Source organism: Prionailurus viverrinus, chromosome A1, assembly GCF_022837055.1.
Source record: "Prionailurus viverrinus isolate Anna chromosome A1, UM_Priviv_1.0, whole genome shotgun sequence".
NCBI classification, from domain to species: Eukaryota; Metazoa; Chordata; class Mammalia; order Carnivora; family Felidae; genus Prionailurus; species Prionailurus viverrinus.
Window position 1 is genome coordinate 218,353,654 of NC_062561.1, and position 72,089 is coordinate 218,425,742.

A 72,089-nucleotide genomic window follows, 5' to 3' on the forward strand; every position below is an offset into this window, starting at 1 on the left:
AAGAAATCCAGCATCCCTGGTATGCAGCATTGTTATTTTTATTGCCAGGTTATTCTCTAATGCAAAAATCACAGATGTTGACCAAAATTAAAGTAATAGTTCACTCTCGTGAAACTAGTGCTTTACAGATTGCTTAGATAATGTGATAACCATGAACATAGCCATATGCTTTATGTCCAGCCATTAGAAATGTTACTACATTTATTTGATTTAAAACTTTACATTGCATAATCAAGCGTTCAAAACGTTTATATGAAAATATTTTTACATTAGATAAGATGGTACCTTATGTTTTCGACTTTGGGTATCATCCTACACAGTTTCAGTTTATCTTCAGGACACTTGAAATTACTGGAAGTTTCTTTGTACACATCCATTCCTACTAGCTATGAGATGAAAAGTAATGAATTGTCTCAGCTTTTAATTTTTGTAATTAATGAAAATAAAAATAAAGCAATACCATCATTTAGCCCCTCCCTGTTGTTATCTAATTCTAGACAGATACTTGCTTCAGCCAGTTCAAATACAAATTCTACAATTTTGTATTGAGTTTCACTCTATCTTAGTGAGCCTCTGAGTATTGGAAAAGGAGATATAAAAATGACACGGAAACATCTTTTCTGAAGGAGATTCATAGAAATAGACAATTACACATATCGCCAAACAGAATAATACCATCTAGTTATGAATCCTGCATAGATAGTGAAAGAGTGATGATAGAAAATTCTACCTGGGATTATTTTGGAAGGGTAAATGTGTTGCACTTACGTTTGTGTGTGTGTATGAATGGTGTCCTGAGAAGGTAACATGTGAACTGATATGCTTCCTGTCTGAAAAATCTAAAATACACTTATATACTGTCATTTCTTCAATTAGAATACATTCTAAATTTGTACCATGACAAATGAAAACCAACAAGGCCAGACCAAGTAATTTTCTGTGAACTCTTATAATACCATTCTGTTCTGAGTATGCTCAGCCATATTGATCTCTTTTTTGAAATTTTAGAGGAAGAACCATTATATATGAATTAAATATAGAAGTAGAGCAATTGCATATGATTACAAGTGAAAGAAAAAGAAAAGAGAAGTGTTGACCTCCTAGGGTTTGGACCCCAGTAACTGGGAGGATTTTGGAGCCATTATGGAGGAACTATGTTTCTCTCCTTCCTCTTCTCTTCTTCTCTCCTTCCCTTTCTTTCTTTTTTTTCCCCTCCCTCTTTCTCCCTTCCCCCACATCACTTCTCTCTCTCCTTTCCTTCCCTCTTTCCTTCCTTCCTTCCTTTTCTTTGTTTTCTTTCCAGAAGTAAAGATTTCAATATATTAATCTTTTTTTTTTTAATTTTTTTTCAACGTTTATTTATTTTTGGGACAGAGAGAGACAGAGCATGAACGGGGGAGGGGCAGAGAGAGAGGGAGACACAGAATCGGAAACAGGCTCCAGGCTCTGAGCCATCAGCCCAGAGCCCGACGCGGGGCTCAAACTCGCGGACCGCAAGATCGTGACCTGGCTGAAGTCGGACGCTTAACCGACTGCACCACCCAGGCGCCCCATCAATATATTAATCTTAAAATAATTTTAAATATTCTAGTGGTTCTTAATCCCGCTCACCCATTCATCCCCACGTCTGTATGCTTCAATTCGGTAATATTTACTTTATTTTTTTATTAAAAAGTTTTCTTTTAAGTTTATTTATTTGTTTTTAGAGAGAGAAAGAGAAAGAGAGGGACGGAGAGAAAGAGATCATGTGCCAGTGGGGGAGGGGCAGGAAGAAAGAGAGAGAGAGAGAGAGAGAGAGAGAGAGAGAGAGAATCCCAAGCAGGCTCTGCACTGTCAGCCAAGATCAAGAGTTGGACACTTAACCAACTGAGCCACCCAGGTCCCCCAGTTATATTCACTTCAAACTAACTTGTCTTTTCTGTTATTTACTTATCTAAGTCTCATAATATACTTGTGCTCTTACTAATAAATGTAGAAATGCTAAAATTAAGAGACTAAATACAGACATTGCAGGGTAAAAGAAGATATTTGTGACTTTCATACCTTGTAATTATGAAAAAATTAAATTTCAATTTAATTCCACCTAAGATTGGCCAGAAAAATAAAAAAGCATTTCACAAAAGAAGGTATCCATGTGGCCAAATAATCATATAAAAAGATGTTCAAATTCATGAATAATTAGAGAAATCCCAATTAAAACCACTAGAAGAAACTAATATAAACTCACAGAATGCCTGAAGTTAGAAGATTGAGTTACAAGTATTGAAGGGGAGGTAAAGTAATGGAAACCTTCAAAACAATCTCAATATACTGGTAGAAGTCTTACATTTGATGTCTTTACCTTGGAAAAACTGTTTAGCTTATCTATTCAAGTTGAAAATCATTACATCCTGTGGCTCAACAATTCCATCTCTAGGCAAGTACCCAACTCGACTGCATGCACAAGTGAATCAGAAGACATTTCCAAGAACGTTTGTAATAACATTTTTCATAATAACCTAAAACTGAAAAATACCTATGCTTGTCTACTGTTTAATAAATTATTGTTTATTAATATAGTGAAGTATCACACACATGGTAACATGAACAAGCTACAGGTGTACACATCAACATGGATGCAACAAACACGGTCTTAAAAAATAATTCAATCACCAAAAAAAAAATGCATGGTAAAATATAGGGGCCTGATACTTTATTCTGTTTGAAAACGAGTTTGGCTTGATTCTGCATTTTAATTGAGGTTGATCACCTAACCATAACTATAGTTACACCAAATTAATATTTGATCTGAACAACCTATTTTGAACTGAGGGTTAATTGTTTCATTGACCCATTAAATAGAATGTGCACCTCAAAAATTCAATTCCACAAGGGAAGTATTAAATAGAGTGACCAGTATGAAAGGTTCAAATGGTATGAACAGGTTCAGATTTCTGTTATACCTGTCCATACTTATATTGGTTTGCTAGGACTACCATAACAACATATCATAGATTGGTTGGCTTCAATAACAGATATGTGTTTTTTCACAGTTTTGGAAGCTAGAAGCCCAAGAGCAATGTATCAGCAGATTTGTTTTCTTCTGGGACCTCTTTCTTTGGCTTTAAAGAATCTTTTCAGGAGTCGGCGGCAAGATGGCGGCTTAGGAGGACGCTGGGCTCACCGCACGTCCTGCTGATCACTTAGATTCCATCTACATCTGCCTAAATAACCCAGAAAACCGCCAGAGGATTAGCAGAACGGAGTCGCTGGAGCCAAACGCAGACGAGAGGCCCACGGAAGAGGGTAGGAAGGGCGGCGAGGCGGTGCGCGCTCCACGGACTGGCGGGAGAGAGCCGGGGCGGAGGGGCGGCTCGCCAGCCAAGCACAGCCACCGAGTCTGGCTTGCAAAAGCGGAGGGGCCTGACGGACTGTGTTCCCACAACAAGCGCGACTTAGCGTCTGGGAGGTCATAAGTTAACAGCTCTGCTCGGAAAGCGGGAAGGCTGGAGGACAAAGGGAGGGAGAGCTGCTGAGCCCCCTGACAACAGAGCTCAGTTTGGTGGGGAACAAAGGCGCTCGCCAGCGCCATCTCCCCCGCCCATCCCCCAGCCGAAATCCCAAAGAGAACCTGTTCCTGCCGGGGAACTTGCTCGCTCCGCGCAAACACCCAACTCTGCGCTTCGGCGGAGCCAAACCTCCGGCAGCGGATCTGACTCCCTCCCGCTGCCACAGGGCCCCTCCTGAAGTGGATCACCTAAGGAGAAGCGATCTAAGCCTGCCCCTCCTGCCCCCGAGCACCTTGCCTACCCACCCCAGCTAATACGCCAGATCCCCAGCATCACAAGCCTGGCACGGTGCAAGTAGCCCAGACGAGCCACACCACCCCACAGTGAATCCCGCCCCTAGGAGAGGGGAAGAGAAGGCACACACCAGTCTGACCGTGGCCCCAGCGGTGGGCTGGGGACAGACATTAGGTCTGACTGCGGCCCCGCCCACCAACTCCAGTTATACACTACAGCGCAGGGGAAGTGCCCTGCAGGTCCTCACCACTCCAGGGACTATCCAAAATGACCAAGCGGAAGAACTCCCCTCAGAAGAATCTCCAGGAAATAACAACAGCTAATGAGCTGATCAAAAAGGATTTAAATAATATAACAGAAAGTGAATTTAGAATAATAGTCATAAAATTAATCGCTGGGCTTGAAAACAGTATACAGGACAGCAGAGAATCTCTTGCTACAGAGATCAAGGGACTAAGGAACAGTCACGAGGAGCTGAAAAACGCTTTAAACGAAATGCATAACAAAATGGAAACCACCACAGCTCGGCTTGAAGAGGCAGAGGAGAGAATAGGTGAACTAGAAGATAAAGTTATGGAAAAAGAGGAAGCTGAGAAAAAGAGAGATAAAAAAATCCAGGAGTATGAGGGGAAAATTAGAGAATTAAGTGATACACTAAAAAGAAATAATATACGCATAATTGGTATCCCAGAGGAGGAAGAGAGAGGGAAAGGTGCTGAAGGGGTACTTGAAGAAATAATAGCTGAGAACTTCCCTGAACTGGGGAAGGAAAAAGGCATTGAAATCCAAGAGGCACAGAGAACTCCCTTCAGACGTAACTTGAATCGATCTTCTGCACGACATATCATAGTGAAACTGGCAAAATACAAGGATAAAGAGAAAATTCTGAAAGCAGCAAGGGGTAAACGTGCCCTCACATATAAAGGGAGACCTATAAGACTCGTGACTGATCTCTCTTTTGAAACTTGGCAGGCCAGAAAGAATTGGCACGAGATTTTCAGGGTGCTAGACAGAAAAAATATGCAGCCGAGAATCCTTTATCCAGCAAGTCTGTCATTTAGAATAGAAGGAGAGATAAAGGTCTTCCCAAACAAACAAAAACTGAAGGAATTTGTCACCACTAAACCAGCCCTACAAGAGATCCTAAGGGGGACCCTGTGAGACAAAGTCCCAGAGACATCACTACAAGCATAAAACATACAGACATCACAATGACTCTAAACCCATATCTTTCTATAATAACACTGAATGTAAATGGATTAAATGCGCCAACCAAAAGACATAGGGTATCAGAATGGATAAAAAAACAAGACCCATCTATTTGCTGTCTACAAGAGACTCATTTTAGACCTGAGGACACCTTTAGATTGAGAGTGAGGGGATGGAGAACTATTTATCATGCGACTGGAAGCCAAAAGAAAGCTGGAGTAGCCATACTTATATCAGACAAACTAGACTTTAAATTAAAGGCTGTAACAAGAGATGAAGAAGGACATTATATAATAGTTACAGGGTCTATCCATCAGGAAGAGCTAACAATTATAAATGTCTATGCGCCGAATACCGGAGCCCCCAAATATATAAAACAATTACTCATAAACATAAGCAACCTTATTGATAAGAATGTGGTAATTGCAGGGGACTTTAATACACCACTTACAGAAATGGATAGATCATCTAGACACACGGTCAATAAAGAAACAAGGGCCCTGAATGACACATTGGATCAGATGGACTTGACAGATATATTTAGAACTCTGCATCCCAAAGCAACAGAATATACTTTCTTCTCGAGTGCACATGGAACATTCTCCAAGATAGATCATATACTGGGTCACAAAACAGCCCTTCATAAGTTTACAAGAATTGAAATTATACCATGCTTACTTTCAGACCACAATGCTATGAAGCTTGAAATCAACCACAGAAAAAAGTCTGGAAAACCTCCAAAAGCATGGAGGTTAAAGAACACCCTACTAACGAATGAGTGGGTCAACCAGGCAATTAGAGAAGAAATTAAAAAATATATGGAAACAAATGAAAATGAAAATACAACAATCCAAACGCTTTGGGACGCAGCAAAGGCAGTCCTGAGAGGAAAATACATTGCAATCCAGGCCTATCTCAAGAAACAAGAAAAATCCCAAATACAAAATCTAACAGCACACCTAAAGGAACTAGAAGCAGAACAGCAAAGGCAGCCTAAGCCCAGCAGAAGAAGAGAAATAATAAAGATCAGGGCAGAAATAAACAATATAGAAACTAAAAAAACTGTAGAGCAGATCAACGAAACCAAGAGTTGGTTTTTTGAAAAAATAAACAAAATTGACAAACCTCTAGCCAGGCTTCTCAAAAAGAAAAGGGAGATGACCCAAATAGATAAAATCATGAATGAAAATGGAATTATTACAACCAATCCCTCAGAGATACAAACAATTATCAGGGAATACTATGAAAACTTATATGCCAACAAACTGGACAACCTGGAAGAAATGGACAAATTCCTGAACAACCACACTCTTCCAAAACTCAATCAGGAGGAAATAGAAAGCTTGAACAGACCCATAACCAGCGAAGAAATTGAATCGGTTATCAAAAATCTCCCAACAAATAAGAGTCCAGGACCAGATGGCTTCCCAGGGGAGTTCTACCAGACGTTTCAAGCAGAGATAATACCTATCCTTCTCAAGCTATTCCAAGAAATAGAAAGGGAAGGAAAACTTCCAGACTCATTCTATGAAGCCAGTATTACTTTGATTCCTAAACCAGACAGAGACCCAGTAAAAAAAGAGAACTACAGGCCAATATCCCTGATGAATATGGATGCAAAAATTCTCAATAAGGTACTAGCAAATCGAATTCAACGGCATATAAAAAGAATTATTCACCATGATCAAGTGGGATTCATTCCTGGGATGCAGGGCTGGTTCAACATTCGCAAATCAATCAACGTGATACATCACATTAACAAAAAAAAAGAGAAGAACCATATGATCCTGTCAATCGATGCAGAAAAGGCCTTTGACAAAATCCAGCACCCTTTCTTAATAAAAACCCTTAAGAAAGTCGGGATAGAAGGAACATACTTAAAGATCATAAAAGCCATTTATGAAAAGCCCACAGCTAACATCATCCTCAACGGGGAAAAACTGAGAGCTTTTTCCCTGAGATCAGGAACAGGACAGGGATGCCCACTCTCACCGCTGCTGTTTAACATAGTGCTGGAAGTTCTAGCATCAGCAATCAGACAACAAAAGGAAATCAAAGGCATCAAAATTGGCAAAGATGAAGTCAAGCTTTCGCTTTTTGCAGATGACATGATATTATACATGGAAAATCCAATAGACTCCACCAAAAGTCTGCTAGAACTGATACAGGAATTCAGCAAAGTTGCAGGATACAAAATCAATGTACAGAAATCAGTTGCATTCTTATACACTAACAATGAAGCAACAGAAAGACAAATAAAGAAACTGATCCCATTCACAATTGCACCAAGAAGCATAAAATACCTAGGAATAAATCTAACCAAAGATGTAAAGGATCTGTATGCTGAAAATTATAGAAAGCTTATGAAGGAAATTGAAGAAGATTTAAAGAAATGGAAAGACATTCCCTGCTCATGGATTGGGAAAATAAATATTGTCAAAATGTCAATACTACCCAAAGCTATCTACACATTCAATGCAATCCCAATCAAAATTGCACCAGCATTCTTCTCGAAACTAGAACAAGCAATCCTAAAATTCATATGGAACCACAAAAGGCCCCGAATAGCCAAAGGAATTTTGAAGAAGAAGACCAAAGCAGGAGGCATCACAATCCCAGACTTTAGCCTCTACTACAAAGCTGTCATCATCAAGACAGCATGGTATTGGCACCAAAACAGACACATAGACCAATGGAATAGAATAGAAACCCCAGAACTAGACCCACAAACGTATGGCCAACTCATCTTTGACAAAGCAGGAAAGAACATCCAATGGAAAAAAGACAGCCTCTTTAACAAATGGTGCTGGGAGAACTGGACAGCAACATGCAGAAGGTTGAAACTAGACCACTTTCTCACACCATTCACAAAAATAAACTCAAAATGGATAAAGGACCTAAATGTGAGACAGGAACCCATCAAAACCTTAGAGGAGAAAGCAGGAAAAGACCTCTCTGACCTCAGCCGTAGCAATCTCTTACTGGACACATCCCCAAAGGCAAGGGAATTAAAAGCAAAAGTGAATTACTGGGACCTTATGAAGATAAAAAGCTTCTGCACAGCCAAGGAAACAACCAACAAAACTAAAAGGCAACCAACGGAATGGGAAAAGATATTCGCAAATGACATATCGGACAAAGGGCTAGTATCCAAAATCTATAAAGAGCTCACCAAACTCCACACCCGAAAAACAAATAACCCAGTGAAGAAATGGGCAGAAAACATGAATAGACACTTCTCTAAAGAAGACATCTGGATGGCCAACAGGCACATGAAAAGATGTTCAGCGTCGCTCCTTATCAGGGAAATACAAATCAAAACCACACTCAGGTATCACCTCACGCCAGTCAGAGTGGCCAAAATGAACAAATCCGGAGACTATAGATGCTGGAGAGGATGTGGAGAAACGGGAACCCTCTTGCACTGTTGGTGGGAATGCAAATTGGTGCAGCCACTCTGGAAAGCAGTGTGGAGGTTCCTCAGAAAATTAAAAATAGACCTACCCTATGACCCAGCAATAGCACTGCTAGGAATTTATCCAAGGGATACAGGAGTACTGATGCATAGGGCCACTTGTACCCCAATGTTCATAGCAGCACTCTCAACAATAGCCAAATTATGGAAAGAGCCTAAATGTCCATCAACTGATGAATGGATAAAGAAATTGTGGTTTATATACACAATGGAATATTACGTGGCAATGAGAAAAAATGAAATATGGCCTTTCGTAGCAACGTGGATGGAACTGGAGAGTGTGATGCTAAGTGAAATAAGCCATACAGAGAAAGACAGATACCATATGGTTTCACTCTTATGTGGATCCTGAGAAACTTCACAGGAACCCATGGGGGAGGGGAAGGAAAAAAAAAAAAAAGAGGTTAGAATGGGAGAGAGCCAAAGCATAAGAGACTTAAAAACTGAACAAACTGAGGGTTGATGGGGGGTGGGAGGGAGGAGAGGGTGGGTGATGGGTATTGAGGAGGGCACCTTTTGGGATGAGCACTGGGTGTTGTATGGAAACCAAGTTGTCAATAAATTTCATAAAAAAATAAAAAAAAAAAAAAAAAAAAAAAAAAAAGAATCTTTTCACTGTGAATTCAAATGGTCTTTTCTGTATGTGTGCATCCCTGGTATTTTTTTGTTTCCAAATTTTTTGTTTTTATAAGGACACCAGTCAGGTTGGATTAAGGTCCACCCTAATGGACTCATTTGAACTTAATCACTTATTTAAAAGTCTTATTTCAAAATAAAATCACATTCTGAGGAACTACAGGTTGGGGTTTCAACACGTGAATTTTACAGGGACACGATTCAGCCTACGACACTACTGTTTTGTCATCGCACCCTAGAATCATTCTGTGGCTTCATGGAATGGTACCTATATCTATTGATTGAAATGAGAAATAAACATAGTCTAGTCTTCTGCTTAATCATCACAGAATGTTGCTTATATGTAGTATTCTATATGTAGTAGTTCATAGACAGAGGCTAATACCTTGTCTTGCTGTTTAAAGACCTGGAAAAAATTCAAATTTAGCAATATAATATGAAGATGTTGTTTCTTTCTTTAATGCCACGAAAATATTTATCCCAGTGGAAGAGGATCTAAATCAAAATGCAAATGTTAAGACCCATCTTTGTCAATGACATTCAGCCCCTTCCTCTGTTTAGTGAACCTGTGCACCTAGCAGTTACGATGGCAAAGACCAAGGCCAATGCTGGGTTCAGCAGTATGAACTTCTACCCACCAACTCCAATTCGATTATCTCCACTGATCAGTGCCCACCGTTGCAGAGGCTAACACATAACTCCAGAAGTGGTGCCATTTCATGGACATTGTTCAGTGGAGAGCAATCAGATAGTTCTCTGGGAGCGGAAGAATAACACTAAACACTGTTTGTCATGGAAGGCTGGTGCTTTCTCATCATGTGAACAGAGACACATGTCAGGGAATAGACTTGCACTCTTTGGGTGCAACACTTCTGCTGGCACTAACATTCATGGACGTACAGAATATCTTATCTATCCCGCATGGATAGATGTGGGATAGATCTCATACAAGATCTTTTCTATGTAGAGAATCCATTTTGTGATTATGGATTCCTGTCTAAAGAAATAATTTATCCTGTGGTACCTGGCTGCTTCAATCATGTAAGCATCCAACTCTTGGTTTCAGTGCAGGTCGTGATTCTCAATGTTTGTGAGATCAACCCCTGAAAGTGCGGAGCCTGCTTGGGATTCTCTCTTCCCCTCTCTCTCTACCCCTCCTCTCTTCTCTCTCTTTCAAAATAAATAAACTTAAAAAAAAAGACAATAAATAATTTATCCTGGAATCAGTTTATTTGATAGGATAGTGAAATAACTTGCTGAAAAGTCAGGTACCACACCAACTGGGAAATAGAGCCCTAAAAACGTGAACAGTTATCTCGGAAGATAGTTTTAGACATGACTTAAACCAGAATCCAGTATTTGGTGACATTTTTGTCATAGCAAGGAAACAAAAGATAAAACTAGCAGTTGTTTTGGTTTTTTTAAGTCATAATTATCATAACCCTTCAGAGATTTTGTTTTCTTCCTGCACCATGATTTTGAACTCAGTTGATTTGAAAGCATCAGCGACCTAAAAGAAGGCTTTTAATAAGGAACCTCTTCATTCTTTCACTGAATCTGACATCAAGACTGTCCTAGGGCTATTGATTTACTACTGAATAAGCAGATATGGCGACATCGACTAGGGAATCCTAACTGCCATAGGTAAAGTGGATTGCTGCTAGACATTGCAGGAATGGAAGATCATATCTGAACTCTAAAGGAGTCACTAAAATTACTTCTGGTACCTTCATGTCCAATCATCCTAGTCAATAGATAATTAGACAATAAAGATCAGATCAGCAGAGCCTCAACTCCTATAAGACTAAAGTTTTGAATCATTCCACCAGATAGAGGCCCTGTTAGGTGATGTGCTGGGAGAAGAGAAATGGAATATAGAAAGCCTGGTAGAAGGAGACAGCAACGATTATCAACTTAGACTCAGGAACAGTTGTGGAAGTGAGACAGTAGAAGCTATCCGTAATGTTAATCTCTTTGCTGTTTTACATGAAAAGCCCGGTGGTACCTAATATTTTAAGTTGCAGGTGGACATGTGACTTAATTGTCACATCTGAGAGCTGATAGGCTTTTTTGTGTTCTCTGATACACAGTTTTTCAACTGAGAGATGACAATAGTGGATGTAGTGAAGCAGAAGGGATGCAATGTACAGGATGTTTTCCATTCATTCAACTCCACTTTTGTGGTGAAGACGGACAGACCTTGATTAAGTCAAAAGCCTTTCTTGCTCTCTGTGTTCTGGTGACCAACGACCAAAGATGGGTGCCAGCAGGGACGAAGGTGAGTGAGGTTGGGATATTTATTGTCTCAGCTCCATCTATGAGGGTTTATTTCATTATGATGCTATCCTCTTATCAAAAGTCAGTGCTTATATAAGGTAGCTCTCTTTAAATAGTCCTTTCTCTGTGTTCTGATAACACCTCTTCCCCTCCTTTTTCCTGCTGCTTCAAATCCCTGGTGGTTCAAGTTCCCCACTGTTAGTAGTTGTAGGAAACTACCCTGTTCACACAGTCATCATTAGGCCATATTTTCAACTCTTTTAAAGTTAGCATAGTTTATTGGTTCATGTGACTGATTCAGATATTAGGAATAAAATAGGATATTAATAGAGATTTTATAAATATAATTAGTTTCGTATGGGTATGCCCACATAAAGTCAACTAACATCTCAAACAACCTTGAAAAAACAGTTGGGATTTTCTTTACATTGTCATAAATTAATTTCACTTGACACCTAAAACTATTAGTATATATTGATAGGCAGAATTGTCTACCAAAAGACTATTAATGTACAAGAGAATCAGGCAAAGAAAAAAGTGTCATTTTAGGAGAAATTTAGTAACTAATGGCACTTTGCCAAGCAAGAAGCAGATGTTTAACTATAACTGTCAACAAAACATGAATAGAAAAAGAAACAGCATCATATTATGGAAGTTTTAGTTTAGAAAGTACAAAATCTGAACCCTAAATAAACACCAAGATGGAAACACAAAGGTGTAGTGAAATCAGTCACTATTTCTGGAATGTTTCTAAAGGAAAGATGGTTCCTTTTTTAATTCAAACACTATTATCATAAGAGTAATTTCAAAATCAATAAATGTGATGGTTCACAAGATTTTTTGGAAAGTTTAGAATAAAACTTCTGGCAAGTAGTGAGAGCAAAGTTCAGTGATGTGGCTAGACTCTATTAACGTTTGGAACAGATAGGGATACGGAATCCAAGAAGCAGTGTACCCGTTTGTAGAGCTCAACAAAAACCACTGATCTAGAAAGACTTGTTTTATGAAAACAGTCTTTCACCAGAGAATTAGTATCTTTCACCAGTGAGTTTATTCAATAAAATGGAGAAAAAAAATACATTCCCTTATATGAAAAGTGTCAGTTCGGAGATCCTTCTACGCTCAATTTACAGATCATTTCATGGGCAAATGTATAAATCTCTTTTCCCCTTGGCCATATAGCATGCTTTCATTATGCTTTCATGGATATTGAATAGTGACTACAAAATGGTTATCCCTTAAAAGGCTAAATTTTATATTTGGTAACATAACCTTCCCAAATGTGCAACAGCAATCTTAAAAGCATAGCCTAAGTTATTTATTATATTGATATGTAATGACCCTTGGTTTGTTGGAACATTATCTTCATTTTTTGAGCATTCCCCCTCCCGCCAAAAATAATATTGCAGCGAATGTAAGTGTGGGAATTTGTATCCAAAGGCAAAACCAGCATTTTATGTGATAAGTTTTGAGAATAAAAGTCAAAGATTCAGTATACTTTAATGGTTATTACACCTTACAAACTCACAGGTATGATTGCATGCTGTTGTTTCCACTAATAGCCAGTGTTATACCTACAGTCCACTCCCTGGCAGATGGTGGAACAGATAATGCTATCCTCCCACTGCTACACATCTGAGTCTGTAAAGAACAATAGTGCATTGTTAAAAGAAATACAAACTGGCAAGCTTCTTTTCACGCATAAACATTTATTTGAGTTTAAATTATCCACTTAAAATGGTAAGTACAATTTCTTTTTTTTCTTTTGTAAAACACTGTTAGCAGTCTTAATGTTTATGTAGGTGTGTGCTTGAAGCCTAAGGGGGACTTTTTTCCATTCTTTTAAAATGTAGTTAAGAGTCAGAAGTGAAAAATACCTGATATTATTTCAATCAACACGTCCAATTTTATATCTAGACTGTTCACATAGGCATAGGGTATTTGTAAAAGACAATAGAGACAACCCAGGCTGTTACGTTTATTCTCTAAATGTGAAAACTGACAGTCAGATAGCTTAAGTGACATGTGAAAGGGCACAAGGCTAACTAATGACAGAACATCACTAGAGTTCAACATCCTGTTTCCAAAATGCCTCCACCAATTCTACATTCCCACCAGAAATGTGTAAGTGTTCCCTTTTCTCCATACCCTCATTAACAATGATTTTTTGTCTTTTCGATGATAGCCGTTACAACAGAGGTGAGGTTACATTTCATGGTGGTTGTGATTTGCGTTCCCTTGACGATTAGTGAAAAGAATTCCAAACAAAACTACCAAATGATCCAGCAATCCCTCTTCTGGATATATATTCAAAAACATGGCATCGGGATCTTGAAGAATTATCTTCATCCCAGTGCTTATTGCAGGGTTATTCGCAACAGCCATATGTAAAAATAACTTAAACGTCTGTCAACAGATGAATGGGTAAAGAAAATGTGGTGAATATGTACAGTGAGTATTCAGCCTTATAAAAAAAAGGAAATTCTGACATTTACAACAACATTCGTGATGAACCCGAAGGACATTATATTAAATGAAATAAGCCAGATGCATGAAGGCAAATATTCCATGATCCCCCATACATGTGGAATCTAAAATAGCCAAACTCATGAAGCAGAAAGTGGAAGGGTGGTTTTTGGAGGATGGGGGGAAAAAGTGATGTTGGTCAAAAGATATGGTGATATGAATTAACAATATTGTATCGTATACTTGAAATGTTCTAAGAAGGTAGATCTTAGGTGTTTCTGACCACATAAAAAAAGAAAATGATAACTATTTGGGATGATTGGATATATTAATTAGCTTGATTGAGCTGATCATTTCAAAATGTATCCATATACTAGGGTGGCTTGGTGGCTTCATTGGTTAAGTGTCCAACTCTTGACTTTGGCTCAGGTCATGATCTCCCAGTTTGTGAGTTAGAAACCCTCATCGAGGGGCGCCTGGGTGGCTCAGTCGGTTAAGCGTCCGACTTCAGCCCAGGTCATGATCTCACGGTCCGTGAGTTCGAGCCCCGCGTCGGGCTCTGGGCTGATGGCCCAGAGCCTGGAGCCTGGTTCCGATTCTGTGTCTCCCTCTCTCTCTGCTCCTCCCCCGTTCATGCTCTGTCTCTCTGTCTCAAAAATAAAATAAACGTTAAAAAAAATTAAAAAAAAAAAGAAACCCTCATCGAGCTCTGCTATTCTCTCTCTCTCCCCCGTCTCTGCCACTCTCCACTCATGCTCTCTCTCTCTCTCTCAAAATAAATAAACTTAAAAAAATTTTAATCTATATATCAAAATATCAGGTTGTATACCTTAAATAGAGACAGTTTTTATTTGACAATTATACTCCCAATAAAACTAAAAAAAAAAAAGTACAATGTCTTGAATCACAGTTAAGGATTTTTTTCTTTCCACTGCTAATAATTTATGTGACATTTTCCAAAATTTATATGTCTTTAGAATGCACTTATTTTCCATAGTTTATATTCCACTTTAGGAACTAAAGACCTAAAATATTTTTAAATCACATAAGCATAAGAGATTATTTCCAAAAATGTGAGTTAGAAGAAAGATTTCACCAATTACACTGTTATTCTGAGAAACATGTTAACAAACACAGAATATCAATAGGGGGCACATTACTAAATACATGATAAATGGCAAAATATGTGTTACCTGTTATAAACAAAACTGAGACCTGATTATTGAAAATTAATACAATATTGAAAAAAGTGATCATCTTTGGCTGAGTTAGTTGACATTATGCAGTTCAATAAACTGAACAAAATCTATAAGCCTAAGAAAGAGTGTGAAGAAAATCACTCATCAAGTGTGAAGAATTTGTGTGGTGCAGGCAGCTGAGACCTCTACTCATCAGAAAATACCTACTCTCCTGATTTCCTTCCCACATATACTACCGCAGGTTATATTTCACTGCAATTGGGTGAAGTCATAAAAAGCATGCCTGTCCTGCTACTCAACACGTATCAGTTTGTGTTCGTCATAAGACACTGAGACTATGTTGGTCAGTTGCCCAGTCTGGACAACAGCCTTTTGTAAGTGTGACAAAAGACTCCATTTGGATTCTGTTTCTTTACTGGTCACTTGATATGAGTGTAACTTGTTCACACCAAATGAAAAGGGTGGACCCATCAAGATGCAAATAAATCCACTGAATGTTATGCTTCCTTCTTATTTGTGGGATCATCCTTCAAACACAGTGTTTTGTCTTCCAATGCTTGGGGAAATCATACAGCAATTTCCTAAAATTTCATACTGATGACTGGCCTTTGAATTTAGCTGGCTGCAGAATGTGTCAACCGACTTCTATATGTTGTGACAACAATTATTCTTGGTAAGCCACCTATTTAAGGCTAGCTACATAACTCGTGAAGACCAGCACAAAATAAAAATTCAGGTCCTCGGGGGCACCTGGATGGCCAGTCAGGTAAGTGTCCAACTCTTGATCTCAGCTCAGATCATGATCTCATGGTTTGTGAGATCGAGCTGCTCATCAAGTGGCTGACAGTGTGGAGCCTGCCTGGGCTTCTCTCTCTTCCTCTCTTTCTGCCCCTCCTTTGCATGCTTGCACTCAGGTGTATTCTCTCTACCAAATAATAAATAAAAAACTTAAAACTTCAGGTTCTCAGCAAAGAACCCAGGAATTCTGTTCCACAGTTGTTACTGACTGAATTTTGCCTACAGCCTCAAAAGCTTAGAAGCAAATCCTTCCCTAGGTGAGCATTCAAATAAGTCTCTATCCATAGCTAATATCTGGATTAGAGCTTGTGAGAAACGCGAAGGTAGAGAACCTCGTTAAGACATTTTTCCAAATTCCTGACTTACAGACAGTATGACTTAACAAACACACTGTGTTTCAAACACTAAGTCTGTGGCAATTTGTTAGGTAAGAATATATAACTCACTTTTAATAAACGTTGACTATCACATCTGATTACTGATCAGTTAGTACTTATCAAGTAAACCCTTGATAATGGTATATCTCTTATGAAGTTATTAGACTCCTACTCATTTATCCTGAGAATTCAAAATAGTAAAGACTCTTTAGGCATCCTTTATTTTGAGGTATATATGCTAATTATTTTACACTGTAGTTTCAGTAGATAATTCTTAATTCTTACACTGTCTCTGGACAGCTGTAAATTTTGTTATTAAATGTCTCATGGATAGCACTATAATTATGATATTTTTAAGTCTCATAGAAGCTTTGGATGGCAATATGAGCCGGCTCTTATTTCCAATACTAATCTTAAAGTAATGTGATTAGGGTCTCCCTCTTCCCTGGTTATTGGATTCACTTTTGCCAATGCTTTCTGTAGCTGCCAGGATTAAGAGCATTTATAACTTTCCTGTCACTTTGGCTTTCTTTTTCTACTAATTTTGCCATTTACAAAAGGATTATATGAATAATCTAAATTCCATTGATATTGCCTGTCACATGCCACTGAATTTTCATTAGCTCAAACTTGGATCAGTTGGCAACCATTCAAACACAAAAATATTGAAAGTACTTCTCTCCTTATCATATTTTAAATCCAATAAACCTTTTATCCCTGTATTTATGGGGAGGGGGACGTCTTTGCATGAATCTCACTATTGTTATTAATCTGCATGCTACATAGTCAGGAACTCAGTATTAGTTGGTTTTATGTTCAGAATTCACAAAAGTATCCAAGAGAACACTTAACTAAAATGCTTACACAGCAAGTAACAAGGATTTTCACAGTATTCCGAGTGCAACTTCCAGGCTTCTCGACGACATGGTGGACATTTGATTCTCAGGATGAGCTGAAGAAGATAGGAACAGTTTCAGATTATACAAGCTATATCTTCAATTCTCTATCTTTTTTTTTAAAATTAAAGTTTATTTATTTATTTTGAGAGAGAAAGAGAGAGAGAGAGAGAGAGAGAGAGAGAGAGAGAGAGAGAGGAGTAGAGAGAAAAGGAGAGAGAGAGAATCCCTATCAGGCTCTGCACTGCATTCACTTTGGCCAACATGCTTGAACTCACAAACTGCAAGATCATGACTTGAGCTGAAATCAGGAGTTGGAATGTCAACCAACTGAGCCATCTGAGCGCCCCTCTACCCCTCTTTTTTGTCATGCTTATTCTGTAGCTCCTCTGAGAGCACTTATTAAGGTTCACTCTTCTTGAACAACTTTGTATTATCAAAGTATTCAGAATAATAAATCCCAAACACCAAGTACAGTCCGAATGCTCCATCTTTGTGTTAACTTATTTATTTTGCCAAGCAATATCGCAAGATAGATCAATGTCATAATATCAAGTCTCCCTGGTATTCTTCTAAAAATGGAAAAGGGAACAAGAACAAAGAAACAAAATTGAATGGAACCATTACTGTGAAATATAAAAATAAATAAATAAATAAATAAATAAAGCCCATTATCTACAGATGTTTTCAAATGGAAACATCTCTAGCAGGTAGGACTAGGAACTAATAGAAATAACAAGTTATGTCAAAAGAACAATGTATATTTGTTGTCTATTGTTAGCCCATTATTTTTATAAATTAGGTGGAAAATGTGAAAATTTTAACTTTGAAAGATACTCTCTCAATACTAAGATTATAAAGTTTATATTTATGCTTATTCATGATTATAGAAGTTAGACTCTTTTTGTCAAAGCACTTGATAAGAAGAAATAGAGTCATACCATAAAAGCATTGGCATAATTGAAATCCTTCAAAAGTAAGCACATAAAACATAGCAACAGAACAAACAATAAAATGATAGTCATATATTTCAAGTTAATGGCTTTTCCAGGTAATACTTCATCTTTAGAAGGGGAAGCCGTATATGTCTAAAATACCAATGGCATTATCTATAGATTCAGCCTATTTTTCGCCATCCTAAAGGTAGAGCTTTGGGTAAGGAGAACACATGATTATTTTCCCATAACAAGCTTTGCTAGCTCTCTGTTTTAGCCCTGGGCTGATGTTGTTGCTAGCTACCAACATCATTGAACAGGAGGAACTTCTGTCTGTCTGTTTGCTTGTTTTGCTTTAAACAACCAACAGCTTTCTTGCAGTTCTGGAGGCTGGAGTCCAATATCAAGGTGCTAAGTGAGTTCTTGGTGAGATTTTCTTTTCTGTCCTGCAGAAGTTCATCTTCTGGCTCCCGTGGTTGAGAGAGATCTTTGCAGCAAGCTCTCTGTTGTCTCTTCTTATACGGACACTTATAAGATCTCATTATGAGGGCCCCATCCTCATGATCTCATACAAACCTGTCTCTCAAAGACTTCTTTCCCAACTACCATAATATTAGGGATTAGGGCTTCAACATAGAAATTTGGAGGAGGCACATTCAGTCTACAGCAGTATTTTTTAAATTGCAAGATGACTGAAATTACCGAGCTGCAAGGAAGTCTAGAAAATATAGTGCCCTTTCTTTGGATTCTTCATCTTCTGGAATAAGGAAGGTACTTTAAAAGGGGATAAGGGGAGTTTGGTACCATCTGATGGGCATGACCTGAAGGCGTCATCAGAGACCGCATAGAAGCTGATTCACTACCCACAGACACCTCTCCATCTATCACCCAGAGGAACTCCTATTGGTACTGTTTCGTAGTTCTTGTCGACTTTTAATCAACATCTATTAACAACTAGGTAAATAAATGAGATTATATGCAACATATAGCTCTATGGCTATTTATCCACCTGATACATTATTGAATTTTTTTCTCACATCATAAACATTCACTCATTAATTTTAAGAGCTTCCAGACATTTCAGTAGGGATAAACCAGACTGTATTTAACAAAGGCCTACTGTCAGAATTTTTAGCAATATACGTAGATTGTTTCCAAATTTCCCCTATTAAAAACAAAATTATGAAGCAAATTTCAGAAGTGAAATCTAATGATAAAGGTCTGAAAGCAAGATTGCTCAAAAAGTACATAGTTTAGACTTGTATATGCAATACTAAATAGTCCTCCAGAAAAATTATATCAAATTATACCTAGGGGCACCTCAGTGACTCAGTTGGTTAAGCAACTGACTTGATTTCAGCTCAGATCGTGATCTCCCTGTCCGTGGGATTGAGCCCCATGTTGGGCTCTGGACTAGCAGGACAGAGACTGCTTGGGGTTCTCTCCCTCCCCCCCTGCCCCTCATCTGCTCATGTTCTCTCTCTTTCTCTCTCTCAAAATAAATAGATAAACATTTAAAACATATATATACCTATGAGTTGCATTAGAAACTGCTTGTTTGCCCATATCTTCAACAACACCATGTATTATCATTTGTATTTTTTTCTATTTGACAGGGGAAAATCTCCTCACCCTGGTTACACTTCTTTTTCTAATTAAAATATAATTTACATATAACATTGTTTAAGGGTACAACCTGCTGATTTGATACATTTATGTATATTGCAATATGATCACCACTATTGTGTTAACTAACACTTCTATTAGTGGCATAATTATAATTTATGTTTTGTAGTGAAAATATTTAAGATCTAGTCTTATAGCAACTTTGACTATAACCACAATGTTATGCATTAGATATCCAGAACCTGTGTTTTAACTTCAAGTTTGTAATCGCTGGCCAACATCCATTTCTGGAGCCCCTGTGTTTGAAAAGTGAGAGCTTTTCAGAGCTGGGAATGATACTAGCAGCAAGGTGATATGAAGTTGATAACAGCCCATCCTAAGATCCAGGCCTCTCATGAAAGCAATAAATAATTCTAAAACCCCAGATAGGGATTCCCTACACTTGAAAGGAAACTAGAGAGAATATTTACATATCATGCATGAGTTTGCATAATTTACATAATATTCTTATTAAAACATCATGAGATAACTTGTACTACGCACTTAATATGTTATAGGTAATTTACATGTATTAAATTAATCACCACAACAACTTCTGAGGCAGGTAGATCAGTATCCCCGTTTCCTTGATTAGAGGAATAAAGCACAGGGAGGATAAATAACATAAACAATGTCACTCACCAAAGATTTGAACAATTTAATTCTTGAGTTCATACCTTCAACCATGGAATTATTATGTTGCCTTTTCCAAACACTTAGTGGGTAGAACAGTGTTCACTGATTGAGAATTAGATATTGGAGGCATGGCAGTATTTCTACACCAAGGGAAGTATTGATAAAATACTGATATTTTATTATTTGTTTCACACTATATTAAGTGTACACACTTCTAACATACACACACACACACACACACACACACACAGAAAGTAATTTTATGAAAAATTGGCAGGAACATTGTTTTAATTAAGAAACATACTTTTTTAAGTTTATTAATTGATTATGAGACAGAAAGAAAGCATGAATGGGGAAAAGGCAGAGAGAGAGAGAGAGAGAGAGAGAGAGAGAGAGAATCCCAAACAAGCTCTGAACTGTCAGTGCACAGCCTGTCACAGAGCTTGAACTCATGAGCTGAGCCAAGGTCAATATTCAGATGTTTAACTTACTGAGCCACTCAGGCGCCCCAAGAAACATTATTTTTAAAAGAGTGCTGGGATAACAATTACAAGTTACTTGACAAAATGGAGAAATAAGAGTGAAATAAGGCTGATGAACACAGAGATCAGTTCACTGGACATTAACAAGTTTTTTATCTGTGTGGTTCCAAAAAATCTATTTCTACATTGGTGTGATATCATTATAGGAATACTTTGTATGTGGTTTATGTTAATATTTTATGGTTTTTCCTCTTTTTACATTCTATTTTTAAGCAAAGTGTGTTTTAGATTTTTTAAATCTGAGCGTTTGTGAAACAAAGATACTGCAAAATTAAGCCTAATTTTTTCTATAATCTTACAAAAATATTTTCATAGTTACATACATTTATTACAAATACCACAAGAGACCAATTAATACCAAAGCTGTTGAAATGTAAATTGGTTGTATTTTTAATAATGAAATAATAGTGAAACAAATGTTTTGTATACTCTTTTCCTCATAGGTTACCATTTTAACCGTGACTCTTATCAGAGTTTGATTTATCTCTTTATCCATTCTTGTAGCTAATGGGGAACAAATTACTTATTACTCATGAAAGACACTAACTACCTAGTGTTGCAGAAAAAGAGAATATTACAATTTACATTTAAATGAGATTTGAAATGTTAATGAACAGATCCAGTATTCTAATTATCTCTACAAATACTTTAAATTAAGGTGAACTTTTGTAGATGGATCATTCCTTGAATCTTAGTCTAGAGTGCCCTACAGGGTTGCATATAAAGTATAGAGCATATATATTAGATACTTGCATTATTATAATGTAAATTATATAGTCAAATAACTACAATTATTATTAATAAATATACTATTTTATTTTAATGAAGGATCATAACCAAATAAAATATTTTTAAATTAAAATATTATGACAGTATTGATTTGAGGGTTTTATTCATTTCTTTTTCTCTTGTTAAAACAAATAGAGACATGGACCGCCTGCGTGGCTCAGTGGTTAAGCGTCTGACTTTGGCTCAGGTCACGATCTCACAGTTAATGGGTTCAAGCCCCACATCAGGCTCTGTGCTGACAGCTCGGAGTCTGAAGCCTGCTTCAGGTTCTGTATCTCCCTCTCTTTCCGCCCCTCCCCTACTCACTTTCTCTCTCTCTCAAAAATAAATAAACATTAGAAAATATTTTAAAAAGTAGAGACATGATTGATTAGAAAGATAGTTTTGATAAAAATTGCCCATACAATGTAGATATTTCCTTCTTATCTTAACATAATACTTTTTACAATGCATCAGTGCATCAGTAAGCAGTGTATAAGAACAAAATATACACTGTAAGCAGTGTATAGAACAAAATTTACACTATAAGTGGTGTATAAGAACAAAAATGTAATTTTTCAGGAGTTCACTATGCTTCGAGCTACCAATGAATGTGAATTCAATATAAAAACCTTCCATCTGACTAAACATAGTGATTCACAGAGAAAAACATAAAATAGAAACATTGCATCTTTTTTTTTTCATATCCTGTTTAAATATTTGCACTCTCCTAGAAGAGGGCATGGTGCTTTCCCCCCAAATTTATGCAATTTTCTTGACGAATGTATTTGGTGAAGTGTCCCAAATATGACAACGCCTCCGGGATACAAGAACTAAGTAGTGACTAAATAAGAGGGGCCATAAATACTATACAGAAGTTAATAAAACATTTGGAAAAAAAAAAGAACAATAGGCATAAAGGAGTTTACATTGCTCATAGACATTGAGGGTAAGAGTGGCAGGAACAAAAGCTTAATATATCAATATATCAAGTTAGCATAGTTATGATCTGCTTTAAATAGGATTGAAAAAAAAATGCAGTGAATTGAAAGTAATGGCTATAACACCAGCACTGCAAAATGACACGTCATGGTATTTGGTCTTATTTGGGCATAAGAGTAACTTCTTCCTCCATGGTGGAAGCAAGCACATCAAACATTAGATTGATGTTTTAAATCGGGGCAAAGAAGAAATAGGAAAGTGAACCACAGTCATCGATCCTCCCTGATGTCACAAAATTTCATGCGGATCATGATGATGTCTTGTATTAGTTTGCTCAGGCTGCTAAAACAAAATCCCATAGAATGGTAGCTTAACAGAATAAACTTCTCAGTTTTAGAGACTCAGGATGCCAGCATGGTTGGGTTCTGGTGAGAACCTTCTTCCTGGCTTACAGAAGACTCCCTTCTTGCTGTATCCTTATGTGGCAGAGAGAGAGGGAGAGGAAGTTATGTGGTCTCTTCCTATAAGGACACTAATCTCATCATTAAGACCCCCTTTATGACATCATATAACCTTAATTAACTTTCTTTTTAAATTTTTTTTAACGTTTATTTATTTTTGAGACACAGAGAGACAGTGCATGAAAGGGGAGGGTTAGAGAGAGAGGGAGACACGGAATCCGAAGCAGGCTCCAGGCTCTGAGCTGTCAGCACAGAGCCCGACGCGGGGCTCGAACTCACAGACCGCGAGATCATGACCTGAGCCGAAGTCGGACACTTAACCGATTTAGCTACCCAGACGCCCCAAACCTTAATTAACTTTCAAAGGCCCCACCTCCAAATACTACTATGGTGGGGGGTTAGCGCGTTAACCCACGAATTTTGGAGGAACACAATTCAGTCCATAGGATTTCACCATTTTTGTGCTCTCAAAATACGACAGTGAGACAGTCAGAGGACAGACATTCCAGTCTAAAAGGGAGAAATAGGAAAGAAAGAAGGGGTGACGGGTCTTAAGCAAGTTCAAAACCTAGCAAAGAAAATTCTATTAGATCTCAACACACGAGAATAATACTTCTTGGTTTATTATTCTGCCCTGCAAGCCCACCAGGGTGGCGACTGGAGTCAGAGAGTCAGCCCTATTCTTTGAAATGAAAACTGAAGAGGAGCTAGTCTTGCCCCCCAGCCTGTGATGGGAGTAGCAGCCCTGATGATCTTCGCATTGCCTTTGTCCTCATTCCTTCATTTTCTTGGGGAATAATGCCTATTCACAGCAGAATAGCTCTTTGTGCTTTCTTTTAGAGTCCAAGAAGTCCAATGGCATTCCTTCATCCCTTTCCTGTTTGATCTGCCCCTTTTAGATCAAACTGGCAGTGTCTCTGCTGGTATAATCCTGTCTCTATTCCTAGCATAGCCGCTTAGGTTTACAAATCACAGCCATAATCTCTATCAAATGATTGCTGAGGCATCCCTTTAGCATTTCTTCCAATTAAGCCTTCTCCCTTTTTGCAGTATAAATAGGCTCTTCCTTTTGGCTTAACAAACCCATCTTCAATTTTCTCTCTCTCCTGTCACGTTTTACTGTAAGCACTCAGGACAAACCAAGGTTCTCTGTCATCGTTTTGCTTAGAGATGTCCTCAAATTATCCAGTTTCATTTCGTCCAAGTTGTACCTTACACAAAAACTAGGACACAGTTCAGCCAGGTTCTTTGTAACAAGAAAATCCCTTTCCTCCTGTTTCCAATAGCACCCCCCACATTTCTGTGTGAATGGCCTTTACTGCCCCTATTTCTACCAACATTCTGTTCATGATTATTTATGTATCTCTCAGAAGGTGGTAGATTTCTGTGCGGCTCTCCTCTTTTTTTTTTTTTTTTTTCTGAGATGTCATCAAAATCACCTTTAAATAAGTCCCTTCATGTCAATCTCAGCTTTTCTGACATGCACCTCAGAACAGTTCCAGCCTGTACCCATTCCGCAGTTCCAAAGACACTTCCACATTTTTAGGTAATTGTCACAGCAGCACTCCTCCTGTGGTGCCATTTCTTGTCGTAGCTCAGGTTGCCATAACAAAATGCCACATACTAGGTAGCTTAAACCACAGATAGCGATTGCTCACAATTATGAAGGCTGCAAGTGTTAGTGTAGGCAGTTAGTTAATGCTAAAAGGATGCCTGTAGGCTAGCAAAGATGAACTCATGGCCGGCTCTGAGGGAATCAGACGCCTGTCAGGCAGCTCTCCAAAACAAAACCACCGGAAGCAGGATTAAACCAGACAGGCCCAAGGTGGATGACAAAATAGGCCAAAATTCACATTATTCTTTCATTATACTTTATTACCATACGAAAACCTCCTCCCTAACGGTGCCAAGACAGGAAACCCATGACCAAACAAGAAAGAAAAAACATGTAACCTTGTTTCCAAAAAATCCCTGCCTCGAGTAATGAATATTCCGCCCCCTTGTTAACAACTGTCAATAAAAGAGAGAAACCCAGACTCCAGGGGCACAGCTCTCCCTTGGGCTCACCTGTTCTCAGACCTTGAGATCTGCGCTCCACTTTAAGAAACTTTCCTATTTGAGGGCACTTGGGTGGCTCAGTTGGTTAAGCGTCCAACTCTTGACTCCGGCTTGGTCATGATCTCACTTCACCGTCTGTGAGTTTGAGTCTGCATGGGACAGTGCGAAGCCTGTTTGGATTCTCTCCCTCCCTCTTTCTGTGCCCCTCCTCCACTTGCTCTCTCTTTCTCTCTCAAAAATAATAAAAATAAGCTTTAAAAATTATAAATAAATAAACTTTCCTGTTTGTACTCCCCATCCACTGTGTTATGTCTGCCCTTGACTTCTTTCTCATGGGGAGACCAAGAGCTTCCAGTGACATCTTTTGGATGGGCTGGGTCAAGGCTTCAGGGCTCAGTGTTACCAGTCCACTCAGCAACAGAAGTCTGAGATTAGGATGTCAACCTATGGACCCTCTTCCTGGTTTGTAGTTGGCCTTTGTTTTGTTTTTTTCTTTCTTTCTTTCTTTCTTTCTTTCTTTCTTTCTTTCTTTCTTTTCTGTGTCTTTACATGACAAACAAACAGAGCAATCTCTCTGGTCTCTACTTACATGGGTGCAAGTCCCAACACGAGGACCTAACCTCATGACCTCACCTAAATCTAATTATGTCCCGAAGACACCATCCCCAAACAGCATCACCATGTTAAATCCATGACACTTTCTTTCTATCTTCTCTCCATAATTCAAAACCATACATCTCAACCACATCCACCTCAAGCAATGGAACTTCAAGTCTTTTGTCTAGCTTTGGTGCTAGTGCTCACTGTTAAAAAACAGTAAGATAAATTAGATGCATAGCTGAGAAGAGAAGAGAGGTAAAAAGTCATTGTGGTTATCACTCTCTCAGTTCCATTTTCTCCTGGGTCCCAGTTGTATTATCATGTCTGAATTCTGTAGGAGTCTGGAGTTATTATAAGTCCCTCTTCAGATAGCCCAGTAAGTCTTTGTCACAGGGTCATGATTGCACATCAAGACTCTACAAAGCATAGCCTATATAAGGTTTTTCTAAAAGCAAAGGATACAGGACAGCAGGAGAGAAAAATCGCCAAGCAACAGCTTAACAGCTAAGCAATGAGGACTAAGAATTCCAGGCACAGCTCCTCAGCATGCACTTATCCAGATTATAGCCATCAAGATATGCACACAAAAAAGTCTTAGTTTCAGAGGAACTTTTGCAAAAGTTCCAGCAGTGTCTTTTTTCCCCCCTTCCAATTTTTAGTTAAATTCTAGTTATTTAGCATACAGTGCAAGATTGTTTTCAGGAGTAGAATCTAGTGATTTATCACTTACATATAACACCCAGTGCTCAACATAATAAGTACCTTCCTTAATACATCACCCATCTAGCCCATCCCCCCACCCATCTTCCTCCATCAACCTTCAGCCTGTTCCCTATGATAAAGAGTCTCTTATGGTTTGGTTCCCTCTTTCTTTTTTTTTTCCTCCTTCCCATGTCTTCATCTCTCTTGTTTCTTAACATATATAAACAGTAAAACCTTGGTTTGCAAGCATAATTTGGTCCGGAAACATGCTTGCAATCCAAAGCACTGGTATATCAAAGTGAATTTCCCCATAAGAAATAATGGAAATTCAGATGATTCATTCCACAACCCCAAATATTCATATAAAAATGATTACAATACTGTATATAGTATAAAATGATAAAGGAAATACAAAATATAAAGAAAAATAAATAAATTAACCTGCACTTACCTTTGAAAACCTTCATGGCTGGAGTGAGGGAGACAAGAGAGGAGGGTTATTATGTAGGAAGATGTTCACTATCACTAATGGATGTTGACTACAGTACATTATTAAAGCACTCTCATCATATACTGTATTTAATGTAACTGGCAATAAGGCAGCAGAGGAAAGGGTCTATATCTGAAGGCAGCAGACCTAGAATGAAGCAAAACATTTCTAAGCTCACTTTTGTATGGAAAAGCAAAGGACTGTCCGTAGGTGGTTTGATATGACAAAAATACACTAGTGCTGTTTGTGGGCACCTTCCAACGTTCTGAAAAATCACTGATTTCTGCCAAATAAGGTTGCCTGAGACTGAGCATCCAAGCATAGGAGATGGTCACCCAATCCCACAGCGAAGGAGAGACAGAGAGACAGAGAGTAGAACAATTGGCTCAGTTGTGATCATGTGACATTTGGAGTCGCATACAACTCATATGGTAAGCTGTCACTAATTTAGCAAGTTAAAATTTATTAGAAATGTTTGCTCATCTTGTGGAACACTCACAGAAAAAGTTAATTGCAATCCAAGGTTTTACTGTAAATGTATACACACACACACACACACACACATAATGGAATATCACATGGCCATCAAAAGGAATAAAATCTTGCCATTTGCTATGATGTGGATGGAACTAGAGTGTAGTATGTTAAGAGAAATCAATGAGAGAAAGACAAATACCATGATTTCACTCATATGTGTAATTTAAGAAACAAAACAGATGAACTTAGTAGGGTGGAAAAGAGAGTGAGGCAAACCATAAAATAGATACTTAATTATAGAGAGCAAACTGAGGGTTGTTGGAAGGGAGGTGGGCAGGGATGGGTTAAAAGGGTAATGGCCAATAAGGACGGCACTTGTGATGAACACTAGGTGTTGTATATAAGTGATGAATCACTAAATTCTACTCTTGAAACTAATAATACACTATATGTTAACTAAACTAACTGGAATTTAAATAAAAACTTGAAACTATAAATAAATGAATGAATGAATAAATAACTTTTGTAAGCGTCCCCATCCAAACAAACAAACAAACAAACAAAACAAAGCATGTTTTAAAAATACTTTGATCTTGGGGCGCCTAGGTGGCTCAGTCGGTTAAGCCATGGACTTCGGCTCAGGTCATGATTTCGCAGTCCGTGAGTTCGAGCCCTGCATCAGGCTCTGTGCTGACAGCTCAGAGCCTGGAGCCTGTTTCAGATTCTGTGTCTCCCTCTCTCTGACCCTCCCCCGTTCATGCTCTGTCTCTCTCTCTGTCTCAAAAATAAATAAACGTTAACTAACTAAATAAATAAATAATATACTTTGATCTGGTAATTTTTTAGAAATACACATAATCAGGGAAATGGGTTAAAATTTCCTCTACGATTGTGCATGTATACTAGAATTGAACAATTAAGTACATAGATGAGAAGTGGTGGGAGCCAAGTTTCTTATTATTGGAGAGAAAGGTTACAGATAAGCAAGAGGAGAAACCTGGAGTGATACATTTGGTAATAGAGTAGAGCTAGAGACATCAGTGTGAACGTTTAATTTAATATAGATACAGATAGTTACATCTAGAAATTCTTATATGTGCATAAATATGAGGCTCTACAAGGGTTATTATAGGCACCTTTATTCCCTTGTCTGTCAGCTCTGTGGTCTAGAGGCAGGGACATCGAGGTAGCAGTAAGGACACCCAGAACTAATACTTTCTAGTATTAGAGGGAACTAACTCTCCTTGGAGAAACGGGGATTCTAGAGTTGGGACAAAGTGTATGTAACATAAGCCTAGAGCATCTTACAAGGCTAGAAAGTAAGGAACTGCTCAAAAAATACACACACAACAATGAATTATATCAAAGAGACAAAGGAACCAACTGAATAAGCTTCCAAAGGACAAATTGGAACAATATGAGCAGCAAAATGAAGTGTTCGATTATAAGCCAAAGAACGAAATGCTCATATGTCCATACCGAACACGTATATACATATCTACATACATACATACACAAATGGGAAAAATTTGGCAATCTTCCATGCAGAATTCCAGATAATTTATATAAAAACTCTGTTCTCACAGAGGTGGAGAATAAGCATGTGTTGCACATAGTGATTTTCTAAAAGGTACATTATGGAAAACGGAATGGGGAGAGCACTTGGTAATAGAGAAGTCTGACAAATATTATCTTAGTCAGGTGATCAAATTTAACAATATTGTTGAGTCATATTGATGGCATATGCCCTTGATATGAAGTTATAAGGATGACACTTTATTTCTGAGAGGATTTGCCTCTCAAGAGCACATAGACCATATCTAATAATGAGAAAAAAACCTCAGCACATATACCCAATTGAAGAGCATTCTACAAAATACCTGACCAGTATTCCTTGAATCTATCAAGGTCATGAAAATGAAGAAAAGCTGAGAAACTGTCACAGTCAAGAGAAGGCTAAGGAGACATGATGGCTAAATGTCTGAGCCATTCTCATGACTGAGAAACTGTCACAGTCAAGAGAAGGCTAAGGAGACATGATGGCTAAATGTAATACAGTATCTTAGATGAGATCATGGAACTAAAAAAACAAAAGCAAAAACAAACAAACAAACAAATACATTAGGTAAAAACTAAGGAAATATAAAGTAAGAATGAGGTTTAGTTAATAATAATGTATCAATAGTTTTTCATTAGTTGTGACAAATGTATCATACTAATGGAAGTTATAGACAATGGAAGCAACTGGGTGTGGGTTTGATGGAGTCTGTATTGCTTTTGAAACTCTTCTATAAATTTAAAACAATTATAAAATTAAAAGTTTACTTTGAAACACATATAAAAACTCAAGGAGACGTTTTTTAGTTTGTTTATTTATTATTATTTTTTAAATGTGTATTATTTTTGAAAGAAAGAGACAGAGTGTGAATGGGGCAGGGCCAGAGAGAGAGGGAGACACAGAATTCGAAGCAGGCTCCAGGCTCTGAGCTGTCAGCACAGAGCCCAATGTGGGGCTCAAACTCGTGAACTGTGAGATCACAACCTGAGCTAAGTAACTGAGCCACCTAGGGACCCCAGTTTATTTATTTATTTTGAGAAAGAGACAGAGAATGTGAGCAGGGGAGGGGCAGAGAGAGAGGGAGAGAGAGAATCCCAAGCAGGCTCTGCACTGTCAGCGTGGAGCCTGACGTGGGGCTCAATCTCACAACCTTGAGACCATGACTTGAGCGAAATCAAGAGTTGGACACTTAACCAACTGAGGGCCACCCAGTTGCCCCACTTGGAGACATAGTAAATGGAGAGATTTAATAATTCAATCAGCATCCAATTGATGGAATATTATGCAGTCATTTAGCATTTTCATATTTGAAACTTTATTGCAATAATCACCATATTTGTATAAGTATATAACACTATAAAACACTATAACACTATATGTAAGGCTGCATGTAACCCTGTATAAAATATATAAAATAACTTACTATAACCAGTATGCTTCATGTGTGTATCCATGCCTGTGCATACAACACCATAGCTTCATATCCATCACAATTGCCAAATGTATTTGGGAAATTAGTTTTATTAGTAGTAGAGTGTAAAGTTTTACAACTTTGACCATTCCCTTTTTAACACAACAATATTATTTTTACGAGAAATAAACAAGTAAATGCAAATTTTCATGCTAGTAAATTCAGTATCACTACACTTTTGGAAGTAACCTATTTTTTACAGGTAATGAGGAATTGGTTTATTTTAAATTCTCTTTTGCAGAGATATTCAGCACACATGGCCGTCCTTAGGCCATCTAGCAATTAGAATTTGGGAAGCAACTCTTCTGGGTGACTGCAGTTATTTTCTTCATCCCGAGAGCTTATCATTAATTATGTCTTTTAGCAGAGTGCAGAGCTCAATAATAAGGTTCTGTGATTTTTAGCCATATGAGGACTGCTTTGCTCTTCCTGATTACCAGAATCTTCTCCCACAGCTCGTTTGCGGAGCCTTCACTGAATAGATACCACCTTGCCCCCCTTCTCTATGCTTCTTCCTCCACCTTGCAATCTAATCTGTCTTTGCACAGTTGCTGTTCGCCAGAGGCAGTTCCAAAACATCATCCAAGCCCTGTGTTTTCCAAATAACTAGAAGAGTATGATCAGAGTCCAGAGGTTGGCAAGATAACATTACTTTCCTCCTTCTGCAGTCCCATTAGGTTCCACTCCCTGGTGAATAACACTCTCTTTTTTACATCTACATTCGGAACGTAAAACTCCATGAACATTTTCCAAATAAGGGAAAGTGGTAAGGCTATGGCTATTTCCACGTTTTGTTTCATGTTGCCACTGCATTTGTGGTGTTTTGTTTTGTTTTGTTTTGTTTTGTTTTGTTTTGTTTTGTTTTTAATGGGGCTTTCAATTCATGGCGTGTAATAGAACAAATAAATGTGAATGGATTGGGTCATGTCTCAGTTACATACTGCTCTTGTAAACCAAGGCACAGTTTCAGGGATTATTGTAATATTAAAATTTAGATAGAAAGGTAATGAAAAAGATGCATTGGACATACACAAGCAACTGTTATTATTACTTTTAAAGTTCTTTTTTTCATGGCAAGACATAGTTCAGCTATAATGCTCATGAGTATGCATGAAAAAGACAATGAAAAAAGGTACTGGGCTATGCTTCTGTCAAGATAAAAGGGGTACATTGTATATATATTTGATTATACAGCTACATTTTCAAAAGTATTTTGTACATAAAATCTCATTGACTTCAATTAGAATTTGCAATCTAAGTACACCATATGGCTTTGCTTAAAAGCAATGAGACTATTAAATTTAATCACTTTTATATGTGTCTCGCATGGTAAAGGTGCTTGTTAAAGGAGCAGCACTATATGAGAATTATTTCTAGTAAAAATTGAAAACTAAGAAGATGGCTACCTCCTGGTGGTTACTAATTGGCAGTCAATGCCACAAGAAAAGTAATTTTCAGTAATACTGAAAAATAGCAGGCAGAGAACAATGTCACTTTGCTGGTTTCATTGCCGCTTTATACAGCAATATTTGAATATAATGTGAATTACCCCTAGTGTTCTAAAACCAAAGTATTTATTCTACTTAGAGGTCTTGTCTTCCCTTCTCCCTTGCCCGTAACAAATATTGATGGCATTGTAGTTACTTCCTTCATCTTGTTCCATTGGAAAAGCATTGCAAAGTCAAATCTTTAATAAAGTCAGATATTCAATATAGTGGATAGAAATGGGCTATATTTCACTGTGCAAATATTGTTGGATATCATTAGGGAATACTAAAGTCTGTGGCAAATTGGAAAGTGGATACCATTTTAAAAGTATGGTCTTACGTTAGCTGCAGCTAATTTTCCCATGTGGCAAATGGATTTTGTCCACTGTTGCGAAATATGGTGAATTTTTTTTCAACGTTTTTTTTTTTTGTTTGTTTGTTTTTTATTTATTTTTGGGACAGAGAGAGACAGAGCATGAACGGGGGAGGGGCAGAGAGAGAGGGAGACACAGAATCGGAAACAGGCTCCAGGCTCCGAGCCATCAGCCCAGAGCCTGACTCGGGGCTCGAACTCACGGACCGCGAGATCGTGACCTGGCTGAAGTCGGAGGCTTAACCGACTGCGCCACCCAGGCGCCCCGGCGAATTTTTTTTTAAGAAGCTGAAAATCTACATGTGAAATAAAATATTGAAATTTTAAAATATGAAAAGAATTAAACAATTTATGACCCAAACAAACATGTCTGCGGGCTAAATATGGTTCATGAACTGCCTGTTTTCTTTTTTTCTTTTTTTAGCATTCTGACTTGATGACACCAAAAAGGTTGTTAACATTGAACAAGAACCATTATTTCCCTGCTTGCTTATGCAAGCAATAAAATCAGAATTATCGGAAACTCTAGGCAATGAAAATAGCTGTTTTTCCTTAAGCAAAACAAAACCTAAGAGGTTAAGGAAACGGTCCAGTAAAACGGAAAGTAATTTTGCATTACAAAATCTTATTAAAAGCTAACAAGGTTCATTCAGACAATTTCTAAAAAGCAGTATAACTTCCTTTATCCTTATGGTAAACTGTTGTTTCTGATTTTGACTTGCTTTAAAAGTCAGTGCTTATTCCTCGTTCCAAGATGGTTGACTTGGGGCACCTGGGTGGCTCAGGCAGTCGGTTAATTGTCCTACTACGGCTCAGGTCATGGTTTCATGGTTCATGAGTTCGCGCGCCGTGTTGGGCTCTGTGCCCAGCTTAGAACCTGGGGCCTGCTACAGATTCTGCGTCTCCCTCTCTTTCTGCCCCTCCCCCACTCATACTCGCGTGTGTGCTCTCTCTCTCTCTCTCTCTGTCAAAAAACTTCAAAAAAAATTTTTTTTAAGATGGTTATCTGAACACAGATGATTAACATTCCTCCTACTAGAAACTTGTTAAAATTACATAATAAATACTTACTAAAATCACAAATTTCATTATTGAAAAACCATAAAGGGTATATCCTCCCTACCTGAGGAGGTATTTCCTGAAATATAATGCATGTAATGATTACAGAGCTAGTTAACCTCAAGGGGGCAGGAACCTGCTATTCTATGCAAACAGAAAGACAATGTCACTTGACCTTGCCCTTTAGCACTCAGTTTGGGGAGGGGGGGGGAGTGAATCCTTCCATTTTCAGATCATGCTAGGATTAGCTTCAAGATAAGAGGAGGAAAAACAGAAGGATTTTTCTTGTTTCTGTTTCTTCTTTTATTTTTGTCTTTTGGAAGTGGCCCTGACATTCTTGACAGGGTAAATGTTTAAGGAGCTGTGGAACAGCTGTATCTGTCACCTGTTTCACTTAGCAGCTGTTTTCTGCATTTTCCTCCCATATTATGTCCACAACAATCTAAATTGGAGACATATTCATCTGGGACACCCAGAACAGAACTAAGCAAAATCCTTGGGTATCTTCCCGTTTTCCTAAGAAACGGCCATCTTCACTCCAGAGTGGTATTTTCTCCACATTTCCTTACCAGCAACCTATGCATGCACACCACTAACTCACTTTTAGCCAAACTCCTTTAACCATGGCCGGAGGAGTAGAAAGTGGTACTCATACTAAGGAAATATATGTTAGTAAACAATATATCTCAGTAGACACCCCTACTTATAAATATCAGAAGGCAATTATAGATAAAGTTGTTGGACACCTTAAGGAAGTCAATACTATGGAGAAAAATAAATATAACAAACTTTCAAGGAAAAACAAAACACCAAAGATTGCTAGAAAAGTAGTGATGCAGGCAGGTTGGTCTGAGGACCCAGAGGGCCACCCCACCCCCACCCCCTGCAGGACCAGCCAAGAGGGTCCTTGTGTTCACACAGGATGGAAATCAAATGTCAACCAGCAGGGGGTGAAAGCAGAGTTTATTGAAGAAAAAGCAAATACAGATGGACTGGGTGTTCAGAAAGGAAAGGAGGGAGTCTTGTCTTTGTTCGGGGTTTGGGTTTTTTATGACAATTGTGCTCTGGTCTATGTGTCCTCTTGGGCATACAGGAACTGGTCAGAATGAGGAGAAAGTCCATGTGCCCATCATAAATCACTTACTGCCTGAAGTCAGGGGTCTTGGAAAAGGTCTAGAGCCAGTGGTCTGGAATACATGTATGATAGCTTTGTCTGGTCACTCTCACCTGGTCCTTCCGTGGATGTTATCGATTCTAGAGAAATAATTAATTCCTTGTCCCTTACAAGGAAGATATATGCTATTTGTATTCTGAGACATGTATAGAGTGGGTTGGGGCTGCAGGTCCTAGCCAGAACAGAAGCTGGATAAGAAGAAAAATAAAATCAGCTTTTTCTCTTGTGGAGTCCCTTGGATTTCCCTTGGATTTTATAAATTTTATTTATAAAAATAAAAATTTATATTTATATATTTATATTTATATATTTATATATTTATATATAAATATATTTATATTTATATATAAATTTATATATTAAAAAATTTATAAAAAGTCCCTTGGATTTTATAAATTTTATTTATAAAAATAAAATTAATACCCTTGAAGCGACTAATGATAATATCTCACGTAAGTCAAAATTAGGTTGTTGTCAGAAAGTAGAGGCAGATTTAAAACTAAAATTTATGACCATTAAGAAAAAAATGCAGAAGACAAAATGAAATGAAAATTGTATACCCTAACAAACACATTTTTGAGACAGAAAAATCTAACACTGGCATATTATCAAATATTAGTGCAGAAAATCTAACAGATTTGAAAAAATATATATAAAGAGCATGAATAATTGATCCATTGCAATAGGACTTTACACAAAGAGGGAAAGGAGATAAATGGTGGGGGGGGGGGGGGGCGGAAATCCCTGTACTAAAGAATTTCTTAATCTCCAATGATGAAGGCTCATATATTCCTTCATAGCAAAAGGAAAAACTTCACGTTTAAATGTACTTCTGTGTGCTTACTAAATGCAGAGATCCTAGAAACATTGCTCACAGGACTCTTTAGAGAAGGGATTGATTGCAGGCTAGGAAAATAGAAGACACGCCTGAAGAATAGAACGGCCGCAGAAAATTAGGAAACATTCAAAACAGAACACGGCATGTTGTAAGTGCAAAAGAACCAAGATAAAAGAACTCCCAGAGGTCAAAGCTAAAATGATTTCAACAGAAATATAAATAGCAATAGCATCGGATTATAACCCATCAAATAAAATAAATACCCATAAAACCATACTGTTATCTATAAATAAATGAATGAATACAGGCACAGGGAAGTGACAGCTCTCCCTTGTGGAAGAATTCCACTCAACGTGAAAGGAATGTGGAAAGCAGAATTCTGCCATCAGGCACCACGATCATAGTTGTTGCAGGACCAAAACATGAAGAGACTGAAAGCTATGTGCATCATCTCAAATCGTTTCCTCCAAAATACTTGTTAGTTTCAGAGGCAAAAATGGTCAGGTTGCAGTGGAAGAAGCCAGCCAACCTGTACTGGAATGAACTGGAGGGGGTTGATGGCATATAAAAGACATTTGGTAGGAAAACAAGTCATTAAATCTACATTACAATTGTAAGAAATATAAAAGTAAAAGCTTAAAAGGGGCCCAAGATTCGTGGGTTATAAAATGAGTATATTTTTCCTTAAGTAGCAGGGCTCTGATCTTTACGAGCAAGTCTATTGTACCCTTTCAAAAAACTGTTGAATCAGGTAAGAGAATTTCCAAAGGGCTAAGGAAAGCATCAAATGTTGAATGGCTGATTATCTTACTCCCTGTCATTCTACTAAAGTTATGCAAAATTATTCTTGATCTTATTTGTTAGTAAAATGAGCTGAGGTAGCCCAAATGAAAAATCAAGTATACTTCCTATCTGTAGAAACCTGACCATTGAATAGCTATGTAATTTTACTCAATTTTAAAAAGTGACCGGGGATGCCTGGCTGGCTCAGTCTGTTCAACGTCTGACTTCAGCTCAGGTAGTGATTTTATGGTTTGTGAGTGTGAGCCCCACATCAGGCTTTGTGCAGACAGTTCAGAGCCTACTTGGGATTCTCTGTCTCCCTCTCTCCCTGACTCTCCCCCTGTTCGCATACTCTCTCTCTCTCAAAAATAAAAAGACGTTAAAAAATAAAATAAAATGTGAGGGACAGCCATTTGTTTTCTTCCTTTAAATACATACAAAGTTCAATGAATAGGCCCAAACTTGCTGGAAAACCTGTGAAATGTTTAGCTACCTTAGAGATGAGCACCACATGTTTGGATCTTTAAGTTGGGAGTAAATGCTTCAGAGTTTTTCTTCTTGTGCAGCCATCCTACTGCAACCCGCTAGGTCAATCAGGTATTCTATGAAGTGACAGAACCAAATCTTAGAAAGGGTTTGAGAGCTTTGGCATGGTTGAGAGGGAAGCAGAGGATTTCATCTTAACATTGAACCATTTACCTTTTCCCCCAGCTAGGGATCTATTTCTCCTAATTTTGCAAAGGTGTTAAATTCAATCTCATTATGGTATAAATCTATTTCAAAGTATATCACACCTCTTCTTATATACTACAAATATTTTACCTGTGATTCCTGGCCATTTCTGTAAAAGTGAACTGTATTTCCTGCTTTGGAAAATCTTAGATCATATTTCCTCTGCTTGTGATAAACTCTCAATTTTACCTTTCCTATCAACAGAATATGATGTTATTAATAATATAGTAGATGCCATAGTATCTCAATCATATCAAAGAAGCAACAGGCAGGCATTGAATTATTTTGGAGTCCAAGAATGACTTGGCATAGGATGTAGCCAGAAGGAAACATGTTAAATCATTTGACTGAAACTTGGATACCATAAAAACTGGCATGGAGGCGCTTTAAGTCAAGCTGACCTTGGTTTATTTGCTGTGGCTAAAGGAAGCCTTTTCTTACGTTCATAAAACCAATGGAATACATAATTAAATATGGACATTTAATTTTTGCTCATAATAAGGAATTTGATAAATTATAAAGTTATCTTTAGTTTTAAAACTCTGATGTGACACTATTTCATTTAAATATGAAATGTACAAATATGTGTACATATACACATATATGTGCATGGAGAAATACAGATTATGTAATTTTACGGTATGGATATTTCTTCTTTTTTCTGAAAATGGCCAGGACACCCTCCTCAATCCTAGTGTCTACTTCCACTGCATCTGTGTTTGAAGCCTCTCAGTGCAATGGGCCACTGCTCTTATCTTTCAAAAAACATCGATGCGGTCAATCTAGTATGTGTATTTTCTCATCTATTGCCTTCGTTCATTCACCCAATCCTCATAATAATCCCTTTTCTATAAGTATAACAGACATCAACACATTGTGCAGATGATGAAAGTAAGAGCCTTATAATAGTAAAATTTAGTTTTCAAAGTCAAATAGGAAGATTTTAGCCTAAGAGGTAATTGGGCTAAAGCCCAAGATGTAACTGGTCCAAGCCCAGTATAATTATAGAATTTCTAACTCAATCATTATCCCCACAGATGCAAGTTTCTTTAGCCTGCAGTGTTGTTCATATTTTTAATTATCCAAATAATGTCAAAATCTCTAACTCTCCTCTTATACCCTGTCACTAGGCACACACCAAAACCAGAATATTGCCTACATGTTCTACATCAATGATTGGTTTATATAGAGCCAGGACTATATTTGTAGAAATTTCTACATTAGACACAAAGAGTGAACTGATTCAAGATATGTCTGGGAAAGTTGAGAGTCAACTCTCTGAGGAGCTCAAGGCAGAATTGAAAAAGTGGTAAAATCAAAGACCAGCGATGAAACTGATGTGAAAGTATGCTGTGAACATTTGAAAGTGAGGACTAGCAAAATGGTAGATCAGGTTTCAGAAGATGGATTTCAATAGAAATTGCCTCATTTAATAGTTAATGCTTATCAGCATGTTCTTTGATGTACAATGTCGTGTGATAACACCTCCCAAAGATATATCCGTAGCCTAACACCTGAAAACTATGGTTTTTATCTTACACAGTACACTTTTGAGAAATGTGACTAAATTAAGGATTTTGACATGAGATTATCTTGGATTATCCTATCTAATCACACATAATCTTATAAAAGAGAAGCAGACAGATGTTTGATCCACACAGAAGAAGAGGAGGCAAAGTGACCATGAAGTCAGACTTTGGAGAGATGCAGCCACAAGCTAAGATAAGCCAATGCCCACTAGCAGGCACCAGAAGCTAGAAGAGGCAAGAAACAGATTCTCCCCGACAGCATATGGAGGAAGCATGGCCTTGCCCACACCTTGATTTTGAGCAGCTGGCCTCCAGAAATGTGAGAAAATAAATTTCTATTTGTTAAGCCATCAATTCTATGATAATTTGTTAGCCACAGAAAACTAATACATTCCTCGTCATGTTCTTTAGACACTGCACTTGGTCCTTGAGGAGATGGCATCTTCCTACAGTGCAGAATGTAGTGACAGTGGAAGGAGAGAAGGCATTGCGAAATGGTGTCATTTTGGAGTGAATAGCATTGTTAATAGAGTGAGTTTTAAGGTTTTAGTTATAGATGTACTTTGTTGACTACAAATCCAATTATGCATTAGTTGTTTAATATACTATTTTAGTGCATTTGACTAAGGAGTGGTGTGTGTAATGCTCCCAAACTTGTTGGAAAATAAAATTGGTCATTGTAGTAGGCTAAATTATCCCCCCACCCAAAGTACATCTATGTTCTAATCCCAAAAATCTGAAAATATCATTTACATGGCAAAAGAGTGAATATTACCTTACAAGACAAAATATGTGATTCAATTAAAGATTAAGAAAAGTATTATTCTGGATTATTGGGGAGGCCCCTAAATGCAATCACCTATACCCTTGTAAGAGAGAGACAGAATTTGAAGACAGGCACAGAGAGGAGAAGGCAATGTGAACATGGAGGCAGAGATTGGAACGATTCAGCCACAAGTCAAGAAGGCACTTCTTGATTGCTGGTAGCAATCAAAAGGTGGAAGAGACAATTAAGACAATCAATGTATTCTCTCCCAGAGTCCATAAAGGGAGCATAGCCCTGCTGGGTTTGGGACTTCTAGCTTGTGTGAGAGAATATATTTCTGTTGATTAACCACTAAATGTATTTTGCTATAACAACCACAGGAAACTAATACAGTCATAACAGGAAAAGGTAGTGGCTTAGCCATAAAAGTGGAGTATCATTTGGTGTAAGGAATGTCAAAGGGGCCATTGTGAATAATTGTCCAGTGCAGACTGTAAAAAGTCGTTACTTTGGTGACTGATTTCACCACAAAAATGATTCATGAAGATATTTTGGAATGCATCACATTATGCCAAATATCATATTTCCTATTCTTGAGAATAGAGAAACTTGCCCACTCAAAAGTAAAATAAACAAGAAAAAATAGCACATAACATCTCTAGATGTTGTTGAGTTTAACTAAGAATAAGCATATTTAAGATCAACTACCAATATGCATATGAAAGCTACTGTTACAGAACCATTTTCCTAAGGTGAAGGCCTAGATCATAAAGATTGAGTAGATAAGGTAAAGAAAGCTAATTAAGAAAATATTGTTTGCTATTCTTTTGTTTTATTTTGTATCATATACTGTTATATATTTCCACTTTCCTACACAAAAATATTTTGTAGTTTAATTTTTAATGCACATGGAATAGCAGATGGTAAAGAGATTTAACCATGCCTTTCATATTGATTAATTAGAGTTTTAAAATCAATATAATCTTAAATAATGGTGTAGTAAACCCAAGTGACATACCCATACTTCTATATTTTTCATAATATTTCCAAAGGGCAAATTTTTTTATGACTTTCATACTTGTTCTTTTGTTATATTTTATAAAATAGCATGTTGATGGGGCGCCTGGGTGGCGCAGTCGGTTAAGCATCCGACTTCAGCCAGGTCACCATCTTGCGGTCTGTGAGTTCGAGCCCCGCGTCAGGCTCTGGGCTGATGGCTCAGAGCGTGGAGCCTGTTTCTGATTCTGTGTCTCCCTCTCTCTCTGCCCTTCTCTCGTTCATGCTCTGTCTCTCTCTGTCCCAAAAATAAATAAACGTTGAAAAAAAAAATAGCATGTTGAGAATACATATCATCTACCTTCAACTCTTTAACATTAAGATTATTACTAGTTTGTAATAGACATAAAATGCTGTCTTTTGTATTAATGTATGCCATTTACAATTATAAGCAGATTTTTTTATTTACTCAAGAATAAATAATTTGAATTGAAGAGAATTTTACCGCATAGAACAAGACTGGCATGGTCAAAATAAAGAAATAATAATCTGAGTCTCAACCAAAGAAAAAGTATTCTTTGGACAAATGGTCCTGAAAATATGGCCGGCAATAGATGTACCTTCTCAGCAGTTTGTTTCTTACTTTACACCCATTTTTTTAGCTAATGCTTTTCCATCTCTAGCTGGAATGTTATCTTACATAATAAGAACACAAGGATATCTTAGTATCTGACTTTCACAGTTGTAGTAAATTCTAGGCAAAAAGTGTCAATATCGTCTTTACCAAAGACTTTAATTCTTACTATTAAGCTAAACTTCATGCCGAAGTAGCATTTTCCCATTGTTCTTCATGAAAAACATCCACAAGAATGCAACATGGCTTTCTAATAATTCTTATTATATGATAGGGCAAAGCTAAATCACTTCTTTTGAAGAACATTCATTATTATGGATAATATACAAGTTGATAGAAAATGTGTATAGCTAAATTAAAGTCTTTCCTTTTCCATGATCAGCTGCTATCAAACAAATCCATAATGCTAAGCAAAGTAAAATAACTTGTGCACTTTCCAGTTGCATTTTCAAAACTTGTCTAGAAAACATTTTGACATCTAAACTTTCATACTCTAGTCTTAATTTTCACAACCAGTTTTTAGCAAGATTGCAATGTCCCCCATATATATCTGTATGTGTATTGTATATATATAAAGATTGAGAATTTTTTAAAGTTTTCTTTAAGAATAGAAATATCACTTAGAGCACGATGTCAATTTTTATTGAAATGGTGGTCTTTTTGATATATAACACAGATGTATTCAACCTACTAAATCGTGTACCATCTGAAAATGCACAGCATTATTTATTTTGATTACTAATTCAAAACCACCTTGTGTATGAACAGATGTTTGCTACTTTTTGCCAAGCAATTAAAAAATATTGGTACAGCTGAGTTTTGCACCTGATTGAAAAGATGAACAAAGTGTTTGTCAAGATTTATAACACTTGAAAAAAAAAAGATTCATAACACTTGAAAAGTGGCCATTGATTGCAATAATCCTCACAGAACAAGGTTATTCAAATGTATCCCATAGCACTCTTCAAAAACAAACGTACAAACACAAACAGATTACTAAAACTTAGTGGTGAGTAGAGGCCAGTTACAAACTTTTTTCTTTATGTTGCTAAGTGATCGTAAGTACAAGAAGTACAAATGAGAGTCCCAGTTGTGGTCAACTATCACAAACTTTATAGTACCTGAGAAATTTCGAAGACATAATGCATCATTTGATATGAGTATCAGCTTCCTCACTGAAATATCTGTAATCACTAACCACAGGTACATTTAGATATACTTGTTTGCTTTTAAAATATTTAATTAAATGTCAACATATTAACATTTCTCTTCTTAAAGGGAAATAGCAAGCAAGGATAATATTGAAGTAAAGAGAACAAAGGGATATTTATATTATGAAAAATATTTATATATTGTATATCTATTTTATAACAGAAATATTTTTCTATATTGGAATTGCAGTGCTAATCCAATAAAATAAAAATGAATTAATTTTTTAAAGTTTATTTATGTTGAGAAAGAACGTACGCACATGAGTGAGGAAGGGGCAGAGAGAGAGAAGGAGAGAGAATCCCAACCAGGCTCCGACACAGAGCCCGATGTGGAGCCTGAACTCACAAACCATGAGATCATGACCTGAGCTGAAATCAGACGCTTAAAGGACTGAGACACCCAGACACCCCAAAAAGTGAATTAATTTCTTTCAGTGTTGGACAAATTGCAGGCTAATAAGACTATGCTATAGTCTGAAATAATATTTTCATCTTTCTATATTTTAGAACACTAGTAATTTTCCTTAGTTATGCTACTGTTTTTATAAGACTTGTTACATGACTCAGAATTTCAGCATGTTTTCAAATCATTTTCATGATAATTATATACACCTATATGTGTATGTGTATATGCATACAGCATATGGGTAAGTACAAATATATCAGCATAAATATGCCTTAGTTGTACTAATATTGATAAATAATATATATGTAATTCCTTCATTTGTTTTTCAAAAATATCTATTGATTGCCTTCTAAATGTCAGGCAGTATTGTGGGTTCCAGGAATACAGTTTCCATGGTTGTTTCAGTGAAGAAAAACAGGAAATAAATATTTAGCACAACATGATGTAATGATAAAAGATGCAAAGAAAGTAAACAAGAATGAGAGAAGCAAGAGCAATGGCAGAAAGTAGGGCGTTCTTTTGACAGATGGTCACAAAAGAGACATTTGATGAGGGGAAACTTGAGTAGAGATAAAACAGAGATAGTTTAAAAGTAACCTACATGAGTGTCCAGCAGGAGGTCTTCAGAGGAAGGATTGACAGCTGTGAATGTCTGAGGCTGCACACTTCCAAGCACGCGAGTGTGAGAAGGAAGCCAAACAGAGCACTGTAAACAAGGGGAGTGCTATGTGAGGTGAGGTTGGAAAAACATTCACAAGTAAACTCGTGATAGTTTTCTAGACCGCTAAATAAATGCAGCTCTCTTCTCTCCAGTCCTATGTCCTACAAACTCCTTCCTTAATCCACCTGAAATTTCAACTCCACCGCCTAAATTCTGGGAGAATTAGTGTTTGTTTCTTCTCCCCTTCCATATGTTAAGACCTGGAAACTCTGAGGACCATTGAGGCTCACTTTGTTTTGCGGGGTTTTATTTTCCTTCTCACCTCCCAGGGATTGATGCCCTTCGTAGACCGATGTGTCCTTACTTGAAAACTATTGTTCCATGTGTATTGTCAAATTAAACATAAATGTTTCAGGTGGGAGGGTAAATCCAAACTGATAACTCTATTTTGGTCAGAATCGGAACTTGAACTACATTGGAAATACCAGCAGCAACCCACTATAAAATGAAAAATTAAAAAGTCTAATGAACATCAAAAAACGTGAAGTAATTAGGAAAAATTTTAACAAATGTATGCAAAATGCTTATGCTTAAATAGCACAAAATATTACTGACAAAAAATAAAGCCAAATAAGTTGAGAGGTAAATTTGCATGTATATGGAAGGCTCAGTATTATGTCATTGTTTCCTAATTTACTATATAGATTATTGTAATCCCAATACCATTCCCAGCAGATATTTTTTGGTAGACATTGACCAGCTGATTCTGAAATATATGTGGAAATTCAAAGAAGATAAAACATACAACATGATGTTCCAAAAGGACATATTTGAGTAAGGCAGACTAACTGATTTCTAGCCTTATATAAAGATACAGAAAATTAGAGTGATATTGGCACAAAAATTGACAAATTGAAGAATGAAGTAGAATAAAGAGACCACAAATAGTCCCACACTTCTCTATTTGATTTGTGACATAAATAAAGTTGTTTTTTTTTTAATTTTCTCCAAGCAATCCAATGAGGAAATACATGTGTTTAAAAAATGGTGTTGGAACATTTGGATAGCCATATACGACAAAAATGAACTTTGAATTCTGCTTTACATCATACATAAAAGTTAATTTGATGAAGATCTTAAATTAAAATGTGAACTAAAATTGTAATTTTAAAACCGTAGAAGATCTTTGCAAATTGGGCATCACAAAAGTTTTGTTTTTATTCATAAGTGAGATAAAAAATAGACCACATCAAAAGAAAACAAAATCCAAAAATACTGTTAACCCAATTAAAAAGTCAGCCACAGAATAAGGAAAATATTTTAAATATACATCTGACAAAAGATTGTTACTCCAGATATACTTAACAAAAAACCCCAACAGCCTAATAAAACAAGCAAGAGACTGGAGACACTTCACAAAGAAGATCTATGAATGGACAGCAAAGCATAAGCGTACAAAAATATTCAGCACCATTTATCTTATTGGAACAGTAAATTAGGTAATAATGAGATGCCAGTGTATATCCATGAAATAATTAAAATTATGGAGTCTGACAGTACAAAATGTTAGCAAGAATTTGGAACAATGTGTTTACTCTTCACTTCCATGTAAAAATCTCTGCCAGTTTCTTATAAACTAAGGAAAAACAAACCATCCTTTGACTCCACAATTCCTCTCTTAACTCTCACCCTAAGTAAATAATTTTTAATAATAGCTTTGTTAATATCAGTCACAACTGGATGTATGGAATTGGTAAGTAAAATCTGACATTTTATATAATGGAACACTGTTAATCATTTAAAAAAAATAACTTTCAATTCACACAACATATAAATCTCAAGAGAAAGCTAATGAACAAACATTTATGCAAAGAGCATATAAGGTATGAACCCATTTATATTAAATTCTAAAAGAAGCAGAACTAATCTATGGTGGAAAAATCCCAACAGTGGTTGTTTCTGTGTTTGGGAGTGAGGAATGAGCCTGAGGGAATTTTCTGGGGTGTTGATAATTGGCTTTGCCTTGATAGTGTTTTGGGTTAGGCAAGTGTATGTATTTATGAGAATTTACCTAATGAAACACTTAAGTTTTTGCATGCCATTGTATTTAATTTTAGCTAAAAAAAATTAAATCTATATACAAGAATGAACTTTACTTAATTATATATGTAGTGAAATATTTTGGGTTAAGTGTCTTGATATCTGCCATTTGTTTTGAAATGCATAGCATAGTAAGATAAATGATGGATATGTAGTGTGGTAAATGGATAGATATGTGAGAAAATTTAGTAATATATTTATTTAATATAATAAAGTATTATAAGTTTATTTCAACTTTACTGTATGCTTGATAATTTTCATAATTAATTGCTGAGGTAAAAAAGCATAACAAGCAACAATCACAATTGAAGATTATGTTAGACATCAATAAATAGTTTCATTTGTATTGTGAATAAAATGGGATTATTCTCCTCCACCTCCTTCTTTATTGCTCTCCCAAACAAGCATCCAAAACTTATAAATACTTCCATCAATTCATTGGAATATAATAAATATGTCTTTGTGTGCATGAGCACATTTGTGTGTGTGTGTGTGTGTGTGTGTGTGCAATTATTCTAAGGTATGTCAGATGAATGACAGGCATTGGTAAAGTAACATACAATATATTTTTTAATACTTACAATTAAAATAGATTTTACTTTGTAGAAAGCAAATATAACCTGTTGGGTCTTCCGTTTTTAAGATTTTATTTTTTACCAAAACTCTCAAACAATGTATAAGTGACTCATTACTTTTATATTTTTCATGGTAAGGCTTAAATTTAGGAATACTTTAAAAACCTCTAATTATATTAGAACATGATTCAAATAGTCTCAGTCTCTTTTCCACGTGTGAGAGCTATCTTTCAGATTATTTTAAAGACCAAACACTATTATATATGGTCTATAGTAGGTTGTGTAATTATGATTCAATAAAATTACCAATTTTCTTTTAAGTGTATTTATTTATTTTGACAGAAAGAGAGAGAGAGTGATGGAAAGAGAGAGAGAGAGAGAGGGAGAACAGGGAGGGGAGGGAAGAGAGAGGGAGAGAGAGAGAATCCCAAGCAGACTCCATACTGTCAGCACAGAGCCCTACATGGGGCTCTATCTCTTGAACTGCTATACCATCACCTGAGCTGTGATCAAGAGTCAGATGCTTAACCGACTGAGCCACTCAGGTGCCCCAACCAATTTTCTATTCTAATGGCTCTTTTTGGCCTATTAAATAATTTGCTGGAGATAATTTGTCCTCAGACACAGTGTATCATTATATTTAAGCATGCTTGCCTTGAATCATGGAAGTTATGTCTTCCAAAGGCAAATGTAAAGGTTAGAACTGAATGAGATATACTGTAGCTGGGGCATGGGTTAGGGAGCAAAACTGGGAAATTCTACAAAAGTCAGAATTCATTTTCCATGGCATCATGAAAAAGGACTATCCTTTTTTCTCATTAAGTTAGCCCCCATGTCTTCAATGTATGGAAGAATTTGAGTGTGAGCCAAACATGTTATCCCCACCCTATATCTTTATACATCTGCACAATAAACAGCACAGCATGAATAGTCCAGGACTAATGTCACCCCAGTGACACTGCAGTCAGGAGAAAGTCTCCTGTTTCCTTCAGATTTTGGTAGATGGCTATCTCCCATCATTAGTTTCTAATATTCTTATTTTTACACCTTTTTCTTTAAGATGATTTAAGTAAAATAAAGCAGTGATTGCTGGTTGCTACCAGGTAATCTGAGTCTCTAACCATTGGCTTCTGTGAAGGAGTTATAGAATTGAATGACCAGTCCATCAGAAGTGGACACAGACCTTGCACATATTCGACATGAGCATCAAAATATGGTTCACTTGTTTTGAGAAAAAACATACAATTACCTCTGCTCATAAAGTGCTTTGTCATATCTTACAACTTTGGTCAAGATAAACTTTAAAGATTTGTATTGAAAAGTCTACTATGTGGAAAGTTCATGTAAAGTTTTCTGATTGCTTGAGATGGCAGAATTTTTCAACTTAAAAAAGAATATTTTAAGACATTAATAACTTCTATTTTGCAACATTTTAGGAGAATATATTCCAAAGAGAAGGCAGCTTCATTATGATTTCTCCCTCATTTCTTTGAGGTGTATTTCCATAATTTAGAATACTTGGTTTTAGACAATCAAACTCTCTTTCAGAATTTCTTTTGATTTGCAAGTTCAGACTGACAGTCCAAAGAGCTGAAATGTGAATATTTTTCTAAATCCCCTATAAAAAAGAAAGCTATTGTCACTAAGTTGTATTCTAAAAAATGCAGAACTTTCACAATTATGTTGCTGAATGTGGTAGGTAGCTTATTCACCCGTCCTTGACGTCCTAATTTACATAATATGAGGCAGTTGTTCCTTATTTTATGCTAATGATTTGAGTTTACATCAGCCACAAAAAATCTCCCAATGTAGAGCAAGTACCACACATGTGCAACTTATTTATAGCCAAAATTTACTTAAGTCTAGAATATGTCAATGTCAAACCAATTTACAAAATATGAAATGGGGATGTAGAGAGATAGAGTAATATTCCTCCAAAATCAGGCAACCGTTATGCTAGTATTAGATCTCATTTGTAGGGTGCCATCATTTGGAGAATTTATTCTTTAATGATAAATCATGTGTAACACAAATAACCCCAGAAATTATGTCTACAAAGTTTTCTGTCATACACACCCAAATTCTGCACACTATATCTTTAAGAACTTTCATAGTTCGGAAAGAGTTTCCAAATAGTTCTTGAAGGTGCACACCTGCATTATTTTTTTTTAAAAGTAATTTTGAAACCGCTGGTGCCCAACTCTTAGGCCAAAGAAACAATTTCTAATTCTCCCTCTTTAGAGCTTGTTTAAATGATAGAAGAAATACATTAATAACAATAAATCAATAGTAACGCTGGTAAACTGAAAAGGAAAAAAAAACAGAGCAGTGAGAAAAAACTAGATTAAAAAAAATATATGTGTGTTTTAATTGAATTAAAATGGTTCTTAGAAATATGCAAGAGAATTTCGTAAAATAGGTGTCTTTTGACTCTGTGATTTTTCCCAATGGAATTCCTAAATTAATTCTTAAGATGAGAAACTGCAGTAGCTAAGGTCAGGAGAATAGTAACTAAGAACTATTGGTAATTGTTCTTAGTTGGGACAAGCTGACACTGTGTTGATATTTGTAAATGAGGATTTATTAACGAGATTTTCCCCTTGAAAATTATTCAGCAAAAATAATATGACATGTAAAGAAAGATGTAATAAGAGTTAATGGTGAATAAATAAAACTTAAGTAAATATAGCAAACATGATATATATGTACCTATGCACATATTTTTTCTTACATTATGTACATTTCTACTTATCAGCATTCATATGACATCAGTGTACCATGTCAGTATGCAAAATGACAGAACAATGGGTGAAGTAATGCCAACTGTAAGAAAATAAATTACATGTCAGTCCTGAAAAATATATAAAATGTCAAAAAATGGCAATCTATGTAATAATCAAGGGCACAGAATTATAAGACATAACACATGATAAATTTAATAAGAAATGTTCTCAACGTAATGCATCAAGTATATACACTGAACTGTGAAACTAGTCTCCGTGTTTGACAAGAATCAATTGTTCAACACCAGAATCCTGCAGCAACCCAGAATTTCACTTTTTCCCTGTTTTAGCCTAGGTATATGAAGACAATAGCAACCTTAGGAAGATCAGGCATAGGAAACTCTTGGAAGTTGAGAAATAAAATTAGAATGGAGAGTATAGAATAAAATTAAACCCATGGTATTTTTCATGTTTAAAAATGGTTTATAATTCCAATTTTGTAATCATGGCAATGGTTTATGTGTACTTTATTCTATGGTGTTTTCCAACACCATCAACAATCTTTCTGATTCCTCAGACACCAAGTGGGTTTTCAACAATTTAATTCAATTCTGACACTATTGAGAGCGCAGACCCTACAGATTACAGGCCACAAGACCACTTCTCACTTTAGAGGGAAGTCTAAGTCCCAGACCTCCTGTACTCTTGACCAACTAGCTGTAAGTCAGGGGTTCCCACTGCCCACCCTTGCATTCAGTAATTTGCTAGAATAGTTCACAGAACTCAGGAACACACTTTACTTACATTTACTGGTTTATTATAAAGGATATTGTAAAGAATACAAATGAATAGGCAGATGAAGATGAAGAGGCACATAGGGTGAGATCTAGAAGGATGTCAAACAGTGGAGGTTCTATCACATGGACTTGGGGCACATTGTCCTCCCAGCATGTGGATGTGTTTACCAACTTGTAAGCTCTCCAAACCTCATTGTTAGGCATCTTTATGGAGACTTCATTGCATAGACATGTTCAACCAATTATTAACTCAATCTCCAGACTCTCTCGCCTCCCCAGAGACTGAGGAGTTGGGCCAAAAGTCCAAAGCTTCTAATGGAAGCTTGATCTTTTTGGCAAACAGTCTCCATCCTGAAACCATGTATCTAGGGGCCCTCCAAGAGTCACCTCATTAGAACAAAAGATGCTCCTATCACCCTTAGCACTTATGAAATTTCAAGGTTTTTTAGGAGCCAGGAACCAAGATTAAATTATGTCTGTGATATCACATTTATATATCTATAGAGTATTTAAAACATGTTTTTCAATCTGATATATCAGATTTGTATATTTTATTAAACATTTAACAGTGTTTATAGAATGATTTCGCAGTGACTAGTATGCTTTTTAATTCACAAGCTTTGCATTGTTTGTTAACTTTTATTATTTATGAAAACAATAATTTATAAATTACATACAATTGACAATTGGGGAAAACGTAAGTAGTATTGTACAAAACTCATTTTAAGCATTAAAGAATGTATACCCTCTACCCGTATTCCTCAAGCATTAAATAATGTATTAGTAAAACAAATGAAGAGAAATCCAGAAACAAAAGTAAAGAAGTTTTATCAGACGCATAAAAGGAGAAGAGCAAACAAGAATAGATGAAGAATGTTTGAGCATTGAATAATAAATAAATTTGAAAAAAAAAGTTTCATTGACATGAATAAAATTATAAAAGGTCTTGACAACTTCAATGACCTAATCAGTGATAATGGCACATGTTGGGTCAGTGGCAAAGCACAGTCGTGTTTCTAGAACCACATGACGTATGATAATTTTTAAGTCAAAATTGTACAAATATAACTTCAAGAACATGCCTAGGAGTCAGGCAGGACATGACCAGATGGTACCCTTATTATGTTGATGGTCTCTGAACACTTGCTTTGGTCTTTGCCTAAAGTTATCAGGCTCTGACTCATACTTTCTGCAAACAAAGTGCACAGAAGATTTTCACAGGTCCAGATCTGGCCTGGGGATTAAAATATTCAAAATGAAGATGATTAAAATAGCCTTTATTTATTTGTTTATTTTTTTATTTACTTTGAGAAGGGGTTGGGGAGGGGCAGAGAGACAAGGGCTAGAACTTATGAATCATGAGATCCTGACCTGAGCAAAAGTCAGATGCTTAACTGAGTTACCTAGGTGCCCCTAAAATACCCTTTACATGACCTCAATAGTCTTTTGGCCAAACACTTGCTTCTTAGCCACTTATCTATTGTCTAGTTTCCTCTCTGTCAAGCTGTTTTCATAAGTTAATTATTTTACCTATTTTCTCTGTAGATGTGCTAAATCCATGGTCTATGCAAAAACTTTCATTTGGAGCTACACTATGATTAGTTGATTTGTAGTTATTCCTCAGCTACCCACTTTGTAGTTGGGGTTACTTATTTGGTGAAGATTCTCTTCAAACTCTCTAAGTTGAGGCTGAGAGGAGAGATCACCACTTACACATATCTGAAACAAATCTGTATGTATTAGCAAGGAGAACAGCACCTGTAGAAAACAATGAGACTAAATCATTAAGAAATTGAATGACTTCCACAACTCAGAAAGACTCAGAATTTTGGCAGATTTTTAAGATAAAATTAAGGGACTGGCTGACTTTCGGCATTAGTCCTGGAACAGAATGAATACTGATCTGGATGGACTTCAAAAGTTAGTCTCAGGCAAACTGATTGTTGGACATGAAACCTCTTCTGTGGTTACTTGTTTACTTCCTGGATCTATGACCAAAGAAGAGTAGGCAGATTTTTCTTTTTCTTTTTCTTTTTCTTTTTTTTGATAGTTTTAAAACATTTATTCTCAAGGTCGGAGTTCAACCGCTTGACACTATTTCCTTTATTTCAGAGAAGCTACACTGTGGCTTCAAAATAATTACAGGGTCATGAACATCAGGAGAGAGGAAAGAGGAGGGGGGATGTGGTTTTGAAATAGGTATTTTGTATAAGAAGACATCTAAAATCAGAGATGAGCTACAAGATCGAGATATCCCTGGTCACGGTTCTGAGCTTTTGTGAAATAATGAGAATTCTCCACATAAGAGGTATTCTCAACGTAAAGCTAAGTATCACTTACACAGGAGGTCTTTTATTTTAAATGGGAATTTCAAGGGACATTCTGAGGATGGAAAGAGGTAGATTAATAGTTGGTGGAAGGCTAGCTGAAAAATGACCCAGAATGTTTGAGGATGAGAATGCAGGAGAGTACAGATGACCAGAAAAGTATGCATAAGTGCTAAGGTTAAGTTAACTCCATTCAGGCCTCTGGACAAGCATAATTAGGAATTCCATATAAAGATGCATACTTGATAAGACTGTAGTATTGTAGCCTTATTAATTTTTTAAATAAACTATTGCTGACCCTTTCTTAGCTTTCACATTTGCCATTCTTTAATTCACTGAAGGTAAACTAAAGTCTACAGTCTCCCATTAACTGTGACCTGATTTAGAAACAGAGAACATTTTTATTCGGCAATTTTCCCCTCTTCATTCTTTCTTTAGTTTCTTTTCTCAATTATTGATGAATCATTTACATAATGTAAAATTGACTCTTTTCAAGCTACAGTTCTGTGGGTTTGGGAAGAAATACATGTTAATGTAGGCAAAACCCAAATTAAATATAGTAAAGTTCCGTCCCTCCAAAAAAATCCCCTTAGGGAATATTATTTATTTATTTATTTACATTTAGTGTTTATTTAAATTCCAGTTAACAGTCAGTGTAATATTAGTTTCAGGTGTACAATTTGGTGATTGAACACTTCCATACAAAGCCCGATGCTCCTCACAAGTGCACTCCTTAATGTCCCTTTGAAAAGGCAGCTCTATAGACAACTCCCATAACCATGACCTTTTGCTACCATTTTGCCTTTTCTGGAATGTCATCTACACTTGATCACAGAGTGTATGGTACTGGGCATCCTGTTTCGTTCATTTAGTGTAATGTACTTGAACTTAACTCACGGTCTTGTTTGTATCAATATTTAATTCATTTCTATTGCTGAACAGTATGGATATACCATAGGTTATCCCTTCACTCATCAGCTAATAGACATTGGGTTTTTTTCAGTTTGAAGCAATTGTAAGTAAAGCTGATATAAGCATTCATACACAGGTTTTTGCGTGATCAAAGTTTTTTTTCAATAGAAATTCTACCAAATTAGAATTGCTGAATCTTGTGATGGTGAATGCTTAATACTAAGAAAAAATGCTCTATGTTTTTCCCTGTGGCTATACCATTTTACATTCCTACCACTTATGAATGAAAGATTCAGTTGCCCTGAATCCTGGGAGCCCTTAATGCTACCATGTTTGTTTCTGTTTTGTTTTGTTTTGTTTTCAATTTGTCCATGCTAGTAGGAGTATGATGATACAGCATTTTGATTTGGTTTATGAATTCAATATATGACTATGAATGTTGATATCAAATAGCTTTTCATCTGCTTACTATTTATACTACTTTTTTAGTTAAACGTTAGAATCTTTACATATTTTTCTATTGAGTTGCTTATTTTCCTACTATTTAGTTATTAGGGTTTGGTGTATTCTGAAAGCAAGTTCTTTTTCAGATTTATGGTTTGCAAATATTTTCTCCTAGCCAAGGGCTTATAAAGTTTTTAATATTGATGAAGCCCATTTATCACATTTTTACCTTAGAGATATGTCATGCTCTTGACATCATCAAATACAATTTTACCTAACCAAGATTTCAAGTTTCAAATATTTTATTCTATGCTTTCTTCCAGAAGTTTTATACCTTTAGGTTTAGCATTTAGGTCTGTGATCTCCTCCTCCTTTCTCTCTCTCTCACTCTTTCTCTGTCTCTGTCTCTCTCTCTCTCTCTCTCTCTCTCTGTCCCACACACACACACACACACACACACACACACACACACACATAATATGGCATGACTGCTGTGTGCCTCCGGTTTTTCCCCTTTTTGAACAGAATTTTCTGTGTCATTTATGCTATGTCTGCCCCACCGTTGTATGTTGGGGCTCTGAGGGCACAGTAATGTGTATCTTTATTTCACTGGTCTTTAAATCAAGAGGAGCTGCAATCAAGGAGATATACTTAAGGAACAACATGTCATGAGCTCTATCTGTACGTAGATGTTAAGATTCTGAGGTTCGAATTGGTTTTACCCTAGGATGGAAATGGTAGAGGCTTTTTGAGTGGGTAAATATCTTTTGTATGCGAAATAAATAGAAATAATCTATGGCTAGCATTGGAAATAAAGCCAATGATATTGTAAAAGCATTGTGTGCTGACAGATGGTAGCTACACATGTGAGCACAGCATAACGCTTAAACTCGTTGAATCATTATGTTCTACACCTGCAACTAGCATAATATTATGTGTCATCTGCACTGAAATTAAAAAAAAAACCTATGACTAGAAAGGATACTGTTTGTTTTAATATGTCTACAAATGTCTACATATGTTTAATATGTCTACTAATACTCTAGCTCTCAACAAGCAGAGACTAATTCTCTCTCCTTCAGTGTGGATCTAACATGATTACTTGCTTCTAATAACTGATACAAAGCAGACATGATGGTTTGCAACTTAGAATACTGGGTCACATGAACCATTATAGCTTCTATTTTCTTTTTATTTTACATTACTGGCTCTGGAGACAGCACTTATCGTGACATGAATACATTTAAGCTGCCTATGAAGAGGCCCACATAGCAGAGCTTTGAGAAGGACACTGACCGATAGTAAGGAAGGCACTGTGTCTTCCTACCAAGAGCCAAGTTTGGGAGCTATCTTTATATCTTTAGATAAATGTAGCTCCTGCCAACATCGTAACTCTAACATATAAAATATTTTGTGCTAGAACCACCGATTTCAGCCACATCCAAATTTCTGATCCACTGAAACTATGATAAAAAGTATATGTTTGGTTTTAGCTACCAAGGTTGGGGTAATTTGTTATGCAGTAGTGGATAACTAATACATCAACTCAGACATAAATCTCAGTTGGGTTTTCTAAACACCATGGAATAGCAATTAACAAGCTGCTTTATCCTGTGAGCTGGAAAATACTATTATCTAAAGAAGATTCTTTACAATGGATTTGTACCTTTTAAAGTGATGAATGCTTTATTTCAAATCATTTATCTTACATATGTTGAGAAATATTCATGATTCTTACTGACTGACTCATTTGCTGACAAAGAAGAAAACCTAAAAGATTAAATTTCCACATCAACTACTTGTCTGTACATCTTTTAGAGGTAAACAATAAAAGAAATTAGTTATTTGCATAAACATGCAAGAAGTAAACGTTTCTTAGTGGAGTTAAGCATACAAATTTTAGGAGGAAATACAGTTCATAGCATGATACAAATAAGTCCTTTTTTTAAATTTATGTGTCAAAAATATGGTTTCTTTGACATAGAGATGAAAATCGACCATTTTGATTTATTCTAATATCAATATTTCTTGAATATTCTTGCACTCCTAGTACCATCTCAAAATCACAATCTATAGCAAAACTGAGAATATTAACGTCTCTTGTCAACAGACTTTGAAAACAATAAAGAGAATTGACAGATTACTTAAGACTACTTATTTAAAACAACCTTGTGTAACACATTATGTATCTTCATTGGGAAGAAGTTAATTTTCATCTTATATTGTTCATTTCTGTGGTGTGTAGACACAATATATTATTTATTTGAGAAGTTATTTGAGAATCAGTCTTTTGTTAGTGACTGAGATGAAAAATTTCAAGTTCAATTATGCAGTATAGATGCCTTTACGATTGCTGAGCTCTTGACTTAAAGATACATATGTAATCTAAAGTTTAAGACCTCACTAGAATAGGTACTTTCCATATAGATTTATGACCGCTGAGCAGCAACTGGAAAACCAATGATCTTTTAACCATCGCTGAAAATAAATTCAACCAAGGACAATGACTAGTCAACCATGAAATTGTGCACTTAAGCAGACTTCACACTGACAACAGAAATGCTGAAGGGAATTTATATATACTTGCTAGGATCTCGTCTGCTGTTACTCTGGAAAAATCTTTTCTATGATACATTTGTAGTGCAAACAGCAGTATATCCATTTGCTATTTCAACGTCTATTCTCAACACTTATATTGATCAAGAATAGTGACTTCAGGTTTTAAAAGGCAGTAACTCATAGTTTCATTTCAAATTTCTCTAGTAAAGATCCTTTTGATTGGTTTAGAATAGTAAAATCTTGAGAAATAACATAGAGGACAAAAGTCATATCATAAATTATTAATTACATATCTGATTACTTTTATTAATTATATATCTGATTACTCTAAGGTAATCCTCAGAAACAAAAAACATAGATATAATTACTATTCTAATTTTATCTTTATAAAGTCAACAGACTAAGGAAAGGAGGTTAAGTGAGTTGTCATGGCCATAATTTTGAGCTTATTCAGTCATTTTTCAGGTGCATCCTCTTAACTATTGGGCAATGTGATTCTGCCGCTAAATATGGGTGTAGCAGATAACTAGTAAATTACAATACAGGATCTGTCAACATCAATATTTACATATTTAAAAATATAGTTTAATACAGTTTATTTTTAATATACATAATACTTATAGTAATTAAGTTGGTTATAAAAATAGCTATCATTCATAATTTTTAAAATATGTACTAAGAGGGGTGCCTGGGTGGCTCAGTCGGTTGAGTGTCCGACTTCGGCTCAGGTCATGATCTCGCGGCCTGTGAGTTTGAGCCCCGTGTCGGGCTCTGTGCTGACAGCTCAGAGCCTGGAGCCTGCTTCATATTCTGGGTCTCCCTCTCTCTCTCTCTCTCTGCCCTCTCCTGCTCACCCGTCTCTGTCTCTCAAAAATAAATAAACACTAAAAAAAAATTAAAAAAAATAAAATATGTACTAAGAACTATATTAAGGGCTTCATATAAATTATGCACAATACTGTAATTCATAATAGTGCTCTATCCTTATTGTACAAATGGGGAAACTATCTAAGGCAGAACGTGTGACCTCTTGGAGCCCTATTGCTGATTTGTGGTCGATTCAGGATTGAAACACATACACTTAAAGACACTAATAAAAACTAACCTTTTATTTTATGGATTTCTTATTACATTACTGGAAACAATTTTAAGTCAACATTGATTTTCATGGATTTTTCGTTTATACCTGATTTATCTAAAATTAAATGGTGTGCAGCAAGTAGGAATTAAAACTGGTTTACATGCCTGAAAGGTGACTGAACAGTTGGATAAATGACAACACAAGAAAGTGACAACTAATAATGATCGACTAGCTCTCATATACATATATCTTACTGTTCTTTTTAAACATTTTTAAGTGTATGTGTCCTCTGACGTATTCGTACATGTTTCTTTGAAGGGACTTTATATCTCATTCAGGAGCATATTGTACAACAGAACAAAAATCGCACATCTTAACTTAAGAAATAAAAACAATCAGTGGCATAACAATATGCTGAGAAAAACCTAATTCTAATGAAATGATTACTGGCTATTGTGGGTGCACAGTTCAAGTCTTTTATAATTATACTTAATACCCTAAGATAAAGTACCAGAATTACAGCCATGCAAATTTTACTTCTGACTTGGGATTTTAAACATTTATCACAGCACTATTGAATAGGTGTAAGCATTACACCATATTTTTTTAGTTTTCTTAATTTATTTGCATGGGAAAGTTAAAATTTGGACTTGAAGAACTTGCAATAAAATAAGTATAAATGGTTCTTAAAACAGGATCTAAAGCAAATGCTTAGCTTTTCTATGAAAAGTTATTCATCAAATGTTATATTCAACATTATCCTCATCAGGTGACCAAAATATTCACTAAATAATATTTGTGCTTAGATATTAGGCTGCCAAAATGCAAAGGGTCAGGGAAAGTCGGATGCACGACAGAAGGATAAAAATGATTGTTATTGTGCACTAAGTATACTTCTCGAGAGATTGAATGCAAAAGTGATGGCAAACGTGATAAAATAAAGGTGACATACAAGATGGGATGGAAATGACAAGGCAAGACAAACGTGCATTTCTGCTTTGTGTTCTATAAACATACTCCACCAAATCGATACATTGTCAAAGTTGCTTTCCTTGCAAAATTTCAAATCTCTGTTCTTATAATTTTCCCCACCTTAATTAATATACATCGTATTAAAGTATTAAACTAATTTTATTTTTTTAGGGAAAAAAGACCTAACAACAGCAACCAAACCTCGGTGATTTGCAGACCTGCCCAATCACTACAATTATTCTTTCAAATGCAGTGATATCGGTGGTTTAGAAATTGTTCCTTATCAAACTGTCCCAAATTCTGTGGTACTTTCTGACATATTTATGACTCTGTGGAATAGCAGATGTTTATCCCCTTTGAACAAGATAACCATATGCATATCTCTCATGAAATAACAGGTCTGCAACTTTAACTACTTTTGAGAAAAACTTGTTTAACAACAAAGAAACATGTTGACAGGAAAGATTGTTTACCACTTCTAAGCACAGAAAACAGGCTTGCTCTCACCTCTTTTAAAATTCAGTGTCTTTCTTGACAAAAATGTACTTAAACCTCCAGATGTCATAGAACTGAATTGAAAATGCTGTGACTTCAGAGGATAATTTTGACGAGGAAGCCTGGTTCTACAGCTGTCATCAGAGGAAGGGTGGGCAATAAGAGAATTTTCAAGCACCAGAAATGGCAGCAGCAGAAAGCAGGGGAAAACTTCAGGTTATCCTGGTCTCTGTATCTCCACTAGATTTCCAGCATTGCAGGAAGCAGCACTGTGTATTATTACATGGTCACTTATCATCACAATAGGGAACTTGTTGAGCCTCAAAGGGACCATACTTGAATTCCCACTTCAGCAACAGGAAGAAAGCACACCAGACCAGTCTCTAGAACCAGAAAAATCATTCTGTGTAAATACTGAACATATGGTGAAGGGAGTTGTCGGAATCTATGATAGAAAAGCTGACCTTCCTGATTCTCATGCATGGTAAAGTTTTTGTTTTCACTTTGGCACAGTAATGGCTGGTTGAAAGATCGAAATGGAAAGATAGTAACTCACGGGTGTGTCCATGTATCTAGATCAAATGTGAACGGTGTCTGATGTGTATCATGCAGACAGCTCATACGTGAGGTCTTGTGAGGTCTTTATACAAGAAGCTCGTACAAGAATCTTTATATTATGAATTACAGTTTAATACACCCACTATTAAAATGTTTGTTCTTTTAACGTTATGCAACTATTGTCATCGAACTTTCCATTCTGGTCATCTTAATGATAGAAACTGTCTCAAATGTACTGTTTTACAAAAAGACCAAATCAGTCAATCATTGATTTTTAAGGGGGGAAGTACTTCATTTCCAGTGCAAAGACATTTTTATTATATGGAAGCGTGTGTGTGCTTGTACACGTTCATGTATGTACGTGCATGAAGTCATACAAACATTTCAGATGTATCACAGTGACAAATTTTAAAAAGCACATGAATCCATGATAAAGAAAATAAATCTATACTTTTCAGCAGATGGCCCTATAATCTACATACCAGTCCTCTAATTTTCTTGCATTTCGATGACTCATTTTACATCATAAGAAACGCTTTACTAATCCCTGATTATAATACTGTTGTTACTGTAATTCTCACTTATCTCAATCAGTCAGTTTTCTTCATCATTGCAAGTTTGGCAGAAGCTGGAAATTTCTGTAGGCTTTAGGACTGATGTAATCAGATGTTTTTGATGAAATGCCCATATATATTTTTTTTTTTTATATATACAGTCAGCCTCCTACAGTTCTCTCTCATGCCTTACCTTCACTCTCTGAAATGAAACTTCCATCACTGGTTCATTTCTCAAATTTTTCCACTGTGCCATTTCGACCTCCTTAAAATAAATCAACTCCTTCATTTCATCTGGAAGTATTGCTTTGAATGGTTTCTTTATTGACTCCTAGCTCTTTTAGCATAATATGAATTTCCTTAAAGCATTCATAAGTAAAGAATATTCCTTTTTCTATAATTTCTCCACCCAGGTAGTAAGACCAACAAAACGGTATTATGCTTCTAGCTTACCTATGGGCATTGAAAACTAATTGTTTTTCACCTACTTTCAAATATATTCAAGCAATGATGCTCTATTTGTTCTGATCTGTCAAATCTGGATCGCTTGCCTATGTTTATTTAAAGTATTGCTAACCTAACACTAACATCTTTTTCACTAACCATTTTCAATTATTATGCATGTGTTTGTAAAATTAAAAAGGCTAACATTGAACTTTTTATTAATTATTTTTTGGATTACTGTAGAATTATATGCAATTATAAGAATAATAGAGAACAATCTCTCATACTCTTTAGTCGTTTACCCCCACTGGTGATGTCTTGCAAAATTATAGTCTAATATCACAAACTGGATATTAACATTGATACAATCAGGATACAGAGCATTGCCATCACTACAAGGATCTTTCCTGTTTCCCTATTTTAGCCAGATCCTCCCCCTTCCCAGCCTCCTCGCTTCTTATTCCTGCCCTCTCTGGCAACAAGGATCCTATTCTCTATTTCTATAATTATGTGATTTCAAGAATATCTTATAAATGGAATCATTCATTATGTAACCTTACGGTATTGAGTTTTCTTCACTCAGAATAATTGTTAATGATTCATCCGACTGGTTGCATACGTCAACAGTGTTTTCCTTTTTATTATTGAGTAACATTCCATGATATTTATGCTAATATTTACTTTTAAAAACCAATTATTTTCCTCCCTAATCAATTCAAGCAGTCATTGTTAATACGCAGTATTGGTCATACTTTGAATGGCTTGGAAATCTTAAATTCCAATACCCTTCTCTCTTATCATTATCCTCTATTCATCAGCTCTGCAGAAACTTCTCTTGTACTGCAAATTCTAGTCTCATAAAAGTTATTTTTCTCTGTGTCAATTTGCATTTTCCTGGAGTCACAAATTTGCCTCTCCAACTACTTTTCACACTTCAGATTACCTATGACCTATGACCTTATTTTCCTTGCCCTTGTCTAACAGCCAAAAACTTGCCCAGTCATGTCTCCAGGGATGCTCCTGAGTAAAATCGTTAACTTTACTCAGCCCTTGCACATTTTTTCTAGCCTGGTGTTTACATTCCTCACAAAGACCGTCCCAATCTTTCACGAATTTCTGTTATACTTATAACATGACACTGCCTCCGATTTTCACGTGAAAATGGTGTTCATCATATAAGACATCTTTCAAATTCCTGTCAAATACCCTGAAATTGGGAAGAGATGATGAGCTATCTAATCTTGTGTTCCTTCTCCAGTTATCACCTCTAAAAATGTATTATATCAGTACTTTCTCACTTTACTAGTGGTTTTCTTTCTCTTAATTGTCTCTTATTTTGATTACAGTAATCAGAATTAAACTTTCAAATCTGCATTATTAAGTAGGAACACAGTTATTCAATGTCCTCACAAGGAGACTGAATGTTACCTGCTGGGTTGGACCTGAGTGAAACCTAATTGAATGTATTAATAAATGTCAGTAAAGAGTGACACCCAAAAGTTTAGGAAAGGTCCGTTACCCATGGAAGAAGAGTAAAAAGAGAGGTTCAGGCATCATCATGAGCAATATCCGACCAAGTACTTCAAGTATTCTAAAGCCATCTGCAAGGCCATCTGACCACTTTAAGCCCTTCAAATTATGACTCATTCTCTTCAAATAGATGAAAGCAAGGAAAAAGTACAATACACCTGCTGACAAAAAAAAAATGTGTTATTCAGGTGACACTTCCATTTTTTTTAATTGCAAATAACAGATTAGAATTTTGTACTTACATGAATGAATCTCCTAATTCTATTCAGTGTGGTATTGCTCTGGAAGGAATCCTGCCTTATTGTATTGCTGAAGTCTTATTTTTGAATGATCTATTGCAAAACCTCAGCACTGGATTTTTGTGATTTTACTAAAGAATCTCTTTCTGTGTGTGTGTGTGTGTGTGTGTGTGTGTGTGTGTGTGTGTGTATATATATATATATATATATACCAGTGACATATATACTTTTTTATGTCAAAGGCCACATTTCTTTTATATTTTACTAATATCTGAGTCTTTCATCTGATCTTCTAGAAACACGTAAGCTATTCTTACACTAACAGATGAAGAAGTGATACCTAATCTCCTTGAGAGAACAGAAACTGTCAGAAACGGTGTTAGGTTCTTGCACCCCAAGAAACTTATGTATCCCAAGCTGGCTCCCATATCAAAGGAAAAACTATAAAACCCCTATTCAAATCTGTAGTTGTCACTGTCAGTTTTCCAAACAAGGTCCTGCCAGGTTCCTCTTACCTTTATGTGTTCCCATAGCTTCTGGGAGCTTTACTCTTCACACAAGCCTCTGAAATCTTGGACTAATAGGAATGATTTCCTTCCACAGTTTCTGTATCTTTAGGGTAACTCTCAGGCAATGACTTACTGAGGCAGGAGTGTGGAAGCCCAGCTTTCCTTCCTGGAGTAGGGAGAAATTCTGAGTTGCCACTTTTCTTCTAGAGTTTCCTGCAGAGTTAGGACACTACTGAATTTCACTTGAGATCAATTTTGATATCTCAGCTTTGTTTGACTTTTTTTTAAATCTTTGCTTTGTTTACTCTCTTTTATGTTTCCCAAATGAATCACTTGTACATAAATCTGTGTCTTAGGTTCCACTTCTAAGGAATCTGACCAGAGACAAAAGTTAATTATAACCTGCATTTGGTACCACGTCTTCTCTTGCATTTTATAGGAAATTAATCTATCTCCTTTTATGCTGATTTCATTAAACATTTCCCTTTCTCTGACTTTTTTTTTCTTTGATCCATCCAAAACACTTTTCTGATAATTACCAAACTTTTTTTTTAACCCCTTAGTATTTAACAGGGGCACCTGGGTTGGCCAGTTAAGCATCTGACTCTTGATTTCAGCTCAGGCCATGATGTCACGGTTTGTGAATTTGAGCCCTGCATACGGCTCTCTGCTGATAGCATAGAGCTTGCTTGGGATTCTCTGTCCCTCTTCCTCTCTCTCTCTCTCTCTCTCTCTCTCTCACTCTCTCTCTCCATCTCTCAAAATACATAAACATTTTTTAATCCTAATATTTAATTTTCTGGAAAGAATAGTCTGTAATAATTTCTCTAGTTTATCATCTCTTCTCTACTTTCAACCCATTAAAATTTAGGTTGTTTCTTCTCCACTTCATTAAAATGATTTTTACTAAGATTAGCTACAGCCTCTTAACTAACTAATCCAATCAGATTTTTTTGGCAACATATTACACTTCTAAGCATTGATTTTTATTTCTTCAACTCTTTCTTCCTTGATGCTAATGAAACCAGTGTATTCATTTATGAATTCATTTAACCAATATTTGTTGAGATCTATCGAGTGCCTACTATGCCGGGCAATAGACAAATTGGGGATAGTTGCAATAATAAACAGTGGGCTATGAAAGCAAATCACAAACAAACCTAACCTCATCTTTTGAGATACGTAAATTTTGTTGGAAGCGCATGACACTTTAGCTGGATCCTACATGATTTGTGGGAATTATAATCTCCGATTCAGGACATACTCTCCCTAAATTGAAAAAAGTAAAATCTGCAGCCGATATGACTATTTTCACCTAAGTCTAAGCTCACGTTAGCTCTTTGGGGAATTAAAATATCATTTTGTAATACTCTAAACTTTTACCTTGACCATAGAAATGACTCCTTCTCCCTTTTTAAGCTCTTAACCTTACTACATTTTTTAAATTTATTTTTCTCTTCCCCGGTGTACCACTATCTTTGTGAGTTCTTCCTTGAAATCCAGACAGCCAGATAATCCAGATGTTTTAAATACCTTTCTACAGCAGCTCTTGCTGGTCCCAGCTTCTTAGCATGTCTTCCCAATGTATTTCTCTTATCTGTCATAACAATTGAATAAAAAGAGAATCCTATGATAGCTGAGTTAAAAATCCTATACCAGTTTAAGACTTACAGATATCTACTATTAAAGCATATTGACTGAGGCTAAATCTCTTCTCTGAAATGCCAAGACTGGGAAATGCAAATATAAAGCACGGAGAAACGGTTGATTAAAATACCCAACCATGCAGGTTAAAATTGTAGCCCAGAGAAATAGGAAAAAATCTATTCCTGAATTGATAAGTAACTGGTAGAAGTCATTAAACAGAGGGCATTGGAGAAAAACAATTTTATTTGAATTGTTGAATCTCTGTATGCAAAGCAATAGCTTTGAGAAATGGAAAATTTTTCAGTTATTATAATGGCATGCTAAAGAAGAAGGGCCTCCCCTGCCCAGGTTGTGGGACAAGAATAATGTAGGGCAGTGGAAACTGTGGGATGAAAAAAAAAAAAATATATATATATATATATATTTATATATATATATATTTATATATATATTTATATTTATATTTATATATATCCATATTGTATGAAAACCAAATAGAGAAATTGTGCTTAAGCTTATCCAAGCATGTCCTAACAACAAAAAAGTTTCTGTACCCACCTTAATCTGTATGTTGGGTTAATCTGTGTTGCCCCTTGAGATAGATTCTCTCAAATGCAGATAAATACAATCCCCAGAGGTAGAGCAGTAGCCTATGACCTCACTTGGTAAGGACTCAAGGGCCATTTTCTGGGCTAGTGATTCTAAAAGTGAACTATTCAAAACTCCACTCTCTGTGAATTCGGGTCCCAACACCACAGACACTTTTACAACTTCAGGAAGTTAAATTTATATTGTCCAATCTTGTCTTTACTGATGCTTATTCAAAAGGACTGTTTGCAAGAAAAAGTGATAAGTCTTGTAAACATTATTAGTATATGATACAAACTTCTTGATATCGGTTATTGATATTGGGAACATGTAACAGTTGTGGGTTCTACTTATGTAACCTCCAGAGGTCCCAGAAGCAGAACATCTGCTTAGCTGGCAAATCACTATCACTTTTTAATTTTTTTTTTAGGTTTATTTTCAAGAGGGAGATAGCAGGTGCAGGATGCACATTAGTAGGGGAGGGGCAGAGAGAGGCAGAGAGAGAACCCCAGAAGGCTCTGCACTACCAGCATGAAGCTCTATGTGGAGCTCAACCTCATGAACTGTGAGATCACGACGTGAGTGGAAACCAAGAGTCAGACACTTAATGGACTGAGCTGCTCAAGCACCCTATCGTATTTTTTTTTAATTATGGTTTATGTATGTTATAAAATCTAACAAAGAAATCTCTAACCATTGTCTAATGCATTACAAATATGGAAATCTTTTAATCTCTTTGCCTTAAGTCAGAACTTTTTTAAAAAAGTAAACACATATTTAAAAAACCCAGTTATTTTCTTTTATGTCTTATTGTTAAAGGAAAAAAATTCTAAAAACGGTTCTCAAACTTACAAAGTAATCTTAGTCAAATCTTTATGAAATTTGAAATATCATTAATACTAGCTGATGGGGACAATTTTTTAAATATATCATGCATGATATGGTAATTTTGTATGCTTTCATGTTCTAGTTTTATTGAAAGCCTGCATGAAAATACAACAATATGTTTACTTTTTCTAATATTAATCTGATAAAGCCATAAAATTTAACACCTGTTTACAATATGACATACGTAACCTATAATATAGATGAGCATCGGATGGCTTTATTTTTATTATTTCAAACAGAGAATGTGTTTTAAAACGCAACATACAAATTTTGAACCATGAAAAGAAAATATGAAAACCTTTAGACAAGCTGTTAGCTAACATTTGAAAACCAAATTAAGCAGGTTTACAATATAATGCAGCAGATGGAGAAAGTGTGACCACCCTGGGAATAAATTTTCTTTATCATTTTAACTTAGGCCTGCTCATGTGCTTCTCAGATAACAAGGTTTTTTCTCCACAACATGCTTCACATTACCATGAAATCATGTTCTTTCAAGTATGTTTTGATTATACCTGCTCTAAGTTAAAGGCAAGGGAATGTTAATATAAGAAAAAAGCAACGTCATGTTTCATTTTAAAGAGTAAACAATTATGGAATAGTGCTTATTGTAGGTAGGTGTGAAATCAATTTGTGCAAAAAAATACATTTATCTATAAAAATATTACATTATTTTTACTGTCATATACTTTGGCTTCAAGTATATGTTGTCGGGATTATAAACAAGGCAAAATTTTTGATAGGATGTGTTACTAACTCATTAAAAAATTAAATCAAGTGGCACTTTTTAAGAGGATAAGGCAAGATAGAGATTTGAGGTTGACAGACCAGTTAAGGCACTGTGTTAACACATTCCATGTGAGACATGAACTAATTCAAAAATTGCAAGAAAGAAAGAAATGTATAAGCAACCTTCCCAGATAGTACATGCTGTAAAATATCCTCAAATGAAATAGTGTCTCTGAAGCAATAGTTATTTGGGGTCAATGTCATGTTGACAAACTCTTTACTGAACAAATCTAAGATGTATGAATTGAAGACAGACAAGTTTTGAAAGAAAACCGAAAATATTAAATGCAGCAAAGCAGGATACTTAACTAACGCAGCAGAAGTGAAACTGTAACTCATAAATCTACTCCAACATAAAAGTGAAATGTAGAGACACTGAAATTCAAATTCAAAGACTTCACCTCAATTTTAATTTTGCATTTAGCTGAAGGGCATTGCAGGAGAGTGAAAGAAATAGCAGACTCTGTAGTGAAGACGGCATTTGTCAACCTGTTGAAATGGATAGAAGCCAACTGGATTATGCCGTACTATCTACAGACAGTAAAATTACAATATTTATAGAAGCAAATACTTAAATTGACTTGGATTTTATTTTCAAATTCTCCGTAGGACATAAACAGAATGGCTATAGACACATCTATCGTGAAAGATATAAACATCAAGAGTGGCGGTGAAGAAATATTTCCTGAGCATACTGGCAGTCAAAGTTGGTCAGGTACCATTAACGTTACCTGGGCGCTTGTTAGAAGTGTCAAATCTGAGACTAGATCTGAACAAGATCCTTGGGTGATTTATATGCACATTACAATTGATGCTTTGATACACACAAATTACGTTTGGCAGATGAAAATGTTTTAAATGCTTTCTATAGTTACAATTGTAGCAATGGAAGGAAAAAGTCACCTAATTCAGAATAAGTGCAGATAAACACCATTTTACCATTTTCCCCCATAATATTCATATCATTTTTCTGGGAATAAATCAGATTTTTATCACAATTACATTACCAAAATTACCGTATGTAATTTTTCTGGAACTTGAAACAATAAGAAATCATCTGACTTTCCGTATCAAATTTAGAAAATGTTGCAATATCTAAGTGGTTTCCCTAAAATTTGTATAGGCCTAAGATAAAAGAGGTTATAATTTTATGATACATTTAATGTGAGTTTGCCCTTGAAATAGCAAATGCAAAATGACATATAAATGATACCTTAAAAGCTTTTGAAAAAGCCACCACCTTATCAAGGAAAGACACTGAATTAATTATATCTTCATAGTAGATTTAAGAGATTAAGAGATTTCCTTTTTTTTTTTTTTTTTGCTTTGCACATTATGGTATCACTCTACATTGTATAATGTATTTCCCACTGATGAGGAAATAATTGAGTATATCAGAGTTTATAATACATGTTCCATATTTATATCTTTTTTAAAAATTTTAAATGTTTATTTATTTTTAAGAGAAAGAGAGAGGCAGAGCATGAGCGGGGGAGGGGCAGAGAGAGGGAGACACAGAATCCAAAGCAGGCTCCAGGCTCTGAGCTGTCAACACAGAGCCTGATGCGGGACTCGAACTTGTGAACCGCAAGATCATGACCTGAGCTGAAGTCAGACACTTAAGCAACAGCCACCCAGGCTGTTTTATATAACAAATATAAAAATAATTTTGTGTATATAATCAAGCAAGAAGTGATATAAAAATAACTAGTTTTGAAAGGCTCAAAAATATTTTTTACTCTCACTAAAATGTTTTGCCTTGAATTATTTATTCAAATAAAGAAACCTTGAAATAAAGAGGCTAAATAGATCTTGAAATAACAGGTTGGCACTTAATAAAATCATTGAGATTAATATTAAAATATTTTATAATCATTTTTTCTGAGGGAACAAGTCATACTAAGATCCTACTTTTCATATAAATGAGTAGAATAAATCCAGAGAAAATAAAATATCAAAGGAAAGCCAGAAGAATATTGACAGTGGTTATTTTGTGATGCTATTACTACTGATATTTTATTCATACCTCTAATTTTGATTTCTCTTCTAGAGAGAGTGTGTATTTTTAATTAGAACAAATTCTAAAATCATAAATAATATCTACATTGGTACTGACAAAATTTTTTTTTAATGTTTATTTAGTTTTGAGAGAGAGAGTGAGACACAGCATGAGCAGGGGAGGGCCAGAGAGAGGCAGACACAGAATCGGAAGCAGGCTCCAGGCTCTGAGCTGTCAGCACAGAGCCGGACATGGGGCTCGAACCACGAGCCATGAGATCATGAGATCATGACCTGCGCCAAAGTCAGACGCTTAACCGACTGAGTCACCCAGGCACCCCGGCATCTGACAAAGTTTTAATATATTAAAGAAAGTCACATTAATATTAGACAGCTCAACCAATTGCAGGGTACAAAAATGTATGTATATAATAATTTCATCGTCTCTTATATCTTTCCTTCTCTTATTGCAATATAAACTTTGAGAAATTGAAAGAATATATTATGCAAATATGTTTTGATTAAAACATCCATAAGAAACACATGAGAACTCATTTTATGTGAAGTATTTCAGCTTCCTTTGGAAATAAATGCATTATTTAAGGTCAAATGTGTGGATGATATCCCAATATGTTTACAAAAAAATTTTCTTTTTTTTCTAATTCTATTGGCTAATTATTGTGGAAGTGTGGATACATTTCTACTTAACTCATAATTGACCTTTCATATAATATATCAATGATATTACTATTTCCTTATGTTGCATGAGCACATTTGAATACAAAAACATCTATTTGTTCTTTAATGGCTTTAAAAACCAATGAAATAATTGGATTTGCAAAGTTTGATTGGACACTGAAATTTATATCAACATTCTCTCTCCCGTTTCTGAATGGTTTAATACTTTACATATCTAGAAATTGGGACTGTTTCTTTCCAATAGTGATATAGAAGAGTTGCTTTCTAAAATGCCACTGAAAATCTGCTAGCTTTTTTACCCGGAAGTCAAAGGAATGCTTCACAGATACTCATGCTATTATAATACTTGTGCTTCTAAAACAGTTCTGCGACCTCATTCTTGATAATTTCATATAACTCGTAACTGAATTTAGCTATCAGAAGTGACATTTGCATACAATTATCAGTCATGCTTTCCATCTAATAGACACACTTTTCATTTATGAATTTTGTTTACTGAATGTAACTGATAGTCTGCATTTTTAACAGTATGCATTTATTTAAAATACCACTTGTATAATTATTATGCATTAATCATACTTCAATATACAAAATGTAGTTTTAAAGCACTCATGTCACTAAAGTGTATAATAAAATAAAACAACAACACAGACTACACCGTGCAGTTTGAATCATTTCATTTCGGCAACATTATTTTTGCTATTACAAGAAGCTAAATTTACAAATCACAGCAAAAACATAAAATATAACAACATTAAAGTAATATCAGAATGATGATTATTAAATGATCTTCAGAAGTTTGCAAGTTACTGGATTTCTAAAAGAACATTTCACCGAAAGACAACGGGGCGCCTGGGTGGCTCAGTCGGTTGAGCACTTGACTTCAATGATCTCCCAGTCCGTGGGTTCGAACCCCGCGTCAGGCTCTGTGCTGACAGCTGGGAGCCTAGGGCCTGAATCAGATTCTGTGTCTGCCTCTCTCTCTGTCCCTCCCTTGCTCATTCTGTCTATCTCTCTAAAGAATAAATATACATTAAAAAAAAAAGAAATTAAAAAAAGACAAAAGTTTTACTGCAACTTATATGCATTTATAATCAGATATAGGCATTTCCCAGCAACATATGAATTTATCAATATACACAATACGCAGTCTACAAAATGTTAGCAGGATGTATTCTGACCAATTACAATAGAAAGCCATAAAAGCAATGATTTAGAAGATATTTCTTTCTCTGCCTAAATAGGAATTGTCAATTAACTATTTTAAATAATGTTTTACGAGTTACATTGTATCACTTAATACTTTAAAATTATATTTGCAACAGAACATTTATGTCTTTATTGCAATATTTTATTTTACAAAACTGATTCTTATACATAATAATTTTCTCAACCATTATTCAAAATGGTAATTTTGGCATTCTCAGTTTTTGTCCCTATTTTGATTTCATTCATTTCAGGAATGAATTTTCTCAGTAGACTAGTGTTAAAATGTAAAAATGAACTTTATTACAAGCAGATGTTTATTTTATAACGTAAATATTTAAATTAGTGAATTACATGGAGTTCTTTAATGGAAAGTGTTAACTTTATTGAGGAAAATTTAATTGCAGAGCAGATATTACTGTGAATAAGTTTTGCATGTATGTCTATCTACCTGTCTTTTATTTTTATTGCATCATTAGTTTTAATTGCTTTAATTATATCAAGTTAAATCCATTTGCATACTATCATTGTGTATAGGTATATATTTTAGTAAGCAAGTACTTTGAGTCACAGACATATATAATATACAGTCTGTGGATAATTCTGAAATAGATTTACATATTTATTTATGGAGCTGTATTGGGATCACTGGGATAGTTTCCCAAAATAGAAGAACTAATTTCTGCGAGGGTATTAAGAAGACAGCTGTCATGTAATGCTTCCCAAGTAGTTTTCAAAGTACATAAACAATATTCTGTAATGAACACTCAGATTAGCATATCAGATGAAAGAGTAGAAATTCATTTTGAATAACTTCTTAAAAGAAAGACATTTTGAAGAATTAAAGAAACAGAGATTTTTTTTTTCTTGTCCCATATCACTGTGCTTTTTCAATCTAAAGTTTGAGGTTATATTTGCTGGTTTAAGCACCTTCTGAAATGTCAAAACCCAAGCACACATTGTGATGCCAAATGAACATGAGAAGAATGGCACTTAACTTTTAATAAAAGTGACCCTAAGAGGAAAAAAAGAAAAAGAAAAGAAAGAAAGAAAGAAAGAAAGAAAAAGAAAGAGAAAAAGAAAGAAAGGAAAAAAATTTATTTTTTATTTTGAGGGGAGAGAGAGAAAAAGAGCGAAAGAGAACGTGAATTGGGGAGAGGGGCAGAGGGAGAGAGACAATCTTTTTCTTTTATACTTTATTTATTTTGAGAGAGACAGAGAGTGCACATGAGCAGGAGAGGGGCAGAGAGAGAATCCCAAGCCGGCTCTCAAGCAAGGCTCAATCCCATGAACTGGGAGATCGTGACCTATGCCAAAACCAAGAGTCTGACAACCAATTGAGCCACCCAGGTGCCCTAAGAGAGAATCTTAAACAGGCTCCACACAGCATGGAACCTGATATGGGGCTCATTTCCATGACTCTGGGATCATGACCCCAGATGAAATCAAGAGTCAGACACTCAACCAAGAGCCACACAGGCTCCCCAAAAGAAAAGACTGTAAAGCATGGATTTAGGCAGTAGTTTATCAAGTTGTTTCATCTACCTTTTTTTATATATGAAATAATAATTTAGATAGCAATACATATATGAAAATATAAATACCATAAATTCTATATATTTACATATGTGCTGTGTATTTACTAGTATAGGTACTAGTAAAGTGTATATATTTACATATTACATATATTAGATACATATCACATTATTATACATTTATATTATATATATATATATTATATAATATGTATATGTGTTATAATAGAACTACTCTTGGGGCGCCTGGGTGGCTCAGTCGGTTAAGCAGCTGACTTCAGCTCAGGTCATGATTTTGCAGTCTGCGAGTTCGAGCCCCGCGTCGGGCTCTGTGCTGACAGCTCAGAGCCTGGAGCCTGTTTCAGATTCTGTGTCTCCCTCTCTCTGACCCTCCCCTGTTCGTGCTCTGTCTCTGTCTCAAAAATAAATAAACGTTAACAAAAAAAAATTTAAAAACAAAAAAAGAACTACTCTTAAGGTTCTTTCTACTGTTTACATGAAAGTATATGTACAGTATATACTTAGTTCAAAGTGTAAGGTATAATACATATATATATATGTATAACACACACACATATATCTATCTATATCTATATCTATATCTATATCTATATCTATATCTGTATCTATATCTATATATAGTGCTATTGAGAGTAAGGTAGCCATTCACAATCAGTGATAAAGGATAAATTACTGAGTGCTTCAGGTTATCCAGGAAAAAAACATACATTAAGGTAACTTAGGCAGCAAGACTGTAAGCAGGAGAGCTGAATGTAGCTGGGTAGTTTACACACTATACTTATAATCTCAGCAGAGGGAGGAAATGAGGTCTGAAATTCCTCTTGCTAATT

General features: G+C 35.9%; 1 long non-coding RNA gene across 1 annotated transcript; it reads right to left on the reverse strand.

Annotated features, from left to right (window-relative positions):
- Nucleotides 1–12,913: 12,913 nt before the first annotated feature.
- On the reverse strand, nt 12,914–58,267 carry LOC125175397 (uncharacterized). The gene is made up of 4 exons (XR_007155774.1): nt 58,067–58,267; nt 36,628–36,736; nt 17,084–17,171; nt 12,914–13,020 (listed from the first exon to the last, which is right to left on the reverse strand). It is a non-coding gene; the product is annotated as an uncharacterized LOC125175397 (long non-coding RNA).
- Between the last annotated feature and the right edge of the window lie 13,822 nt (nt 58,268–72,089).